The 72,089-nt window shown below is 38.6% G+C and overlaps 3 protein-coding genes and 1 pseudogene across 3 annotated transcripts; 1 reads left to right on the top strand and 3 right to left on the bottom strand.

Annotated features, from left to right (window-relative positions):
• Positions 1–11,712: 11,712 nt before the first annotated feature.
• Positions 11,713–13,629, bottom strand: LOC111887525 (AAA-ATPase ASD, mitochondrial). The gene has a single exon (XM_023883696.1). It carries the CDS (start codon positions 13,466–13,468, stop codon positions 11,909–11,911), a length of 1,560 nt encoding a protein of 519 aa, XP_023739464.1. The 5' UTR covers positions 13,469–13,629; the 3' UTR covers positions 11,713–11,908.
• A 36,032-nt stretch (positions 13,630–49,661) lies between these two features.
• LOC111887534 (60S acidic ribosomal protein P0) lies at positions 49,662–50,222 on the top strand. Its single transcript, XM_023883705.1, has 2 exons — positions 49,662–49,916; positions 49,971–50,222. The coding sequence occupies exons 1-2, from the start codon at positions 49,662–49,664 to the stop codon at positions 50,220–50,222; spliced, it is 507 nt and encodes a 168-aa protein (XP_023739473.1).
• A 1,089-nt stretch (positions 50,223–51,311) lies between these two features.
• On the bottom strand, positions 51,312–53,222 carry LOC111887523 (AAA-ATPase ASD, mitochondrial-like; annotated as a pseudogene).
• Positions 53,223–62,324: 9,102 nt separating this feature from the next.
• Positions 62,325–64,058, bottom strand: LOC111887522 (AAA-ATPase ASD, mitochondrial). The gene has a single exon (XM_052764711.1). The coding sequence runs from the start codon at positions 63,991–63,993 to the stop codon at positions 62,446–62,448; it is 1,548 nt and encodes a 515-aa protein (XP_052620671.1). The 5' UTR covers positions 63,994–64,058; the 3' UTR covers positions 62,325–62,445.
• Between the last annotated feature and the right edge of the window lie 8,031 nt (positions 64,059–72,089).

Below are 72,089 nucleotides of genomic sequence, written 5' to 3'. Positions count from 1 at the left end.
CATGAATTCTTGTTCCTCGATCGAATCGTGGAATATCATCTTCATGTGGAATGCTTGTTCCACGGGATTTGGGAAGACCATAGTTGTCGAACTTTGACATCTACAAAACGGGAGAAAAACAAATTCAAGTTAGTTGATTGATTGAGTCCTTAGTAAATCACCCAAATGAGATACTAAGGCTAGGACCCAACACAATATTCTACAACTCGGGAGAGGGATGCCGTAACCCTAATTGTAGAATATTTGAAGGTAAGTGAATGACGATTCACTAATTTCCACCATGAAAAACGAAAAAGAAATTTAAGTTTTAAATCTATGAAAACTCCTAGATCCTTTGAGATTCATTGAACTTTCAATGGCAAGTTTAAATCTCGATATGCCCCTCTAGTTTGTGACTGGGATGCCGAGGATCACAAAGCGGGTGTGAATAACCATGCAAACTTACATGGTGCCCTCACATGTTACAGTCACCTATTCGATGTGCCGGTAAACCACAGACGCTCCACCGAACTATGACAAACATTGAGTCACCCTTTGCTACCTTTGCTTAGAACCATTTAGTGTGCCGGTAAACCACACACGCTCCACTAACGTCATCGCAAGGGCACAAAGTGTAATTTCATGGAATTGCATCAATTCACTTTTGCCTAAGTAACTAAGATTGGGAATTTTATGAAAACATTTAGTTACTTTTATACTTCATTATACTTATAATGGAAGGTTTTGTCCTATCCTACCCGTTCGGCTAACGACTCTCCACTAGTCAAGAGTGCGGTGGGTAAGAGTGGATACCCATTCAATCGCCATTTTATAGGCAATTTCCTTAAACACCCTGAACACCAAGAATTTCCAACTAATTTTTTTCACTAAGTTTAAAAACATTTTTCATTTAATTTTCATAAAACATCAAGTTTAAAATTCCAATTCACATCAAACAAAAAATCCCAAGATCATATATCATAAAAATCCTATGCGTGTGTACAGATCAAGCCGGCGCCTTCCCACGGTCATCACTAGTACCTCAAACAATCAACACCAACACTGTAAGCACAAAGCTTAGTGAGTTCCCCAAACTACCACATATAACACATATTAGCCACTCGAGGCTATAACTCTGTGGGTCCGTGCACCCAAACATTGTGAACCCTCAGGTTCTAACTCTAGGAACCTTCCGGTTCCAACTCTATAAGCATGCACATCATAAATCACATAGACATCATGCAGTACAACACATAGCATACACATAACATACACATACTCTGTCACATAACTCTGATTACCTACTCAGGGTAAAGTATAGTGAGAAGACTCACCTCGTATATCTCGATAAGTTGCGAATCCTGGAGATCACTCGTGCTCGATCCTCCGAGCTATAATCCTCCTATAACATCATATATCTCTAATTAACACTTTTACCACTAAGGTTGACTACCCCTATCAAGTCAGCACTGGTCAACGGTCAACGGTCAACTTTGACCTGACTCGGCGAGTGCACTAGAACGACTCGGCGAGTCTATATGTTTTCACCAACTCTCTAGGATTCTCCTTTGACACGTCGAGTACTCCCCTGACTCGACGAGTTCCACCTGGCATGAATCGCGGGGCCACCCCGACTCAACTTGCCGAGTCTCAAGAACAACGCGGCGAGTTCCAGTTTGACTCAGTTCACCTGTCAACCCTCTCTAACTCTCCCTGACTCACCGAGTTAACCTATAACTCGGCAGCACCACTCGCTGAGTGGTTAAGGGCAATCTTCATGCTACTCGCCGAGTCTGTTCTTCGGACTCGGCGAGTCCATGCCATGCATCAACTCAAACTTGCTTCTGAGGTCAGATCCGCTCCAACAACTCATAGATCTGACCCTCCTAAGCTCATTCATCACGTAAAGTCACAGTCTTGGCTACCATGCAACACCTACAAGGCTCTTTTTGAAGAAATAACCTCTAAGATGGCAACCCTAGTCTCCAACCCAAATGGGAGGACATAAAGCATGGCATTAGGGACTCTCTGGACCTGCTAAGGTCCAGATCTAGGCACCATATCCCCATGGGACCTCTCACACTTCAATTACAAAGCAAACAAGGCATGAAGAAACCCTAGATCTAACCATATCGACCAAAAACACAGAAATAAGCTCTGAATGATACCTCAAGAAGCTCCCCTGACGAAATGGAAGTAGATCCAAGCTCCACAACTCTTCTAGCTTGCCTTTCCCCTTCCTTTCTTGTAATTACACACAAATTTGGTGAATAATGGCCTCTTATCTCACTCACAGGAACCCTCAGCTGCTTTGGGTGCTCTCAAGGTCAAGGTAGCCGTAATGAAGGGCCATAAGGTCTTTTAAATAGGGCTTAGGACCGGGAAATTAGGGTTTCATTAAACAACGTGGACTCGCCGAGTCCATCCTTTGGACTCGCCGAGTCCAGGCGCGAACCCACGTCCAGAACCGCGATCCTACTCGGCGAGTTTGAGCTCCAACTCACCGAGTCCCCTCACAAAACACCAAAAATTATATGATTAAAAGATACCTGGAAATCCGGGCTGTTACACACCCCTTATAAACCAGCTTCATGAATGAGGCCTACTAACGGTAAGACTGACTTTTACTCATACATATATATAATGTTATACCTTTAATATTATATATATATAGTATAGGGTGTATTTTATACTTTTAAAATACTAGGTGCTCTAATTTAACAATTATACCTTTAATTCAATTAAATTGTAAACCTAAACTTTTATGGATTTATTAAACTTCTTTTAATTATACACCTTAATTAATTAACAAAACCATAAGGGTGTGATTTGAACTTTTTCAAAACTATACTAGAGTTTTAGAATTTAACATTCCTAATTAAACTTTTAATCAACTTTTAAATTCCAAAACTTGAGGGCAAGTTTTGAAACATTTCAACACATTAGGGTTTAGAATTTAAATATACATCAAAATTAAACTATTTAATCAAAATTTAAATTCCAAAACTTGAGGGCAAGTTTTGAAACCTTCTTCAAAACATTAGGGTTTTAACTATTTAAATTTCAAAACAACAAAACTTTTGGGGTTCAAATTTAAACTATAAAACCTAAAGGGCAAAATATGAAACTTTTCATAACAACAAGGATCAAATAACAAATAATTCAAATTAACATCTAATCACAGAATTATCCATATTTGATTTATTTAATGATTTCTTGCAAAACAATTTATCAATTTACTCAAAATAATTAATCAGTTATCTTATAAGGAAACAATTATCTTATTAATTGATAAATATCTTCAATTGGACCAAAATTATAGTCAAATATATCATATAATCGGATTAATATTGATCTAACATGATAAGGTAACTTTCCATAAGCAAAAACAGCAAGAAATCCCGGAATACCCTCCATCTGACGAGCCGACTCGTCGAGCCATGCATGGACTCGTCGAGTCACCTTGGACTCGGCGAGTTCATCTATGGACTCGGTGGTTCCAGCCTCCAGAAACACAAAATTCGAAATTTTCAAACATATCAAGCATCAATACAATAGAAACCAATCAAGGCTCTGATACCACTTGTCACAACTAGAAATTTTGTGTCTTGTAATCACTATACTTAAGTAAAATGTTGAATCAAAAACTTAAGAGCATGTGTGATACCTATTATTATGACATCAAAAACTTCAATCAAATACAACATACAAATACTACAAATAGTCATCAAGCAATTGGAAACCCTAGAAGTTCTTGTTTAGGTCCATTTTGGACTAGGACTTCCTTATTGGACTCAATGGACCAATAAGCTTCCAATTTGACTATCATGGGCTTAGAACCCTTAAATGTGCTCTAATTGGACCCACATTAATTTATTTCAACATTTTGGGCTATATTGGGCCTAGAATGAAATAAATTAAAAGTTTTGAACCATGATTAACCTAAACTAGCCCAACAAAGTGTGAAAATCATATTATATTTCTTTTAGTTCAAGACTCATCCAACTTAACTTCTATATGGGCTTGAGGGCAATAAAGCCCAAAAACCCTTTTTTCCTTTCATATTCTCGGCCCAAGGCCCAAATCCAAGAAGAAAAGAGGAGGGCTTGACTTAATGCATGCCACCTCACTTATATCCCACATATCTCCATGCAACATCTCATACTTCTATGAATACATCACCTCAAGGTCCATTTCTTCTATCCCTCTCTCACTCTCGGCCGAATCACACACACACACAATTCTCTCACAACTCTCTCTCAAGAAAACTCCCTCCATCCTTCATCAAGATCTCGAAAATTAGGAGGTTTTCAAGAGGATATTTCCACAAACTCTTCATCTAAGGTAAGGTTATGCTTGGATCTATGACTTAGATTTTTTGTTTTATCAAAAATCACTTCCTAATCCATGCAAAAATCATGATCTTGCATCCTAGAATCACCTCAAGGTCAAAATCTTCATCAAAGGGTGCTAAGGCCGAAAATCACCAAACTTTCTTCCATCTTTTCTTCAAAAACCGAAACCACACCCTAAGGTGAGCTTCATACTCCCTATTTTCTGTTTTATAAGTTTTTGTGGGGGAGGAATACAAGTGAAAGTGTAGATCTATATGTGTTTTGTATGTCTTGTATGATTTCTATGCTTATATGTGTATTTTTGTGTGATTATGATGTTGGATCTAGCCATAAACTCCTAAAAATCGAGATATATTTTATGTTAAATGATACTAGCATAAATTATATTATTACATACAAAGTATTCCAATAAAAATTGCTAAGTGACTTGATAACATCTTCTTTGGGCTAAAAACTCATTTTTTTGGACACAAAAAGTTAAAAAAATAAAGTTAAAGGGCCCAAATTGACATATTACGAATTCTGATGGATGAGAGGAGTCAAAACAGTTTCAATAAAATATTTTCTGGAAATATACTCATTTGGAGGATTAAAAATATAAATTTTAAGCTTAATGGGCTAAAAATGACATTTTCGGCCCAATAGGGCCCAATATGCGAAATTTTCTGTTTTAGAGGGCTGAAACTGTGTTTTTCGGTAAAACAGTGGACTATTAGTGTTCTAAGTCCTTTTCAAAGGTTAAAAATGCTTTTCATAATTAAAAAGGACCAAAGTTGCAAAAATTTTCCAATTTGGGCCAAAAGTGTAAAAATTGCGAAAAAGAGGGGTTACAACCGAGAAAACTGTATTTTCAGGGACTAAAACTGTTTTCAACTAAAAATGTGCTGAAACATATCAATTTCAATAAGTTTTGGTGTCAAAATGCCAAGAAAAATGGTTTAAGGACTAAACCGGAAATTTATTTATTCAAAGGGTTGAAAAAGTAAATTTACAACATAAATAGGGGCTGTAACAGAAAAATTTCAATGTTAATTCAATACAACCGTTGTGATCAACTACTGGCACTGCGACTACCGACGAATTATATTACACAACAACACCAAAAATCGTTATCAAACGAATTGATTCGGTCTCGAATCAATAACAAACCCGAAACTACTAACACGATGATAACTCGATTCATACACGAAAAATTTGGGAATTCAATACACACGTGAGAGTGCACAGACGTCGACGCACCATCTTTGGGCCCAAAAGTGTAAAATCTTGTTTGTTGGGCCTAGCTAGCCCAATGACTTGATCTTTAGGCCCGAAGACTTCAACCTTACGAGTTGTTGGGTCTTACATGATCCAACACAGCGTAAAAGGACTTTCAATGGCTTTTATACTATTGGTCCCCAAGGGTCCTTTGGTACTGCTAGTAAAGTCGGTTATTCAAATGCGAGTCAGGCCAAGGGCCTTTCGCACTCATTTTATCCCCAACCGACTAACGGAGTTATCGAGGTCTTCATGCCCTCTTTCTCTTCGGATGTGGGACTACAAGAAGTCAGGGCGGTTGGATTACGTGAATAGTACGGACGACGCCTACGGGATCGTTAGTATAGTTGTAAACTGGTCGTTTGTGTAACACGTGTTTATAGCAATTCACCATGCGCAATAATCCGACGTCGCCTGGAATCAATGACTTCACACGCCGCGATGGTACAACAACTACATGGAATTCAAAGTGTTAGGAAAACATCGGGTTTTCCTAGGGTTTTTCAATACATACGGTTTCGAAATGTACACAAGTTTAATGAACAATTTTTACAACTATAGAAACAAACAAGCATACTTATGGATCTTCACAAACTTTTTCATAAACTCTTTTCAGAAAATATCGGATTTTCTGGTAGTTTTTTTTCAAAACAATAAAAAACGTTGCTCTTCAAATACCGCTTAAGAACTCACCAACATTTCATATGTTGACGTTTTTCAAAATACTTGTATTCTCAGGTAACAAGTAAACCGAAGGAAAATGTACTCAGTGATGGCTTGCAGTTTGTTTATCTATGAACCGAACAATTTATTTTTGGGAATGTAATGCTAAGACAATGTACTCAGTGTAAACTTTATCAGTTGTACTATATTAATGCATGGTGATGAATGATGTTATGTTTCATATATATTCAATGTTATGGTATTCAATTAAGTCACGACAGCCCTCGGACGTTTCCGCCGTCTGGTTCGGGGGTGTGACACCACTGATGGGTTTTGGTCATAAGACATCCTATGTGCTCATACAAACCCTAATGCTTGGATCTAGGTTTCTCTATTGTACATGCTTTGAATCCAAGACTATAAACCCTAATTCTAGCATATGGAAATCAATATTAACATATAATTAGGTTTAAGATATTACCTTGATTGTTATGTAGTAATAACAATCCCAATTCCTCCTTGAATTGACTTTGGAAGGCTTAGAGTCACAAGTGTCACTCCTCTAATGGCTTACAAACACCAAGAGCAAATGGAGAAGGTATAAAGAGAGAGGAGAGGTGTTAGAATTCGTCTCTAGGACTTCTTGGGAAGGCATACACGAATTCATGAGCCTTAGGGGGTTTATATAGGTGTAAAGATTAGGGTTTTAGTCCTTCTCCTTATCTAGTTGCTTGCCCACCAAGCAACCATAAGATAAGTCTTAGAAACCCTTATCCTAGTCGAATTCTAAGGCATTATCTCCTTAAATTCGTTCACCCTATATTTAAGATAATCCTTACCTTATTTTGTAACTATCACATAATTACAATTCAGCCCCTCTAGTTTAATTAATTACACTTGATCACAAAATTAATTCTTAATTAATTATTGACCAATATTAATTAAACAAATATGATTTCTCCTTTAATATATTATTCTTATAACATATTAATAAATCATAATAACCTCTCTCTCTATTTATTTCTCCAATCAAGTTGCTTTGGTGAAGGCAACCCAAAAGGACCATGCACCATCGGGTCAAGTACATACCAAAATAGTTATGGACTTAGACACTAATCCAACAAAAGGAGCCCATGGAGATTTTTTGTGATAATGAAGGAGCGGTTTCCTTGACCAAGGAACCGAGGGATCATGGTAGATCTCGACATATCGACAGAAAATATCACTTTATTAGACATCGTGTAGAAGAAGGACAACTCGTGGTGAAGAGGATATCATCAGAAGATAACCCAGCAGATCCGCTTACGAAGGGACTAAGTAGGGTTAAGCACTTGCAGCATGCTAGGAGTATTGGGTGGAAGGATGATATTAGTATAGATTAGATAGTATTGGAAACGTGTAATAGATAAATGTAATTAACATTTGATGATTAAATAAAAGAGTATTATTTATGAGTAATGTTACTGTCTTATGTTAATCATTTAACTATTGTTTCACTTTGCATGTTTTGACTTCCAGAATAATTGAGTTTGTTAAGAATAATCGAATTATTCAAATAGTCCACAATCGTTCATATTTTGGAAGTAGGTATGAATGAAGATTGTCATGAATTGGTATGTAAATTGTCTAAATGGTATTAGACATAGCAAAAGGTTGCTGCAACGTTCATGAGTGCTTATGAACTAGTTTTGAGCATTGGAACAAACCCGCGCTTGCTGGAATCACCTTTTGGAATATGATAAAAGGGTGATCGCAAGACAATAATATCATATAGTCTTAAAACCTAGATATATGGTTTGTTATTTGTTAATTGGTTGTACATTGATAATGCGAAACCGCATCAGTAACTTGATGTTATAAAACGCATTGTTGTGTATAGTTGGTTAATGAATAAGTAAATGCATATAAGTCGAAGTTTATCTGTTACTTTTATCCTAAGAGGTTAAAAGCGATATCTCGGCCGCTCGATGATTTGATTTGACTTATGTGCCGGGCCCGGTCAGAACTGAATTGATGTGTTCGATTAAGTTCTATGTCGAATAAATCTGAGATCGAGAAACCAAATGCTAGACAATTGGTTCCATAGAAATGTCTGCATGATATCTGAACAGAGGACTGTACGATCCCTTATCTAAAGGACCAGATTGATTAGATCAGAGTTTGAAAGCGTCTTTGAGAGCTACGATTGCTAATCGGAATATACTTGTATATAGTTACTATACTTATCCAAGTGGGAGACTGTTGGAATAGTGTCTAAGGCTACAAGTATATTAGGCAAGTATTTGACCCGGTTGTGCATGGTCCTTTTGGGTTGCCTTCACCATAGCAAATTGACAAGATAATTTATAATGAGAGAAGGAATATTATTAATATATTATAAGAATAATATAAGGAATAATAATATTGTTATTTGATTAATATAAGTCATAAATTAATTAGGAATTAATTTGGTGACTTAAGGAGATTAATTAAATAGAAGGGCATAAATTATCAAGTGTGTGATAGTTGTACTTTGGGCTGTAATTCCTTAAAGATGAGGGGTTGGACAGTTTAAGGACTTTGGATAGGCCTTGAAATCATCCAAGGCTTATCATGAAGGGATTAGGATTGCTTAGGGCCTAAGTTATCCAATTAGGGTTTAAAGGTGAAACCCTAGGAGCCTTACAAGTATAAATAGACCCATAGGGTTGTAGAAATCAGTATTATTACTCTTGGAAGAACCTTAGCCGATTTCTATATCCCTCCCTACTCTCTCAAATCATCCTCTTGGTAGTTGGTGTTTGTAAGCCATTAGAGGAGTGACAATTGTGACTCTAAAGCTCCAAGGACAAGAAGATCAAGCAAGTGATTCAAGGTAAACTTCTAATTCTGATTTCATATTGTTATTATACTCTATTAGCTATTAGAAGTCTTGGATTCAATGTATGTTCAATTAGAGAAACCTAGATCCAAGCATTAGGGTTTTGTATGTGCACATAGGAATGTTCATATGCCTAAAATCCATCACTCACTTGTTCGATTTGGAGAGAGTGGGACTAGAGTCGAGCAGAACTTTAACTGCGGAAAGTTGCATCTTCGAGCTTCTCGGGGATCTCGGTAGCGTAGAACCTTCGTCGAGGGCTCGGGTGTGGAACCGAGGGTGTCGGGATGGCCTCTGGTGCTTACAAGTGTGTGAGAGTGAGTGAGAGTTTGAGAAAAGTGTGCCAAAATCTGGAGTTCATGCTCTCTATTTATAGGGCTGAGGGCGTGAGTACGCTGGGCGTACCACCGGAGTACGCTGGGCGTACTTCGGTTATGCTGTGCGTAACTTTGCGTCATGGCTTACGACTCGGGTCTAGCTAGGCGTAGAGCTTGAAACCGATGGGACTCGACCCTGCACCTGAGTACATTGGGCGTACTCTTGAATTACGTTGGGCGTAATCCCGGCTTCAATCTTCTAAATTCCGTAACTTTTGCGTACGGGCTCCGTTTTTCGCGTTCTTTATATCCACGTGTAGGCGAGACTATGCTCTACAACTTTCATTTAGACTCCGTCGGCTACTTTTGACTTTATTTTTAATACTATGTTTTTAATAGGCCGGGATTGCTAAAGTCCGTTAAAAATTCATAGTTTCTTTATCTGACGTCTGTTTTCGTTTGTCTTTTTATCATCTTACTCCTGTTGTGGAGACCTTCAACTCTCGTTTAGGTTGCGTTAGCTAAATATCGTTCGATCTTCAATTCGAGTTTTTAGCTCTCTACTGCTGTTACGAAACTTAGAAAATTCGTAGCTTCTTCATACGAGGTCCAGTTTGGGCGATCTTTTTATGCACGTTCACCTTTTAACGTAATCTACGACTTTTGTTTAGATACATAAGGCTAAAATGCATTTTATTGAAATTTCTCTTTTTACGTTAAATAATGTTTTACCGGGTGTGTCGTGAATATTTGAGTGGTCATAATCTTTTCATTGTAACTCGGTTTTGAATGTTCTTTATGTTTTTGGAAACCTCGGCACGATATCTATCATTTGATGCATCCCAAATTTAGATTTTTGAACATTTTATTTTTGAGGTTAATTCCGTTGATTCCAAATAGTTTCGTTGTATTTGACTTTTGAGTGTTACATTGCTTTGGAAAAATATAGGGTTGTCACACCTTAGCCATATGAGTGTGCTGGCAGAGTATAGCATTTCGCTGAGGAGCGAGCACGCGTGACGAAATTGGTGAACGAGAAGGTTGAGCAACTACTTAGGAGCTCTGGGATGGTCCGTGTGGAAAGTATGGGTAGATGTGGCAGGTAGTATGGACCCGTACTGCCGAAAGCAGAGGACCCATACTTGATACAGGGAGCATTCTGAAGGTTCTAAGTAGCAGATTGAGGAGTGATGTTATGGTTCGAGTAACATACATCGTAGCAGATTGAGGAGTGATGTTATGGTTTGAGTACCATACATCGTTGCAGATTGAGGAGTGAGGTCATGGTTCGGGTACCATACATCGTAGCAGACTGAGGAGTGATGTCATGGTTCGGGTACCATACATCGTAGCAGAATGAGGAGTGATGTCATGGTTCGGGTACCATACATCGTAGCAGATTGAGGAGTGATGTCATGGTTCGGGTACCATACATCGTAGCAGATTGAGGAGTGATATCATGGTTCGAATACCATGCATCATAGCGGATTGAGAAGTGACGTTGTGGGCTGAGTACCATGGGTCGTAGCAAATGATGCTCGTGGTTCTCCGGTTATCCGGTCATGATTGAATGACCTCTATTGCCGTTTCAAGAAATGCATCAAATATGCCTGATGAAGAAGATGAAGATGATATTTTTAGAAAGAATGTATGAGAAGTAGAAGATGATTTTGACGTGTTAAATGAAATGAGTGTTACGTTGGTCAAACTCAATACATTTCCACCAAATTACCGAACCGAGCTCGGCATGCCAAGGTGTCGACCTGGCTTGGTGTTCATTGATGTCATCGAGCCTCAAACGGAGGCCACTCTGTCCGGTCTAATGGATGCAAACCCCATCTCTAATAGATTGTCCACCTAAAATATTGCTACTGGTTTTTTTTTTTTTTTTTTTTTTATTATTATTTAAATATGAGCTAGGCTGTCGGGATATGACTAATTTGTAATATTAAATTAAGTTCTTTCACACACAGGGGTTGTGAGCGTATTGTCGAGTGTACTCTTTTTATTATCGGAGCTAGACTTTTGGGATATGACTAATTTGTGATATATTAAATTAAGTTCTTTCACACATTTTATTACACTCCTAAAATATACACTTTGGTCAACAACAAGATTTGAACTCACAGGTCACAATCTATGTATGACGCATCTTTCATCAACCACACACCGCTACACTATATTTGGATTTTCCAAAAAGATAAATATATACATTATATTATTCACTAATCCTGCCTGTTGGTATATACTATTATGTATGGCATGCCGAATGCTGAAATCCTAATATAATAAGCAGTTTATTTTTGAATCACGTCAACACACAACTACCACACTTGACTTTTGACTTTCATTTGAGTACTTGTAAGTCAAAACTACCAACGCATTACAATTTACAACCAAGCGAAAAGGACAGAACAATATAAACATATCAAGAAAGTAAAAACAATTGGTAGTAATTCTTTACGCCACATCTATACCTATGCAGTGATGACACCGTTTTCTTTTACATCAGTATGTTTATCAGTCTTCTTTCCTTCTTCATCACCTAACTTTGCATCAGTACTCTCTTGTACCTTGTCACCATTTTGTTCAATCTTTTTAGCCGCCTCTTCCTCAGCTTTGATCCTGGCATCCTCCACAGCTTTCAGCCTTGCTTCTTCTTTTGCATTCTCCAGAGATTGGATCAACTTGTTCAAGCAACTCTCAGCATTTTCTTCAAATGACTTTGGCATCAAATTTTCGGCAACATCGGCTGGAGTCATCTTGGTCTCCTTCAAGAGTCGACTGATGGTTGAAAACAAGTCGTGTGATTCAAGATCCAAATAGTTCTTTGCAAGCACCTTGAATGTTTCAAAACAACAATAGGAAAGCTCGATATGCTTATCCATCCTTCCTCTCCTAATCAGAGCAGGATCAAGCTTTTCAACAAAGTTTGTTGTGAACACGATCAGTCTCTCACTCCCACAAGCCGACCATAGCCCGTCAATGAAGTTCAAAAGCCCGGATAAAGTCACTTCACTTCCCTTATTCTTCTTACTCTTTTCCTCCTCGGCCTTCTTAACTGGATCCTTCTCCTCCTCTTTACTCTCTTCTTTTTTCTCCTTTCGCTGACCAGTTAAATCAAGTGAACAGTCGATATCCTCGATCACAATTATAGACTTACTTGATGTTTCGATGAGTAGCTTCCTCAAGTCCGTGTTATCTTTCACGGAGGTTAATTCAAGATCATAGATGTCGTATTCCAGAAGGTTAGCCATGGCAGCAATCATGCTAGACTTTCCGGTTCCTGGTGGGCCATAAAGAAGATATCCTCGTTTCCATGACTTGCCCACCTTCTTGTAGTAGTCTTTCGACTTGCTGAACATCATAAGATCATCTAAAATCTCTTTCTTCTTTTTCGGGTCCATTGCAAGAGTGTCGAATGTGGAAGGGTGCTCGAATATGATGTGGCTCCACATAGTCCTCCTGTAACCAGACCAGTTCTCACTCTTGTTGTTAGTATAGAGCTTTCGTTGCCTTGTTTTCACTGCAATAGCCTTTCCTTCATCGAGTACATATTGCAAGTAAACTTTTGTGATGATATCTCGGTGTTCTCTTCTACATGTGAGCCTATAATACCGCTTCTCCTCCTCACCTCGATAGGAAAAGAGAGCCTGCTGTTTTGGGATGCTTTTACTCGACGTCCACCAGATCTTGATGCCTTGGAACTCGTCTGTGACCTCTTCGTAGTCGTCCATACTCAGGACGACGGATTCACAGTCTTTGACCACGTTTGCTTTGAGCCTTTTGGCTCTGTTGGAGGAGTTGGTGCTGAGGTAACGTTCAATGGAAACAAAGGCTTTGCTTCGCTCGAACCAGCTTTCTGCTTGGTATTCATGAAAAGTGATTTCGACATAAGGGTACACATAGCTAACTACTTTGTTAACATATTTCCTGACATCTCTTTGGAATTCATCAGGAAACAGTTGCCTGAATATTGCCCAAACGAACATTACGGCAGCCATTAAAGACCCTAACTGAGTCATATCCCCCATCATCTCTGGCTTCCTTGCTGAAAGCCTCACAGGTCACTCAAATCTGTTGGTAAAATAGTGATGAGATGAGGAGGGTGTATACTGCATAGATCACATAGTTAGTTTATATACAGAGTCTAGTGGCAAAGACTAATGTAATAAGTCTTTCTTTTTTGTAATCTTGTGAAGTTTTATGGAACGGGGTGTCGTGTAGAAGCCATTCTTTACTTATAAAATGCCGAAAGGGTAGCCGACCTTGTGCGTAACTACGGAACGGCATGAAAAGGTAACTAAGCATGAAGCTTCCCAAGAATAGACTAATGAAGAATGACATCACGGTAATTGCATCATTCATTTTCTTGTTTCACAAGGTAGAACATCCATTAGTGGTTGTTGACTATCCTTCACTGGAAATAAATAAAAGGGAAAATGACTCTTAAGTTAATTAACTTTTACGTTTCACTTATTTTGTCTCTTTTTTTTTTATTCAATATATCATCGAACTTGTTGTTTGCGTTCACAAAAACCTTTTGACCGGCTTTTGACCTGTGATAGCCGGTCAAAGGGTTATGGTGAACACAAAGAACAAGTTCGATGGTATATTGAGTACAAAAAAAGGAAAGGGACCAAATGAGAATGAACTCAACAGTTGGTTACCCTCCTGAGTCATTTTCCCGAAAATTTAAATGAAATTAAAGTTGCAAAATTATCAAAGATTGCAACCTTCTTTGGCTATAACGTATATGAAGATCGTTTCAAAGGGGTAACCTTGTTAAAACATGGTCCACATTATGCTTATTGTGGTTAGCTGTCAACATCTCTTTGCAAAAGGATATGACTGTGTATGAGAGGTATATTTATCAGCATAAACGTTTATCTCAAGGTAATTTACGGTGATGTATCTACAAAAGCAGCATGATATTGTACATATTGATGTTGTATCTTATCCCATGAATTCGATCTTAAAGCTAAGTAAACTAAAAAATCACAGCACTTGTGATTCCATTCGTTTGTAGACTTGTTTAGAATCCATGATACGATAAATCATTTGATTGGAAATGTAAATGTAGTCATAAAATGCGTCTACTTAGTCAAGATTTCCCTAATAAATATTCAAGTGCATTACAAAGTTGTACATGTATGAATAATGTTCTTTCGTGGGTTATGTTTTGAAGAGAAACAATAATGAATCTCATAAAAAAGTCATTAATATCAGTAGGGGATGACATGAAATTTGCTGTAAATGAATAAAAGGAAAATGAATCAGGAGGGTAACCAACTGTTGCATTTGTTCTCATTTGGTCCCTTTTTTTGTACTCAATATACCATCGAACTTGTTGTTTGTGTTCACCATAACCCTTTGACCGGCTATCACAGGTCAAAAGTCGGTCAAAAGGGTTTTGGTGAACGCAAACAACAAGTTCGATGGTATATTCAATACAAAAAAAAAAAAAAACGAAAAAGAACCAAATGAGTATAAACGCAAAACTTAATTACCCTCAAGAGTCATTTTCCCTAAATAAAACTATAAAGAGCTTGCTTATGCTTGTGTCCCATAAAAATGTTATCCCTGTACATTTAGGTAGTGTTTGTTTTTTGTCTGCAGATCTGCGTTAACTCTTCTTCTGTCTATGCCGCACAGACATTAGCCTTCGCAGACTGTTTGTTTTTCTGAAAACTGCAGACCTAAAAATTCTGCACGCCATCTTCTTGGCGTAGATGTGCAGATGTGGACCAGAGTCTTTTAACATTTTCAAACATCTTCTAGCCTAAAAAACATATATATCTTTACTTTTTTAAAGTTTTTTTTAATTTATAATTTTTCTAACTTTATTGATGATAAACAATTTAAAAAAAAAAATACAAAACTTAAAAAAAAGTTCGATGTTACAAACATGATATTTTTAACAAATTTATAAATAAAAATTTATTACATCAATAAAACATTATTTAATACAGTACCAAATTTTATAAAATATTATTTAATACTGTACCAAATTTAAATATTAAAAAATTACAAAACATGATATTTTTGCCAGTATCGTCAATAAAGTTTTATAAAATTTGGTACAGTATCGTCAATAAATTTTTATAAAATTTGGTACGTTTTGTATTAAAAAAATACTAAACATGATATATTTGCCAAATTTTATAAAACATTATTTAATACAGTGTCGTCAATTTCTCGATAAAATATTTATGGTACGTTTTTAATGGATTTAATTGAATAAATCAAATTTATTTCCATCCATTTATGTATCAAATTCTTTGATTACTAATTATAATGTTTAGTTATAATTTTGCAACCAAAGTTGTTGGTTTTATAAAATATATACGTTAATTCATATCATTTTTATTTTTATTTTTTATACAATAATACATAAAAGTTGTTCTAGATTCGTTAATTATTTATAACAAAGTAATAAAAGTATTAAAAAAATCACTTTAAAGTTTAAAAAAATCAGTTTATTTAGATTTCGGTTTATTTTACTAGTCCGCAGATGTTAAAAAAACAAACAGTCTTTCTTTTTCAGACTGCAGACATTTGGTCCACCTCTTCTACTATAAAGGTCTAAAGATGTGGTCCGCAAACTGCAGACATTTTGTCTCAGAAAAAAAAAACAACACCTTAGATGTTGTTTATATACCAATGTAGACCTCTCTCATAAAGGACCAAATATCTATAAAACAAAAATTGTTTGTCTTTTAAAGTATGTTGCAGAGTGATAAATTAAAATCATAAATTGACATTTTAAACTTAAAAGATTTCTTAATACTTTCATGAATTTATTATAAAGAGTTAATAAATCTAGATCAAATTTTATGTATTATTATATAAAAAATGAAAATAAAATGGTACAAATTAAAGGAATATATATATATATATATATGATGAAAAACCAATAAGTTTTGGTTGCAAAGTTAATCATAAATATTATAATTTGGGATTATAAAGTTTAACACATAAAATGAATGGAAATACATATTGATTTTAAAATTAAAATTTTCAAACTATTCGTTTACTTTTATTCAAAAAACCAAACTTATGTAATATACCGACATGGGTGATTTATAATCCATTTTAATCATTTTATAAGTAATTTATAATGAAATTTGTAAAAATCAAATACAAATATTCGATCGTTTTAGAAACAAATATGAACCGTTTCTTCCCAAACATTTTATTCAAAACGGAATGGATTCACGATATATAAAATAAATAAACAAAGTAAAAAAAAAAGATTAAATTTTGGGACTAAAGATTCTGTGCGTTGAATATATTTTTTTTGTTTTGAAACATTATTATTTTTTTAAATTGTTTATCATAGAAAAAATTAAAATAATCTAATTTAATTTAATTTTAAAAAAAATATATTTAGTTTTTTTAAGATAGAATATATCTAAAGCAGTGGCGGACGCAGAACGTTTTAGTAGGGGTGACACTAAAAAAAAATTACGAAAAAATCTAAATTAGTAGTGGTACTTGTATTTTAAGCCGATGCACTTAATAGAAAAAACATAATTTTTTTTATACTACGTGCCGGAATCAGAGCAGTGGTTCGGGACCCCCCGGGCACCACTAAGGTCCGTCACTAATCTAAAAATGTTAGAAAACTCTAGTCTATATCTACGCTAAGAAAAAAAACATGCATACATTTTTAGATATGCTTTCTTTTAAAAACAAACAGTCCATGAAGGTAATACTTATACGTGGTCTGTACGACATAAACAAAAGAAGCAAAATACTTATACACAAAAAATAAACACGACTTTAGGGGTCGTTTGATAGTTGCTAACCGGGTTAGAGTTGAATGGGTTAGAAGATGACTGAGTTAGAAGTTCTGACTGAGTTAAATTCTGATTGAAACTTGCTGTTTGATTTTGCATCTGACTGACTGTACAAAATGACTATATTACCTTCAAACAACATTTTAAAAAAAAATTCCATTATGATTTACGATTTAATTTGTAACCTTATATTTTTGTATAAAAACATTCAATTTGATTATACACATTACCACATCATATATCATATAACATATTCAACATTTTAAGATAATCATTCAAGCAATAATACAATTGCTTTGTTGCATAGTATTTTCTATCTGCTACTTCTTAGGTAGAATACAAACCAAACACATTGTTAGGTAGAATACAAACTAAAGATAGAAACAAAATTTAATTCACACCAATAAACAAAAATTACATTTACTCTTTTTTTTTTTTTTTTTTTTTTTTTTTTTTTTTTTTTTTTTAAATTCCATGTCTGCCCTCTGTATCATTGAATCCATAATGCTCCACTTAACTGTATTGTAGTGTGCTTGAGATCTTATATCCACTATCTTATAGGAAAGATCTTTTGAATGGCTCATACTGTACTTCAAATTCTTCCTTGTCACTTTCACCAGCAATCAATCATGACATATTACCATAGGAAACTAATGCCAATTTTCAAATATAAACATTCTGCATCCTCCCTTTTATGCAAGAGGGCTCCACCAACAAACATGTTTGTGATTATGTGTGTGTAATAAATATAAATCAATTCACCCAAATTAATTAAAATTTAGCAATGTATCTATAATTTAACCCATTTATCAAAGCATTTATAATTTAACCATTTATCAAGACATCTATAACTCAAACCATTTAATAGGAACAAAAAAAATCATAGCAACAAAAAAATCATAACAACAAATAGAGAGTACAGCAACAACAAAAAAAACATTCAAAGCACATCAAGGGGGGTCGCCGGTTGGAATAACAAACCTCAGCAAATCGAAAATCTCAGGTTGGATCGGAAAACACGGGAACAAAAAGATCTGAAATACGCACCAAGTCGGAGGAAGACGACGGAATCGCAGGTGGTCTTCTATAGTAGGGGAGCAGCCGGAGGGAAGGAAATCGGAGTGAAGGAAGTTGGCAGTAGCGATTTTCTATGCAACTGCGTTTTTTTTTTCTTTAGGGTCACCACTCACGAGGGCAAAGAGGGGGGGAATATGATTTATCAAGGTAATTAACTTTTCGGTATGTTCACATCTGGGTAACTATTTTTTTTTTTGTACATATCTAGGTAACAAACTTTTTGGAAGTGTTCACATATGACCATTATTACCTGCTATAGCAGGTTAAATCCTAGATGTGAACGCTTTCAACAATTTTGTTACCTAGATGTGTACAAAAAAAATAGTTACCCAAATATGAACAAAACGAAAATTAAAAATTAAATTACATGAATGGTCCCTATGGTTTGGGGGAACTTGTGGTTTTGGTCGCTAACTTATTTTTTTAACTTAAATGGTCCCTACTGTTTATTTTTGTTGCGCGTTTGGTCCCCGTCTTACTTAAAAATACTATTGTGCCCTTATTAATTTATTTATTTTAGTTAATTTTCTTATCTATGTATTTATTTTTTACATATTAAAAAAAATTAATAGACCACACATATTTGTATCTCCTTGGATGATCCCTACTGTTTATTTTTAATTAATTTATTTTTTTTAACTCGGATGATCCCTACTATTTATTTTTGTTACGCGTTTGGTCTATGTCTTATCTAAAAATACTATTTTTCCCTTATTAATTTTTTTAATTAATTTTCTTATTTATGTATTTATTTTTTATAAAAAAATTAATATACCCCACGTAGATGTATCTCATCACCGTAAACCTGAAACTACATTTGAGAAATTTAATTTGAGTCTTACCATTCACCATCTCATCTCTGATCCTTCCCATCTTCTATTTCTTTTCCATCTTTAGTAACATTGACGTCTTCACCGTCCTTCTTTTTTTTGGTACTTCAACTCTGGCGAACCAACACCATAACCTACTGTCTCTTCATCTTTAGTGGGTTGTGGTGTTGATTCGACGGAGTTGAAGGACCGAAAAAAGAAGTGATGATGAAGACGTCGATATCACTAAAGATGAAAAATAAATAGAAGTTGAGAAGGATGAAAGATGGGATGGTGAGGAGATACAGATATGTGGGGTCTACTAATTTTTCTTAAACATATAAAACATAAGTACATAAACAAGAAAATTAATTAAAAAAAATTAATAAGGGAAAAATAGTATTTTTAGATAAGACAGAGACCAAACGCGTAACAAAAATAAACAGTAGGGATCATCCGAGTTAAGAAAAAATAAATTAATTAAAAATAAACAGTAAGGATCATCGAAGGAGATACAAATATGTATGATCTATTAATTTTTTTTAATATGTAAAAAATAAATACATAGATAAAAAAATTAATTAAAAAAATAAATTAATAAGGGCACAATAGTATTTTTAGGTAAGACGGGGACCAAACGCGCAACAAAAATAAACAGTAGGGACCATTTAAGTTAAAAAAAATAAGTTAGCGACCAAAACCACAAATTCTCCCAAACTACAGGGACCATTCATGTAATTTAATTGTTAATTTTCGTTTTGTTCATATTTGGGTAACTATTTTTTTTTGTACACATCTAGGTAACAAACTTGTTGAAAGCGTTCACATCTAGGATTTAACCTGCTATAGCAGGTCATAATGGTCATATGTGAACACTTCCAAAAAATTTGTTACCTAGATATGTACAAAAAATAGATAGTTACTCAGATATGAACATACCGAAAAGTTAATTACATTGATAAGTTATATTCCCTTAAAGAGGGTATACAAGTATTACTTTTTAGTCAACCATATATTTTAAGCGGACCGAGTAAGTAGATGGATTAGCTATTGTTGACCGAGTTTGTCACTTTTAGGTTTTAGCAAACGGGCTGATCCGGACCGAGTCAGTCAAAATGGCTGACTGACCCAGTCAGCTCACTATCAAACGGACTAGTCTTGTTGTATAATGTTGTTATTGAACTTGTTTATCTTACTTATAAAAAATACTATTATATATGATCATTTATTGTACACTACATTAAACATATTTAGTCACAAATCACTATTCTTTTTAATTATCCTCTTCTTTAAATTTCTTTATACAAATTTAATATCAAATCTTAATCCTATATAATATAAATATGTATTATTAATGCACTAATACGCAAAACCGGCACAAACTTATTTTGGGTTTAGAGTGTAAAAATATAAAAATGCTTCTCCAGGCACATATATATGGCTAAACAATTTACAAAAATCTACTAATTTAAAGAAAAATAATTATTTTAGTTTTTTTTGGATATAAAATCGTTAGTAATATATACAGATAAAAAAACATTTGTATAATGATTGTGCCGTGTGCATTCTCTCCGGTTGGTTGGTAGTTTGAATCCAAGAACACAATTTTCTTTGACACTCTAAAAAAATTAGTATCAAAATCAATTTTATCCAATATATATTTATCCATAAATAAAGTAGTTAAATTGATGAGCTTAAGTAATCTTATAACAACTTTGTATTTGAAAAACTTCTCTATACATATACTACAATGCCACGAATAGTTAATAAGATTTTATATGCAATGAAATTGTAACGATTAAGACTTAGGAATTCAGACGGCATAGTCGACACATCCATTCTATTGTTGCTTGATTGCTTCATAGGCCATTACTTTACAATTTGTTAATATGATTTCCTTCATTTTGGTTGTACATACTCACCTTCTTTGTGAACAACAATAACTATATGTATGCTATTGCATCTTTTTGAAATTTTTGTCTTTGAATTTGGCACATTCTCATGTCTGTAATTTATCCTTTTTTTTTTAAATAAACTAGTCATTATATATTAATATTACATACTCTATAAAAGTTTTAGGCCCCTTGGAATAATGGGCATTGGATGGTCTCCCCTATCACGCTAATGAGTTATGCAATCAATAATATGAATCAATACATGATTGATAGTATGAACACTGCATGTAAATAGTTTTGTTTTACTCAATATTCATCAAGAAAGGAGGTTAGAGTACAAGCAATATAAACAAGAGTGAAAAGTGTTTGTGTGTGAGAGTGCCTTAATGAACATCTCACCTACAACACTATTTATAGGTAATATACCTACTGCTCTCAACTGAATACAAAACATACATGTAGACTTCTAGATTTAAGTACAAACATAAATGCTACATGAAATAAAAAGATATATCGAAATAATGAGTATTTCGATATAGACTACATACATGCTCTTCAATACACCAGTCTTCGATATGAGCTAAACTTCAAAGATACGTTCGATGGCCAACTATAGGACCTTTAACTATTGAATATGACTTTGACCATTGAAATTTCGACCAAGTTTGACTTTAGGTCAATTTGGGAGTTTTTGGCTGTAGTTTGAGATTTGCTCTCTGATTGTTGTATAGGTGACCTGTAGTGTCGGTTATTGGATATATGAGTAGTTTTGTTATCTGCTAGACTACGAGGTGAGTTTTCTGACAATAATTTGTACTATAGTATGTGACATTGTGTGTAGGATGTTGTTATGTTATAGTGATCTGTTAGACTGGTAGATGTATTATGATTACATGTGTCTACTTTTTATTGTTATGTGCATATGCCGATATAGTTTAGTTGGATTGAGCGGTACTTCTTTTTGTTGTAGGACAACATACCCATGAATGGTTCAACTATTTGTTGTAGGCTCGGGAGTGGTCCAACTTTATGATGTAGGATTAGGTGGTGATCTTACAGTGCGTTGTAGGCCTGGTGTATTGTTTTGTGGGGTATTTTTGGGGAACTCACTAAGCTTTGGCTTACAGTTGTGAATTTAAATGTTTTTAGGTACTTCAGATGATTGGGTCAAGGCGAATGCATGATCGACCACATCCTCCTACTGACTTATGTTTTCAGAGAGGATTTTGATACTCTAATTTCTATGGTCTTGTCTTGAAAACAATTTTTGAATATTTTATGGATTTTATGAAAATGTTGATTGAAAATGAAAAATTTTATCATGGTTTTTGGGACGTTACTAGTTGGTATCAGAGCCCTGATTTGAGAGATTTGAAAGAACACATGTGTGATTCCAGAATCAAATTGTGGATCTACAAAAAGATTTTTCATAAATAATTTCTAAATAATTAAATGAGAGGATGCGATGTGTACAATCAGTCCGGGTTCAAGGAAAAATTTATTCCCTAAGGTATCCATACATGTTATATGTGTATTGGTGATATGTTAGAAATGCATGCTAGTTGATAGGCTAGGGACATTCATAAATTGTATGATACAATTGTATGCATAATGGTTGTATATAACTAAGATTTTATAGCCTGATAATGCTTGATTTAGCCTTATTTTCTGTTCCTTGTCTTGTTGAGGGCTTAGGGTAGAGTCAGTTATTAGACTATATAGAGTTAGTGGAGGTTTCATGAGTTGGTTGTGGACTGTAAGAATGCCATCAATAGTGAGGATCTAATAGTTACTCTTGAGAAAGTGACTATAAGGGGTATGCATACCATAGTACTTTAGTCCAAGTAGCCCATGTAATTCATGGCGATCCTTCGAGACAAATACAGGTAGGTGTGGATGGAAGTATGGGCTTGTACTACTAGAAGCACATGACATGTATGTGTTTTAAGCAAGTCACATGTTCTAATGAATGAGTGTTCGAGTAGTGATGTGTTAGAATATACTGTGATTTTCTGATGTGTTTTGGCTTATTTTTTACTATGGTGACCACGAGAGGTACATGATAAGGTGTTGATGACCCGAAGAGGATATGGTTGAGTGACGATGAGATCCATGAGTTAATCACTATGAATGTGACTATGGTAGCCATGATCAGCCGTCATTGAGGTGGTTGCTTCCAAAGCCACTACAGCCGTTGCTTCTACATGATTACATGTTAGAGGATCGATGTAGTAACAAGGCTTCAGCAAAACGAACCCCCCCGGGTTCGATAGTGTCACTCTGAACCGACAGCAGGCTGTGCGACGTGGGATATTGGATCGAGGCTATATATATATATATATATATATATATATATATATATATATATATATATATATATATATATATATATATATAACATAACACATAAGTATAACACAAACGATACTTTTATTTATTATAGTTTATTTGGGATTACATTGTTTAATATGTCAAAGACACATAACTAGAAATAAGAAACAAACATAAATAAACACCAACAAGCTTCCTTGAATACCTCCTCCTTGACACGACTATCCTCCACACTCATCTCGCTAAGAATACATATATTTTGAAAATGTCAACATAATGTTGGTGAGTTCACAGGTTTTGTACAATTTTCTACTTTATTCGGCTGTATTAAATCAAGAACCCTTTTTCTTTTAGAAAAACCTTTCTTAAGATATTTTATCAACTCTGCGTGCGGGGTTAACGGACACACTAATCTGGGACTGACAGTGCGTGGAAAAGGGTAGCTTGATGTTAATCATAAATCGATGGAGCGTGTGTGGTTAACCGACATGTTGATTAGGTGATTTGTAACATTGGGTGTACCAAGATAATTTGCATGGTTATTCACACCTTGTTTGTGATGCTCGGTATCTCAGTCACAAACTTCAAGGGCATAATCGAGATTTAAACGTGCCATTGAAAAGTTCAATGAATCTCAAAGTATCTAGGAATTTCAAACCAATTAAAACTTAATAATCAATTTCGTTTTTCATGGTGGAAATTGGTAAATCCTCATTTACCTACCTTCAAATATTTTGTAATTGGATTACAACATCCCTCTTCTGATTTGTAAAATATTGTGTTGGGTCCTAGCCTTAATATTTCATTTGAGTGTTATATTAAGGACTTAAATCAACTAACTTGATTTTCTCCCTGGTAGATGTCTAGTTCAGAAAACTATGGTCTTACTAAATCTTTTAGAACAAGCTTTCCTATTGAAGATGATCTTCCACAATTGGATCATAGAACTGGAAATCATACTTCACTTCCTCCACGTATTCCAAATTATTCTCACTAACCCACATGTTCAAAGACTTGAAAAGTTTAAGGTCATTCAAGCCTTATTGGCAAGCAAACACAAAGATGGAAATTATATATGTGCTAACATCTTAGAGATGAAGTTACATATTGACAGGCTGGGAGAGTAGGGTCTCGAAGTCTCGAGGAAGTTGGCTGTTGACTAGGGTTCTTCAATCACTCCCCCAATGGAAAGGGATCGGCCATGGTCAAATCATTTGACCAAATGGTAAAGAGAAAGGCTAAGTCTGAGATAGTACTGTGTAGAATTCCTAAAGAGTCCATATGTTTCTATTGCAAAGAGAATGGGCATTGGTTGCAAAGCTGCCATATTTACCTGAAAGATCATAAGGATGGTAAAGTTGAAAAGTTTGACTCTACTTCAGGTGAATTCTACTATCTAACTCTATTTTGTTCGTATTCGAGGATTCTTAATACATGATGTAATATAATTACATTTTGATGTTTTGTATGATCAAAGGAATGAAATGAAACCTAAATGAAGAGTAAGTTGATTCTGATCGTGAAGAGATGGATTTCGATTGCATGGTTCGATAATCAGAATTTTGAGCTGTTGCTTAAGAGTTGTGATAGATTGCTTAGGAATATATAACAACATAGTTTTCACTTGTAATTGCATTGTAAGGAAAAGTTTTCTGCATTTTTGTAAATAAAGAAAATTTTTGATTTTATTTTATTCTAAGTTTCCTTTATATGGCATTTGTGAAAATTGTTGCTTATATGTTTCCATTGATAGCAATATTGGAAAACTGATTTGATTCTTTCATTTGTGGTAGTGTCAAAATTTACCAAATAAAGAAAGATTATCATCACCCAAGTTTCAATTGGATAGAAACTTGGAATGATGCAACTTGTATTGAGTGACGAATGAGAACTTCGTCTTTGGGAAATTAAGACTAATTCCTTGGTTGTGCGTTAGTCAGGTCCACCACAATGATCGATAAGATTATTCGTCATGATTTACTAAGGTTAGTAGATATTGAAACGACCCAAAATACGACCCAAAATTTTTTGTTTTAATAATACTAAAAATCACATCATATATAATAAAACCACGGAATGAGCAACTCAAATGTCATAGTACCGTGTCAAACAAATCTGTATCAATCATAGTAACATCCAAAATAACTCCCAAGATAAACTAAAGCTGTAGTGTGTGCGATGCCATCAACCCAAGCTCTTCCCTTTGCTTGCGGAAGTACCTGAAACCAAAACTGAAACTGTAAGCACGAAGCTTAGTGAGCTCCCCCAAACTACCACATACCATAAAATAACATATAAAGCACATATTGGGCCTTGCCCACTGCATCAAACCAAAGTCCGGCTAACTGCATCAGACCGAAGTCCGGACTAACTAGGGCCTTGCCCCCTGCATCAGACCAAATTTCAGAAACTGCATCGTACCGCAGTCCGGACTAACTGGGGCCTTGCCCCCTGCGGACCGAAGTCCGGCTAACTGCATCGGAGCAAATTTCGGACTAATTGGCTGAACATGGCATAGCATAATCATAACTACTAGCATAAACACATATACTGCATACTGCATCGGACCGAAGTCCGGAACACATAACACAAAGACATGCTTGAATCATAAAGACATCAAGCACACTGAACTACTGCATCGGACCGAAGTCCAGGACTACTGCTAACTAAACGGGCCAACATTGTGGCCGTAGACCCGTTCCTACTGGAAGGAAAACTCTCCTCGTAATGTTGGCTGCTGAGATGCTAATTCTAATGCTGGCTGACTGCTGCTCCAGGGCTGCCCGACTACAAATCCCACAAATACTAGGCCAGTTACTGATAAATGCCCTCAGGGTAAAATGACTATTTTACCCATGGTGAAAGTCAACTCCCTTGTTATAGTTAACTGTCAGTTGACCGGACTCGCCGAGTTGAGCCGTCAACTCGCCGAGTCCCTATCATCCATTCTAGACCTCTACCCGCTTCTACTCGTCGAGTTTGGCAAAGACTCGACGAGTTCTTCTTCAATGCTAACATCGAGTCTAACTTCATCCGACTCGCCGAGTTGCATGAACAACTTGTCGAGTTCACCTTCAACATATGAATACGTCCGGACTGTGACTCGCCGAGTCATATGAACAACTCGTCGAGTCTGAAGAATTACTCGCCGAGTTGAAGAACAACTCGTCGAGACCCAAGCATGCTGTTACTACACAGTCGATTCCAATCAGCTCCAGTGCTTCCAAACCATAGATCTGAGCTTCTAGGATTGGTTTTACACGTAAAGTTTCCAACTTTACATGCATGCACAAGAGTATGAAGCTAAAATACCCAAAATCAACAAATACTAAGCACTTAGGGTTTAGAACAAGGCCAAGATCGCATAAAGGTGGCTATAATGAGTTCCTGGGGTTCAATAACGTCTAGATCTAAGGTTTCCATCCAAAGGAGAGTCCATATATCAAGTTTTGAATCATAAAAGGTTCCAAAGAAGACATAACAAGCATAAAAGGGGTTTTAATGGAGGAATACACAAGGTCATAACTTCATTACCTGAATAAGACACAGATGGAAGCTAATTCCTGGATCTCCTTTCTCTTCTATGGACCTTCTCTCCTTCCTTCTCTTCCAAAGCTTCCAAGCTAACATAATCACACTCAAACTCAACAATGGGGCTAGGGTTTACAGGGGAAATGCTCTAAAGGTGCTGGAGGCTGGGGTGGGAGGCTATAATGACATTTAAATAGGGTACAAACTGTAGCACCTGGTTTCTGGTACGTAAATCTTATTTGAGTATTTTCCATTTTTATCCTTGGACTCGCCGAGTCATAAGTCCGACTCGCCGAGTAGAGATGGGACCCGGGACACGTTTATGTTGGCAACTCGGCGAGTCCATATCCAGGACTCGGCGAGTCCGCGCTGTCTGATGAAACCCTAATTTCCAAGGGTTTGCACCCTATTTAAACGACCATTTGCGCCCCAACTCCGCCCCATTCACCCTTAGAAGCTCTCCATACGTCCTAGCCTTTGTTCTTGTGAGTTTGAAGTTTATTAGTGTGTTTCCTTGATGATTTTGTGAAGGAAGAGGAGTAGATCAAGAGGGAGGGAAGGAAGCCAAGCATCTTAGTGTTCTCTCAGTGATTTCTTTGAGGTATAACCCGTTTTCCCTCTGTTTTTATGCTTATTGCTCCATTAAGTCTTTCTTGAGCCCTTCCCCAAGCTTGTATGTGCAATATAAGTCGTAATAAGTTGATTGGCCTTTAGATCTAGGCAAGATTGAGCTCCAGGAGCTCAGATCCGTTACCTTTATGGACCCTTGTTGCTTGTTCACCCTAGATCTACCCCTTTTGAGGCATTTTGAGCCCTAAATCCCTCATTGGTGAATATCTACACGTAAAGTTGGAAACTTTACGTGTGATTCATGCTCTAGGAACCCAGATCTGTGAATGGCATAGGCTGGAATCGAGCAAAATCGCGTATATAGTGATTGCATGGCGACGACTCGGCGAGTCGTTCATCTGACTCGGCGAGTCTGCTCGCGAGTCTCCGAGTTGTCCCCTTTTCGTTGTGTCGAGTTTGAGTAGTGAGTCACGGGGTGTGACTCAGTGAGTTGGAAGCCCAACTCATCCATGGAGGAACTCGGCGAGTCGATGCCCTGACTCGGCGAGTTCAAGGCAATCTTCTTAGACCAAGAACAGACTCGGCGAGTTGTTCATACAACTCGGCGAGTCACAGCATAAAGTGTTCTTCAGATGAAGATGAACTCAGCGAGTTGTTCATACAACTCGGCGAGTAGGATGAAGGACTTGAACCTCAGTTTAGAAGAAGAACACGTCGAGTCAACGCCTAACTCGACGAGTAGGGATGGGATCCAGGACAATCGATTGGATAGGGACTCGGCGAGTTGGAGAGCCAACTCGGCGAGTTGGGTCAACTGAAAGTTGACTCTGACTTTGAATTATGGCATGATCAGGGGTAAAATGGTCATTTTACCCAAAGGTCAGTTAGTAGTGTTTGATTGAGTATGTTGTGGGAATTGCAGCCGGAGGATTTCCGGAGCAGCAGCAGCAGCAGTAGACAGTCAGTTCCCGATCTGATCAGCATCTACTTTGAGGTGAGTTACATTCCAGTAGCGGTGGGTCTACGGCCACAATGTCGGCCCACCAGTAGGGTTCATATGATAGATGATGGTCTTTGTGATATCATCTAGGATAGCTACTACCTGACATGTTATATGCTAGCATGATATGTTGTATGTGATAGTAGTAAGTTCGGTGGTTAGGACCGAAGGGTAGTCAGACACCCCAGATACATCTGTCAGTATGTGATGATATGTTTATATGCTGGCTTGTTATGTTTTATGCGATAGAGGTAGTAGGAGGGGACCAGTCCCTGAGGTTCGGTTGTTAGGACCGAAGGGTAGTCAGCACCCCAGAATGGCTCGACATGGGTAGGTCAGCGCCTCATAATGGCTTGACATTGGTAGGTGGGCACCCCAGAATGGCCGCACGGGTAGTCGGCACCCTAGAATGGCCGTACCGGGTAGACAGGCACCCCATAATAGCCTGGCAGTATGTGTGATATGTGTTTGTATGGTATGTGGTACGATAGGGGAACTCAATAAGCTTTGTGCTTACAGTTTACAGTTTTGATTTCAGGTACCTCTTCCTCAAAGGGGAAGGAGCTGGCGCGGTAGCGGCACATCATGCACACACTCTGGTTTCCACATTTAGTAGATTTCCCTGGGATTTATACTCTGATAATTCGATTGGATGTACGATTTGGCTTTTAGACATGATTTACGTTGTGATGTAGTTTGATCAACAATGTTTTTAATTATTAACGTTTACTAAAGAAATGTTTTAAAAACGAAATTTTTGGACGTGAAAATTGGGTCGTTACAAGTTGGTATCAGAGCCCTGGTTTGAGGGATTCGGACGCACCTTCGGGGGTGTCTGGACTCAAATCGAGGGATTAAAAGATTTTCTAAAAGAAAATGTTTTCTAAAATTTAGGAAAGAGTTCTGAAGAAGAACGAAGTGTCTGATGTGCGCGACCGGCCGAGCTCAAGTAAGTATTCCCCAAAGTACCCATACAAGTTTACGTTATGTTTATCTGCTTTTGTAGAACAACATGCTAGAATAGGACTAAGGATCTAATAGTGATGCCTTATGTGCCTGCCTTATGTGCTTCAGTGTATGATAATTTCATGCTAGAATCGAGTAGACAGCAGTAGGATAGCCTGTTAGGTTATGCCTGATAGTATGAGTTTAGCTTTGTATGCTAGATCAGTTTTCCTCTATGAGAGCGGATTTGTTTGAGATTGTTACCCTTGTCTGAATGCTGCTTGCTTCGTGCTTGTGGGACTCTGAATAATGAGAGTTAGCCATTAGGCGAATACGTCACGTCACATGTGATCAGGGTTGAATAATCTTAGAGTGTCGGATTTGACCCCACTGCGTAGCTTTTGTTTGAGTCCAACCGTTGTTGGGACGAGTCGGGTACTCGAAGGATTATCTGAGCCTCACCACATGTGATGGTATTCGAGTAGTGGCTAATTGGCATTACAAGGAGGCCTACAGCAGCTGAGGACTGGATAGAGTAGAGTCGGGGATTTTCCTAGGGCAAGCCTAGGATGAGTATAGCAGTGATCAACAATAGTGAAAGGGATCTGGTGGAGTTGAGGCATTCCTTGAAGAGGTACGGATAGATGTGGAAGGTAGTATGGGCCCGTACTACTGAAAGCAGAGGATCTGTACCCGAACCAAGGAAGGCCAAGATAAGACCAGGGAACTTGTAAGTGGTTGTGATCCCTCAAGAAGTATCAGTATCACTAATGATTGTTATTTATGTATTGCAAAATGGTGGTACTACGATCGAGGCCGATAGATGGCGGTTCAGAAGAGGGGTCAGGTTCGGGATCAGGTTCCGAGCCAGTGGATGAGGGACTACGCGAGTTCATCGCGTTAGAGATCACCAGAGGCATCCTTGAGTCGACCCCTATTATCTTCGAGTCGATCAAGGAAGGGATCATCGAGTTGATGGAGGATCGCCTCAGGGCGTTCAGGAGCGACATGGCATCTGGCCAGTCGGGACCTCGCACACTGTCCTTTCAGGACTTCAGGGGCAGTGGTGCGCCGGATTTCCACGGGGTGAAAGACCCTATTGTCGCCAGACGATGGATTGCAGACATCGAGTCTGCACAGTTGACTAGCTTCTGCCCTGAGGGGTCGAAGGTGAGGTATGCAACAGGGTGTTTACAAGACCGAGCTCGAGACTGGTGGGAGTCAGTGGGTGACTCGTTGGGAGCCTCAGCTATTGAGGCTATGACCTGGTCGGACTTTGTGACCAGGTTCAGGGCAGAGTTCGCGCCGGCTGTCGAGCTTCAGCAGCTGGCCAGGGAGTTTTTGGACATGAGGCAGACGACTGAGACTGTGGCGGAGATCACCGCCAAGTTCCGGGAGAGGGCTTTGTTGGTGCCCCAGTATGCTGGTGACGAGGATATGAGGAGGACCCGTTATCATGATATGCTACGGGCTGACATCCGGGAGCATGTTAGTTTTTCAGCTTGCCCTACCTTGGACTCTATGATAGCCAGGGCGAGGGAGAGGGAGATAGATTTGGAGCATATCCGGAAACGGAAGTCAGAGGAGGGACAGCCAGGAGGGGCTTCAGGGAAGAAGCCCAAGGGATCAGATGGTAGGCCGAAAGGCCAGTCAGGACCGGGCTGCTGCAGGAAATGCGGTAGACCGCACGAGGGGGCGTGCATGTTGGGATCATCAGGCTGCTACAAGTGCGGCAAGTCTGGGCCCTTTAGCAGGGATTGCACTACTCCAACAGCAGTTGTTTAGACATCAGAGTTGCTGTGTTTCCACTGCAACCAGAGGGGCCACAAGAAGGCCAATTGCCCCCAGTTGACAACTTCAGTGCCAGTGAAGGCGCTAACTCCAGTGACCCTGCGGATCACGGATGGCCGGCAGGGCAAGGCAGAGGCTCTAGTGGTGAGGAGCCGGGCATTTCAGCTGACCGCCGAAGAGGCACGCGCTGCACCCGATGTGGTGACGGGTATGATTCTCTCATTCTCATTTATTTATATGATGTTATGATATTGATATGTGCTCTGTGTGTGTATATATGTGTTAGGATCATTCCATGTGAACGGTATCCCAGTGCAGGTGTTGTTCGACTCGGGTGCTACCTGATCGTTTGTTTCTCTTGCGCTTAGCAAGAAGTTCACTGAGTCTTCAGGCATATTGGATTGCTCTTTGGAGGTAGAGATTGCTAATTGTCGATCGGTACGAGCATCGATGGTGTTTCGGGATTGCGTATTGCGTTTGTTTGAGGAGCGCTACTTGGTAGACCTGGTTCCCATTCCGCTGCGTGGGAACAAGGTGATTATAGGCATGGATTGGTTGAGCCCTAATGGGGCGATGATAGATTGCGCGCAGCAGCTAGTGCGAGTCAGGACCCCAGGTGGGGGAGAGTTAGTGATTCATGGCGAGAGACCACATTGCGGACCCACTGTATGTTCAGCAGCGAGGGCTAGACGCTATCTTCAACAGGGATGCGCAGGATTTGTCGCGTATGTGACGGATACCCGGGAGGCGGGTAAGGCAACAGTGAGCGAGGTTTCGGTGGTTCGAGATTTCACAGATGTTTTCCCAGAGGAGCTTCCTGGGATACATCCAGAGTGACAGGTGGAGTTCAGGATTGACCTCGTTCCTGGTGCGGCTCCGATAGCCAAGGCACCGTATCGGCTGGCTCCTCCCGAGATGCAGGAGTTGTCTACGCAGCTGCAGGAGCTGCTAGACAAGGGATTTATTCATCCGAGTAGTTCACCCTGGGGAGCCCCGATCCTGTTTGTAAGGAAGAAGGATGGGTCGCACCGGATGTGCATAGACTATCGGGGGCTGAATAAGGTAACGGTGAAGAACCGTTACCCATTCCCGAGGATTGATGATCTCTTTGACCAGCTTCAGGGAGCGTCTTGGTTTCCCAAGATCGATCTGCGTTCGGGATACCATCAGATGAGGGTCAGGGAGGAGGATACGCAGAAGACCGCGTTTCGGACGCGCTATGGCCACTATGAGTTTGTGGTGATGCCGTTTGGGCTCACCAATGCTCCTGCCGCGTTCATGGACCTCATGAACCGCGTATGCAGACCGATGTTGGATCGGTCTGTGATAGTCTTTATCGATGACATCTTGGTTTATTCCAAGACCCAGGAGAAGCATGAGGAGCATCTGATAGAGGTGTTGGAGACCTTGAGGAGGGAGAGCTTGTATGCCAAGTTCTCCAAGTGTGAGTTTTGGTTGCGCGAGGTGCAATTTCTCGGACACCTTGTCAACCAGAACGGGATTCTGGTCGATCCGGCCAAGGTCGAGGTCGTGATGCAATGGGAGGTTCCGAAGTCTCCATCTGAGATTCGGAGTTTCCTAGGATTAGCAGGCTACTATCGGAGATTTATTCAGGATTTCTCCAAGATAGTCGTACCCCTGACGCGGCTGACGAAGAAAGCCGTGGTCTTTCGGTGGGGACCCGAGCAGCAGGCTGCATTTGAGACACTGAGACAGAGATTGTACGAGGCGCCGATCTTAGCCCTGCCAGAGGGTGTAGAGGATTTTGTGGTTTATTGTGACACGTCCATTTCAGGGTTGGGCGCAGTACTGATGCAGAGGGGGCATGTCATTGCCTACACTTCGAGGCAGCTCAAGCCTCACGAGGCAAACTACCCGACGCATGATTTGGAGTTGGGGGCGGTGGTTTTTGCCCTAAAGATTTGGCGGCATTACCTCTACGGGGTTTGATGTACCATCTACACGGACCATAAGAGTTTGAGGTACCTCATCGATCAGCCGAATCTGAACATGAGGCAGCGTCGGTGGTTGGACGTGGTAAAGGATTATGATTGCGAGATCCTATACCACCCGGGGAAGGCCAATGTGGTGGCTGATGCGCTTAGCCACAAGGGGGCGCCGATCAGGGACGTTTACATGAGGATGACCGTAGTGACTCCCCTATTGGAGCGAATTCGGGAGGCTTAGCAGGAGGCTATCAAGGAAGAACATCGGAAGAGCGAGTGTGTGGTGGGTCAGGTTTCCTCCTTCGATTATGATAGCCGAGGATTATTGACACTACACCGCAGGGTGTGGGTGCCGTATCACGGAGGCATGCGCCAGATCTTGATGGAGGAGGCGCACAAGTCCCGATTCTCCATTCATCCCGGGGCGACGAAGATGTATAGGGATCTCCGTCTAGCTTATTGGTGGCCCTGCATGAAGCGGGATGTGGCATGGTACGTCGAGCGGTGCTTGACCTGCAGGAAGGTCAAGGCCGAACATCAGAGGACGCATGGGAAGATGCAGCCGTTGGACGTCCCGTTGTGGAAATGGGAAGATATCACGATGGATTTTATCATGAAGCTTCCCAGGACCGCGCGTGGAGTAGATTCGATTTGGGTCATCATGGATCGATTGACCAAGAGTGCTCACTTTATCCCGATTCAGGAGAGTATATCGGCCGAGAAATTGGCCAACATCTATATTAGAGAGATTGTAGCGCGACACGGGGTGCCAGTATCGGTTATCTCGGACAGGGATGTGCGTTTTACTTCCAGGTTTTGGAAGAGATTTCATGACGAGTTGGGCACTCGTTTGCATTTTAGCACTGCCTTCCACCCACAGACGGATGGTCAGAGCGAGCGGACCATCCAGACTTTGGAGGATATGTTGCGGGCATGTGTGTTAGATTTCGGTGGTAGCTGAGATGCCTACCTTCCCTTGGCCGAGTTCTCATACAATAACAGCTACCACGCGAGTATTGACCGTCCCCCATTCAAGATGTTGTACGGACGGAGGTGCAGGACCCCGATATGCTGGGGTGAGGTTGGCCAGAGGGTCATGGGGAGCACAGAGGTGGTGCTAAAGACGACCGAGAGGATCCAGCAGGTTCGGAGCAAGCTTTAGACTGCTCAGAGTCGGCAGAAAAGTTACGCCGACAAGCGTCGATCCGACTTGGAGTTCCAGGTCGGGGATATGGTTCTCCTGAAGGTGTCGCCTTGGAAAGGCGTCATTCAATTCAGGAAGCGGGGCAAGTTAAGCCCGAGGTTTATTGGGCCACTCAGGGTTGTAGCCCGGGTGGGCAAAGTGGCGTATAGGCTAGATCTACCAGTCGAGCTCAGCCAGATCCACAGCACTTTCCATGTTTCTCAGTTGCGGAAGTGCTTAGTGGACGATCCAGCAGTAGTGCCGTTGGAGGATATTCAGGTTGATGCCAGCCTGGATTACATTGAGCGCCCAGTCGCAATCCTCGACAGGAAGTCGAAGGATTTAAGGAACAAGAGGGTGGAGCTAGTGAAGGTGAAATGCCAGCACCGCAAGGGTTTGGAGTGGACTTGGGAGCCGGTGGAGGAAATGACGGAGCATTACCCCGAGCTGTTTCAGGATCGAGCAGCAGACTTCGAGGATGAAGTCTAAAATAAGTGGGGGAGATTTGTAGCACCTGGTTCCTGGTACGTAAATCTTATTTGAGTATTTTCCATTTTTAGCCTTGGACTCGGCAAGCCATAAGTCCGACTCGCCGAGTAGAGACGGGACCCGGGACACGTTTAAGTTGGCGACTCGGCGAGTCCATATCCTGGACTCGGCGAGTCCGCGCTGTCTGATGAAACCCTAATTTCCAAGGGTTTGCACCGTATTTAAACGACCATTTGCGCCCCAACTCCGCCCCATTCACCCTCAGAAGCTCTCCATACGTCCTAGCCTTTATTCTTGTGAGTTTGAAGCTTATTAGTGTGTTTCCTTGAAGATTTTGTGAAGGAAGAGGAGTAGATCAAGAGGGAGGGAAGGAAGTCAAGCATCTTAGTGTTCTCTCAGTGATTTCTTTGAGGTATAACCCGTTTTCCCTCTGTTTTTATGCTTATTGCTCCATTAAGTCTTTCTTGAGCCCTTCCCCAAGCTTGTATGTGCAATATAAGTCGTAATAAGTTGATTGGCCTTTAGATCTAGGCAAGATTGAGCTCCAGGAGCTCAGATCCGTTACCTTTATGGACCCTTGTTGCTTGTTCACCCTAGATCTACCCCTTTTGAGGCATTTTGAGCCCTAAATCCCTCATTGGTGAATATCTACACGTAAAGTTGGAAACTTTACGTGTGATTCATGCTCTAGGAACCCAAATCTGTGAATGGCATAGGTTGGAATCGAGCAAAATCGCGTATATAGTGATGGCATGGCGACGACTCGGCGAGTCGTTCATTTGACTCGGCGAGTTTGCTCGCGAGTCTCCGAGTTGTCCCCTTTTTGTTGTGTCGAGTTTGAGTAGTGAGTCACGGGGTGTGACTCAGTGAGTTGGAAGCCCAACTCATCCATGGAGGAACTCGGCGAGTCGATGCCCTGACTCGGTGAGTTCAAGGCAATCTTCTTAGATCAAGAACAGACTCGGCGAGTTGTTCGTATAACTCGGCGAGTCACAGCATAAAGTGTTCTTCGGATGAAGATGAACTCGGCGAGTTGTTCATACAACTCGGCGAGTAGGATGAAGGACTTGAACCTCAATTTAGAAGAAGAACACGTCGAATCAACGCCTAACTCGACGAGTAGGGATGGGATCCAGGACAATCGATTGGATAGGGACTCGGCGAGTTGGAGAGTCAATTCGGCGAGTCGGGTCAACTAAAAGTTGACTCTGACTTTGACTTATGGCATGATCAGGGGTAAAATGGTCATTTTACCCAAAGGTCAGTTAGTAGTGTTTGATTGAGTATGTTGTGGGAATTGCAGCCGGAGGATTTCCGGAGCAGCAGCAGCAACAGTAGACAGTCAGTTCCCGATCAGATCAGCAGCTACTTCGAGGTGAGTTACCTTCCAGTAGCGGTGGGTCTACGGCCACAATGTCGGCCCACCAGTAGGGTTCATATGATAGATGATGGTCTTTGTGATATCATCTAGGATAGCTACTACCTGACATGTTATATGCTAGCATGATATGTTGTATGTGATAGTAGTAGGTTCGGTGGTTAGGACCGAAGGGTAGTCAGACACCCCAGATACATATTTCAGTATGTGATGATATGTTTGTATGCTGGCTTGTTATGTTTTATGCGATAGAGGTAGTAGGAGGGGACCAGTCCCCGAGGTTCGGTTGTTAGGACCGAAGGGTAGTCAGCACCCCGGAATGGCTCGACATGGGTAGGTCAGCGCCCCATAATGGCTTGACATGGGTAGGTCAGCACCCCAGATTGGCCGCACGGGTAGTCAGCACCCCAGAATGGCTGTACCGGGTAGACAGGCACCCCATAATAGCCTGGCAGTATGTGTGATATGTGTTTGTATGGTATGTGGTACGATGGGGGAACTCACTAAGCTTTGTGCTTACAGTTTACAGTTTTGATTTCAAGTACCTCTTCATCAAAGGGGAAGGAGCTGGTGCGGTAGCAGCACATCATGCACACACTCTGGTTTTCGCATTTACTAGATTTCCCTGGGATTTATACTCTGATAATTCGATTGGATGTACGATTTGGCTTTTAGACATGATTTACGTTGTGATGTAGTTTGATCAAACAATGTTTTTAATTATTAACGTTTACTAAAGAAATGTTTTAAAAACGAAATTTTTGGACGTGAAAATTGGGTCGTTACACAAACCCTTGATATTAGGGCTTCATTCAGATAGGCAGACTCGTCGAGTCCCAACGTATGGACTTGTCGAGTAGCCAACTCCATTTGTGCGATTATCCCGTCTCAACTCGACGAGTCGGGCTACAGACTCTTCGAGTACCCCTTAGGAAATGAAAAATACTTTATTTAAATTACATACCATAAATGGGGCATTACAGATATGGTGATACTTACAAGTTTAAGTATAATTCTGAAACATTAGAAAACTTTCAATGTATGGCATAACGAATGAGAAGAATCAAATTAAGCAGAAAGATAAAAGTTTCTCCAATCTGAAAAGATGGGAGAGTACTTTAGTATCGTGTTTTATGACCATCTTAATGATTATGGAACACCATATCACAATTGATTCTCTAAGGATATCTTAGTGCATTTGTATGGCTAAGAAGAGGAATCATGAATTATTGAAATGGTTAAATCAAGAAGATGAGTCATACTTCATTCCAAAACAAGTCTTAGACTCATACTCCAAGATTGTGCCTTGAGTGACATAATCTTAAGAAGGTTTAAATCACTCAGAGGAACCTATGATTAGCTTTTCGGGAAATTTCCAAACGAACAATTTCAACAAAATCTTTCAATTTCTTCTCAAATTCACCACTCCGTCTAGGTGTGGAGGTCAGAATCCCATCCTATCCACCCGGGCCGTCGTCACCACCTTCTTTTGTCCGATCCTTCTCCTTTTGAATGATCGTCACGCTTCTCTTGAGATCGAGATCAGCTTCCCAAGTCAGAACTAGAAAGAATAGTAAATAGCACCACTGATAATGTTGAGTAAAATGTTTTTGCTTTTGTAAATTTGAAATTGGTAAGTTGTGATGTCTTGGTAAGGACGAAGACCAACTAAGACTAATTGTGTGAAGTGTTTATCTTGATAAGAATCCGCACTAACTCTTGAATATTTGTTTTGTCAAGTAATGATTCATGACAAGATAATCATATATGTCTAGAGGGCAATGTGTTGGATAAGGTGTCTAAGTCCATAACTTATTTGGTATATACTTGACCCGACCCGGCATGGTCCATTTGGATTGCACTTCACCCGAACTATTTATGGATAATTTTATGAGAGTTATACACATATGTTTATTAATATATTATAAGTTATAATATATTAATATGAAGTTATGTTATTTAATTAGTCTTAGTCTTAAATTAATTATGAATTAATTTAGAGATTAAAAGGAAGACTAATTAGATTGTGGGCTATTGGTTTTATATGGTGTGGGCTAACACTCATTTGTTAATGGGCTAGGCTTGTATGGAAGTCCATGGATGATCCATGGAGCTTTTAACCCATGGATCCTTGGAAAAGGAAAGGTCATGGGTTATTAGGGTTTCACCCTAACCATGCACACTATATAAGCATGCTTATGTTGCATGAAATAGCCACTAGTATGTGTGTTAGTGTGTGGCCGAAAATATAAGTGTGTGTATACTCTCTCAAAGTTTTCCAAGTGTTTGTGGTGATTTGTGATTTCCATTTGAGGCATTCACACTATTGGTGCTTGGCTCTCAAACTCCAAGGAATCAAACTCATCAAAAGGTATGTAATCTTATCTAATTCTTTTATGTTTAAAAGTAGCCCATGCCATGTTAGATAGGTTATGAACCTTGGAAAATTATTATTTTGCATGTATTTAGACAAACATAGATCCAAGGTTTATTAGGGTTGCATGCACACTTAGGAAGTGTTAGATTGCTCAAAACCCAACAGTGGTATCAGAGCCTAGACTTACTTGTTTGATACTTGATGCAAAATAGTGAAAAAAGTTGAAATTGTTGCTGTCTGGCTGATGGACTCGCCGAGTCCATGGGGTGACTCACTGAGTTCAAGGCAAAATTCATCCTACTCGCCGAGTAGGTTCATGCACTCGGCGAGTAGAAGGATCAAAATGCAGAATTTCGACTTTTGCTGCTGGAAATGGAGTAGAAACATTACCGTAACTGTTTTGGTGTTTTAAAACTTGTTTTAGTTGGTGTAATGGTTGTTCTAATCCATTTACAATAGCATATATCAAAATTTCATGCTTTGTATGTGCTTCATATAATTCTTGAAACTTTGATAATCATGTTCATGTTCTTATGAATTTAGAAGATGATAGGAATTATTTGCTGAATTGTTTAGAATTAATTCTTGATCATTGATGTGTTTTAATGGAGTCCATAATTTGTCCTCAAGTTATGGATATCCAAAGGTCACTTTCCTTTAACACACATTTAAAACACATAAGTTACATGAAAATAAAGAGTCTTCATTTTATAAACCTTTAATTCATAAGTTATGAAATGAAAAGTTTTGGATAGTTACAAAACTTACCCTCAAGTTTCGGAATTTGTAAAGTTTCACACACTTTAATAAACTTTAATTCCAACCCTTAGAGTTTTAATAGTTAAAATTCAACACATATACTATTTATAACATTAATGGTTAATTATTATATATATGTATAAGAATAAGTCGTTCTACCGTTAGTAGGCCTGATTCACGAAGCCGGTCTTTAAGGGGGGTATAAGGTTGTTGCCTATAAAATGACATCTTAATGGGTGTCCACTCTCACCCACCGCTTCCTTGATCGGTGGAGGGTCGTTAGCCGAACGGGTAGGACAATGACTTTAAATCCTCATTAAAAGTGTAATGATTATTATAAAGTAACTAAACCTTTTTAATTCCCAATCTTAGTTACTTTAGGAAAATGTGAACATGGTGCTAGTCCATGGATTTCACACTTTGTACCTTACCAAGTCGTTGGTGGAGCATGTATGGTTAACCGACACACTAACTTGGACTAGTAAGGATCACGAAGGGTAACTTAATGTTTGTCATAGATCAATGGAGCGTGTGTGGTTAACCGACACATTGGTTAGGTGATAATATTAAGGGTACCAAGTGAATTAGCATGGTTATTCACACCTTGTTTTGTGATCCTCGGCATCCCAGTCACAAAACTTGAAGGGCACAATCGAGATTGAAACATGCCATTGAAAAGTTCAATGAATCTCAAAAGAATCTAGGAATTTCAAATCCAATTAAAACCTAATAATTCATTTTGTTTTTCATGGTGGAAATTGGTGAATCGTCATTCACCTACCTTTCAAATATATTATTACTTAGATTACGGCATCCCTCTTCTAAGTATAGTATATTGTGATTGGATCCTAGCCTTAATATTACATTTGGGTGTCTTATTAAGGATTCGATATATCTAATCTAAACTTGCTTTCTTCTTTTAGATGTCTTCGAACACTAATGCTTCGGGCTCTAACCCAACTAGTTCTTTCTCTCTCATGAATCTTTGTGGGAGAGTCATCTTTGATGGTTCCAACTTCATGGACTGGATCAGGAACATCAGGATGGTTACTCGTTATGAGGACAAGGAATATGTCCTTGATAAGGAGTTAAAAGAGCTTGATGAGTCTACTGCTACTCCTGAGGAGATCGCTGAATTCAGTACACATGAAAGAGATGCTACTAAGGTGGCATGCATCATGTTGGCCACGATGACAGCCGAGCTCCAAAAGTCATATGAAGACTTCTACCTTTTTGAGATGCACCAAGATCTGATGGAAAGGTACCATCAGAGTGCTCGTCAGGAGCGGTATGAAATAATCTCCTCCATAATAACAACCCGCATGAAGGACGGTGAATCCGTCACGGCCCACATGCAAAAGATGCAAAGGTATGTGAACCGTTTGCTGAAGCTGAATGTGAACTTCACTGAGGAGTTGGCAATTGACATCATTTTGCACTCCTTACCTTCTTGTTATGACCATTTTCGTATGACATATCATATGAGCAAGGAGGAAGTTACCCTTAGCAAACTTCAAGGACTCTTGAAGTCCGCTGAAACCGGTCTTAAGGGCAAGGCGGTTGTTGCCTCTACTACTCCAACTCCAACATCTACCCCTGTTTTGGCTATCGGGCAAGGCAAAGGGAGAAAGAGGAAGCACCCTTCGAAGGGTACCAAGGGAAAGTCTCTTGAAGGCTCCTCATCGAAGACTAAGAGCGGTTCTATCACTCCTTCTGCCATTCCCAAGGATGCTGATTGCTACTATTGCCTGGACAAGGGGCACTGGAAGCGAAACTGCCCTAAGTACTTGTAGGATCTAAAGGATGGGAAAGTGAAACCCACCCATGCAGGTATTTACACAATATTGTCTAATTACTCATCATATTCTAAATCTTGGGTGCTTGATACGGGATGTGGTATTCACATATGTTTTGATTCGCAGGGCCTAAGAAGAAGTGAGGATGTGGAGCACGGGAAGATAAACTTGATCATGGGGAATAGGAAGGCTTCACCTATTTCCAAGATTGGAGTTTATACTTTGTTGCTGAATAATGGGTTAAAATAGATTTGAATAAATGTGTGTACTCGTCTGAAATGGCGAGGAATATTATTTCTTTTCATGCTTTGTACAAACAAGGTTTTACCTTTTCGTTTGATAATGAATGTGGTGGTATTAATGCTTTCTTTAAAAATGTGTTTTATTTTAAAGCATTACCTTGTGATGGTGTGTATGAAACTGTGTCGATTGTAGTCAACTTAGGAAATAATGTGTTGTATATTGATTCTTCTACTAGCCTAGATAAAGCATCATTATGGCATTGTCGTCTTGGACATGTAAACAAGAAACGCATAGGCCAACTCCAAAAGAGTGGAGTCTTGGAGTCATTCGACCTTAAATCGGATGATAGTTGTGAATCTTGTCTACTTGGAAAGATGACAAAATCACCCTTCACTGGAACTTGTGAAAGGGGTGAGGGTTTGTTGGACCTAATACATACTGATCTATGTGGGCCATTCAAAACCGCCACAAGGGATGCTAATTGGTATTATGTGACTTTTATTGATGATTTTAGTAGATATGGGTATGTCTACTTAATCAAACATAAGTCAGAAACCTTTGAAAGGTTTAAGGAATTCAAACAGGAAGTAGAAAATCAATTGGGCAGGAACATTAAGATGCTTCGATCCGATCGAGGTGGTGAGTATCTTAGTACCGAATTCCTTGACTATCTTAAGGAGTGTGGGATTGTCTCACAATTGACTCCTCCCAGGACACCACAGCTAAATGGTGTAGCTGAGAGGTGTAATCGAACCTTGTTAGACATGGTTCGCTCTATGATGAGTCGAGCTTCGCTACCAATCTCTTTTTGGGGGTATGCCTTAGAGACTGCCGCCCATATCCTTAATCTAGTCCCTACAAAGAAGGTTACCAAAACACCTCATGAGATGTGGACTGGGAAGGTTCCCAATTTAGGCCACATCAAGATTTGGGGTTGCGAAGCTTTCGTGAGGCGTGAGACTCATGATAAGCTCGAACCCCGAAGTGAAAGGTGTATTTTCATCGACTACCCACCGAAATCCTTCGGTTACCTCTTCTACAGACCCAGTGAGAATGTGGTTTTTGTAGCAAGAAGAGGGGTCTTTCGTGAGAGAGAATTTATAAGCCAAGGATACAGTGGGAGGCAAATTGATCTTGAAGAAATTCAAGAAGCAATTGGTGAAGGAACCTCAGACACTAGCAATCAACTTGAGGAGGAAACTCCTGTTGAGCCAGCTTACAAGTCTGTACCTCCGAGGCGTTCCACACGGGTTAGGAACACACCTTCGTTTTTTTTATGGCTTTCATATTACTACGGAAGGTGATACGTTTATCAGTGATAGTACATTGGTAAATTTGGATGAACCTAGCAGTGTTAAGGAAGCCATGGCAGGCCCGGAGTCTGCTAAATGGAAGGAGGCTATGGACAACGAGATACAGTCCATGTATGACAATCAAGTTTGGAACTTGGTTGATAATGTACCAGGCCGTAAAACAGTCGGGTGCAAATGGATCTTCAAGAAGAAGACTGACATGGAAGGAAAAGTGCATACTTATAAGGCTCGATTGGTTGCGAAGGGTTTTACTCAGACTCAAGGTATTGATTATGATGAAACCTTCTCGCCGGTAGCAAAGATTAAGTCTATTAGGGTTATACGAGCCATTGCTGCATTTCATGATTATGAAATATGGCAAATGGATGTCAAAACCGCTTTTCTTAATGGAAAATTGGCTGAGGATGTGTACACGAATCAGCCAGAGGGTTTTGTCAGTGCAGAGTACCCTAATAGAGTATGCAAGCTTGAGAAATCCATTTATGGATTAAAACAAGCATCTCGTAGCTGGAATATTTGTTTCGATGAGAAGGTCAAAGAGTTTGGTTTCTCGAGAAGTAAAGATGAGTCTTGCGTGTATGTCAGAGCTAGTGGGAGTATAGTTAGCTTCTTGGTACTGTATGTGGATGACATACTACTTATAGGAAATGACATCCCAACCTTGCAGGAGGTTAAGTCCTGGCTTGGGAAGTGCTTTGCTATGAAGGACCTAGGGGAAGCTGCCTATATCCTAGGGATAAGGATATTAAGAGAAAGGAGTAAAAGACTAATTGGACTTAGTCAGAGTATCTACTTGGATAAGGTGTTGAAAAGGTTCAACATGCAGAATTCCAAGAAAGGAGATTTACCGATCCAAAGCAATACCAAGCTGAGTAAGACTCAGAGTCCGAGTACAGAGGCAGAGATAGCTGAGATGAGCCAATTACCATATGCTTCCGCTGTTGGCTCGATCATGTATGCTATGACTTGTACCCGCCCTGATGTGGCCTTTGCTTTGAGCATGGTCAGCAGGTATCAGGGGAACCCTGGCAAGGCTCATTGGACCGCGGTAAAGAACATTCTCAAGTACCTGCGGAGGACTAAGGATTGGATCCTTACCCTTGGTGGGAGTGATGACTTGAGAGTATTAGGGTATAGTGATGCTAGTTTTCAGACTGATAGGGATAACTTTCGCTCTCAGTCGGGCTGGGTCTTTACCTTAAATGGAGGGGCAATCTCTTGGAAGAGTTCCAAGCAGGAGACGGTGGCTGATTCGACTTGTGAATCAGAGTATATAGCAGCAAGTGAAGTAGCCAAGGAGGCGATATGGCTGAAGAACTTCATCGGAGACCTTGGAGTTGTACCAGCTATTAAGGAGCCTATGGAGATTTTCTGTGACAGCAATAGTGCGGTTGCCTTAGCCAAGGAACCAAGAGATCATGGTAGATCCCGACACATTGACAAAAAATATCACTTCATAAGACACAAGATTGAAGAAGGACTCCTCGTGGCAAAGAGGATATCGTCAGATGAGAACCCTGCGGATCCCCTTACGAAGGGACTGACGAGGGTTAAGCATTTGCAGCATGCAAGGCGCATCGGGCTGAGGGATGATATTAGTTTTACAGATTAGATAGCCTTTTCTGAAACTTGTAAAATGTAATTGACGTTTGATGATGAATAAAATTTGTGATTTATTTATGAGTAAAGTGTTACTATCATTGTCAATTATTTACTATTGTTTCAGTTTTGCATGTTTTGACTTCCAGAATAATTAATTTATTAAAACCTCCACAATCGGTCATACGTCGGAAGTAGGTATGAATCAAGATTGTCATGAATTGGGTTTGTAGATGGCTAAAGGTGTTTAGACATGGCACTGGTTGCTACAACGTTCATGAGTACTCATAAGTTATGTGTATTGGAATAAACCCACGCTCACTTGTATCACTTCATGGAATTTATCTCGAGTGATCGTGAGACGATAATATCATATAAGTCTTCAAACGTAGAGATATGAGTTGTTACCTATGAGTTGGTTGTGCATTGATTGCACGTAAATGCATCAGTAACTTGATGTTATAAAACGTGCCTTTGTGTACAATTCAATAAGTAGTAGAACAAGCATATAAGTCGAAGTTTATCTGTTCCTTCTAGAAATAGAAGCGATATTTGGGCCCCTCGATGATTTTGTGTTGACCCATGTACTGGGCCCGGTCAGAACTAAATTGATGTGTTCAGTTAAGTTCTTTGTCAAACAAATCGGAAATCGAGAAACAACTGCCAGATAATAAGCAAGACATAGTTCCATGTGTTTGTCCGGCTGATATCATGAGAACAGAGGATTATATGATCACTTGTCTTAAAATGGCGCTTCATAGTTCAACAGAGTTTTCGAGAGCTACGATTGCTGGTTGGTTCCTGAAGTTATATAGGAAAATACAGTTATTAGACTTATCCAAGTGGGAGTCTGTTGGATAAGGTGTCTAGTCCATAACTTATTTGGTATATACTTGACCCGACCCGGCATGGTCCATTTGGGTTGCACTTCACCCGAACTATTTATAGATAATTTTATGAGAGTTATACACATATGTTTATTAATATATTATAAGTTATAATATATTAATATGAAGTTATGTTATTTAATTAGTCTTAATCTTAAATTAATTATGAATTAATTTAGAGATTAAAAGGAAGACTAATTAGATTGTGGGCTATTGGTTTTATATGGTGTGGGCTAACACTCATTTGTTAATGGGCTAGGCTTGTATGGAAGTCCATGGATGATCCATGGAGCTTTTAACCCATGGATCCTTGGAAAAGGAAAGGTCATGGGTTATTAGGGTTTCACCCTAACCATGCACACTATATAAGCATGCTTATGTTGCATGAAATAGCCACTAGTATGTGTGTTAGTGTGTGGCCGAAAATATAAGTGTGTGTACACTCTCTCAAAGTTTTCCAAGTGTTTGTGGTGATTTGTGATTTCCATTTGAGGCATTCATACTATTGGTGCTTGTCTCTCAAACTCCAAGGAATCAAATTCATCAAAAGGTATGTAATCTTATCTAATTCTTTTATGTTTAAAAGTACCCCATGCCATGTTAGATAGGTTATGAACCTTGGAAAATTATTATTTTGCATGTATTTAGACAAACATAGATCCAAGGTTTATTAGGGTTGCATGCACACTTAGGAAGTGTTAGATTGCTCAAAACCCAACACAATGTGAGTCTTAAAGTTCTTGAAAAAAGTTTCAAGAGAATCGTATATGGTTTGGTAAAAGTTGCATGTTTGGTCCCTAACTTTATGTATGTAAGGGACGAAAAATGCAACAAAATCAAACCACAGGGACGAAAAACGCAACAAAATCAAACCACAGGGATGATCCGAGTGCAAAAAAAAATTAGGGACAAAACATGCAATTATGACCAAACCACCGGGAAGATTTCAGTAATTTACTCTTAAACCTATTGTTTATCACTAGCACACGACTTGAGGTTTGCAACCTATCGTGTTGACATACTCTTGTTTTTGTGCCCATTCTAGTAAAAGTTGACTATGCATGTGAGTTCCATGAGTTCTCAATTGGTTGCATAAGGCAAGGCACCTAGATTAATGAAAGTTTCATTGATCAGTATGGGTGAGTTGCTTAACAACTTGGAAGACATGGTAGGCCCTTGTGCTACCAAGTGGCAGGGAATTTAAGATTGAACAAGTTTATTCCATATGAGTTTGGATTTGTCACAAACATTGTCTTATGATTATGGTTTGACAAATTCACATGGATAAGAGCACATACACCATAAATCTAAGTGTCATAAGGTTTCTCTCCGCTTCATGAAAATGATTATGAGGAAATGCTTTAACTAAGTAGATTTTAAGGAAATAGCAGTTGTGGTACTTGCATTCTCAAATTCGATTATGATTAAGGCATCCCTCTTCATAGTTCGAATTATGAGAAATGGCAAAGGTCTAAACATTTGAGACTTATTGTTGTAAGTTCTAAAATTGTTTAGACACACATTTGAGCTATCTAAGGAAAGGTATACGAGTTTGAGAAGCCTAGATAAAGTCTTATTGAAGTATCTCGTATCAAAATGTAAACTTTGGTAATGAAAGTCAATAAGTATTGATTTCTAGAGGTCCAGTTGATTTCTGGGTACATGTCAAAGCTAGTGGGAGCATAAGTGTTATGCTAATAAGAATATAATTATTATGCTAGTGGGAACGTAATTATTATGGTAAGTTTTGCAAGTTAGAAATGTTAATTATAGAAAACAAAAGTTCAATTTGCAAGTTACATAGTTTGAAAAGTAGTTTCGCTATAATTAAGGGAGAGAAAATTATGCTTCATTTAAAATCTAAAAGCTTAGATTGTGAGATTTTAAACAAATTTAGTCAAGGATATATATAAATGTTATGTTGGAATGGTTTAACATAAGGAAATTCTATATATGAAAATATTATAGCAAGAGACTGGTAAAGCATCACGTCTTTGTGTGAGACATTATGTATCATATCTTGTATGCTCCGGGTATAAGATCGATTGCATATGATATAATGTTTATGTGTTCTGAATTTTCCAAATGCCTAGGGCATTAAAAGGGAAAATAGACCAAAACTGGATATGACTAAAGTTGTTAAACAACTATTTTGGACAATCTAAGGTTCGCCAAAGATTTGTTGCTTATGGACAATTGGAAGTACAGTGTAAATTTTGGAAGGACCATGTTGGCATACTCTGGGAAGAGGTAATTCTTGTTCAGAAGTGATAATCAAAATGGGAATACGAAAATGTTTCCATAAGTGGAAGTTATTTTGTGTAAGATTAGAAAACTTAATGCAAGAAGGATGTTTAAAGAAATGTACTTTGAATGTGAGACTTTGTTTCCATGAAATTGCTCTTCATTGGAATACTTAGTAATGTTTGTTGCCAAGTCTCTTTGACTTTTGTGCATATTAATTACAAGAGGATCATTGCATATAAGTTTAGAATCTAACAGATTACAGTAAATGGCAAGAATTTGGTATTCGTACATTTACAATAAGGATTTGGAATTGTGAAATGAGTTTCATTGAAGATGTGTTCAATTGATCTATATCACAAAGAAAGGACCATATGAAAACATAGTGTGAATGCTTGGAGAATGGGATAACTATTGTTTTAATTCAAGTATTAAGTTGAGTAATTGAAAGATTATACAATGAATAATGTGTAAGCAATATGGTGATTAAATAAAAGTTGTTTTATTTATATTCATAAGTTCTGAGACCATATTGGATTCGATTATTCTTGTGTTTAACTTTTCATGTTTTGACTTCCCAAATAACTAGGTTATTCAAACCATCCACAGTTGAGCATACTTTGGAAGTAGGTATTGAGGCAAGACTGTCATGAATCTGACTTTATATTGTCTAGGTGTTTTAGACATAACACAAGTTTGCTGCAGTGTTCATGAGTACTCCTAGAATAAGATTCGAGTATTGGATTAAACCCACACTTATTTGAAACACTTCATGGATTTTATCACGAGTGATTGTGAGATGATAATATCTTATATTCTTGAAACCAAGACATTTGAGTTGTAATTTACAAGTCGGTTGCACATTGACATATGTAAACGTACTAGTAACTTGGTGTCATAAAATATATTGTTGTGTATGATTTAATGAGTAAGTACAAGCAAGCATATGAGTCAAAGTTTATCCATTCCTTTTACCCTTAGAGGGATAAAAGCAATGTCTGTGGGCCCCTCGATGATTTAGTGATGACAATCCTAAGTGCTTGGCCAAGCCTGGATTGATTTGATTTGTTCAATTAGTCGGTCGTCATAAATCAGAAATCGGGAAACAATAGATGGATAGAGAGAATGATCATAATCCATGTCTCATGTCCATATGATATCTAGAATGGAGGAATATATGATCCCTTATCTAATGAACGCGTCATTGACTAGGCCAGAGTTCGACAACAGCTTTTAAGAGGTACGATTGCTAGTCAAGATTTTGGAGTCATACTCGCAATAATAGTTATTAGATTTATCCAAGTGGGAGACTGTTGGATTACGTGTCGAAGCCCATAACTATAATTGGTATGTACTCGACACGAGAGTAGGATGGTCCATTCAGGTTGCATATCACCAGGACAATTTGTGGATAGATATTTGAGTAAGAGGTTCTTTATGATTTATTAATATATTATAAGTTCTAATATATTAATATGGAATCATATTATTTAAGTAGTATTGATTAAGAATTAATTTGGAATTAATTTAGTGATCAAAAGAGATTAATTAAATTAATAGGGACCGATTATGTAAATGAATGATATATATATATATATATATATATATATATATATATATATATATATATATATATATATATATGGTTTCGACTATTGATCCATGATGGACTAAGTTTATGTGAGTTCCATGAAGAGTTAGCCCACATGAAACATGGACCATAACCCAAGAGTATGGATTAGTGTTTAATCCATGACTCTTGGATTCCTACATATATATACAAGACCCCATGGCTAAAATCGGTTACATGATGTGTTCTTGGAGAAGCATAGCCGACTTGTTTGCCTAAAAACCTCTCTCAAGTAATCCAATTGTTCAAGGGTTTGTTGTGAACCATTTGAGGCATCACACTTGGGATGCTAAGTTGTTAAAGGCCAAATACAACAAGTTCTACAAGCTACATAAAGTGGTAAACTCCTAATTAGTATTCTATGTTGTTTATGTCAATTGTATGCTACATAAAGAGGTAAACTCCTAACTAGTATCACCGGAGGAAACGGAGAACACAACACTCCATTCTACCACCACCGGTGGTGCTGACCCAATAGCTAGTAGTCCGAAGACATGAAGTGAAATCGTCACCTCATATATGAAGCATAAATCCAGCTTGCAAGAAAACGGGTTTCCATATCCCTCGTTCTTCCCTTAATCGTTTTTTTCCCAAGATTCGAAACCAAATCCCAAAGGAAATTAGGAGTCACGACTATGGAGGCTTCTAAGTTTGTAACGGAGAAGAAGAAAGGCGAAAGGAGGCTTACCGGAGGTTATATCAAATTGCTCTCAACCAGGATGTATTTCAAGAAAACTGGAAGCAAGGCTTCCCAGATTCTAATCCTTTTATTTGTTGGGAGTGTTGGCCTAATCTTCACAAAGAGAGACTTGAAAGAAGTCAGTGAAGAAGTTGCCAAGTATAAGGTCGGAGCTCCTATGCATGTTGGACTTGTGGCTCCGATGGATACGGTTGTTCCACCCGACAACACTAGTCTCGATTCATCTCATACCTCTTTCTTCTAGGTTCTTAACATTCCCAACAAGATTAACAAAGGTATTGTGGAAATCACCACCCATATTGAGCTCATCAAGAAGGGTGATAATGTGGGATCTTTCGAAGCTGTACTCCTGGACAAACTTGGCATCATGCTATTCTCATATGGTCTTATTGTTGTTACTGTGTATGACAATGGATCTGTATTTCGCCATGAGGTTCTTGATTTGACCGAAGAAGACTTGATTGAAAAGTTTGCTCTGTGTGTTTTAGAGTGTTAAATGGGAAATTAGATGCACAAGAAAGACTTAGAAAGCTCCATCGATTTTAGTTGTAGGTTCTAAGAGAGAGAGAGAGAGAGAGAGAGAGAGAGAGAGAGAGAGAGAGAGAGAGAGAGAGAGAAATCAAAGATCCATCGATTTTTGTTACATGTTTCTAAGAGAAAGGAAGAGCGACCGAGACACACACACACATACAGAGGTGAACCCTTTTATTTTTAATTATAAAATTTATTTAATAAGTAGTAAATCTTTTTCAGAAAATGAGAAATAACTACAAGAAGAGCATAACATGCATTTCAATATTTGGAGGGGCTAAATACACAACAAAACTAACTCAAAAGGACCATCAATATAAAAAGTCGGGGTTTGGACCAAAACTTATAAAAAATGCATACCACAGAGACCATTTTTGAAAACTTGTCTAGTTTTTTTTTTTTTTTTTCTACAACATGATTTATAAATAATAGAAATTATATTTTTGTAAACAATAGCGACCACATGTCGTCGGCATAAGTTTTCAGAAAACTGCACAAACCCTTTTCATTCCCGCTTAGTTTATGACGACGACAAGTTGTCGACATAGATACATCAAGCCATATATATAGAAGTTGGTGGGATAGCTTAAGTTGTAGCAACGACCGATGTTGTCGACATATATAGAAGTTGTTGGCACATGAGTCTTTTTTTGTGCCCAAGTCGCAAACTCGAATTTATAACTACATGTATATAAAAAAATAATTTTTGTTTTTTTTTTTAAATTAATGAACGGAAGTTAAACACTGTAAATTTATACAGACATATATATAAAAATAAATAAATATATTTTTAGGATAAACAAACGGAAATCGTAAAAAAACCAGATTATGTTTACTATGAATATATAACAAAAAATATACAAAATAATAGAGGTGAGAGTGATATTTTCTTAAATTCAAAATCAAAATGGTCACATTGAAAATTTTAAAAAATAGAAAGATGAAAAATAATATTTTATATAATATTTTAAAAATAAGAATGAAAAATATCATTTTGAGATTGCAGTGACTGCCATGCATATTACAAATAAATATATAGTTTTTTTTTGAAAGAAAAAGCTCAATAAACTTTATTTATTAATACATTCAACATACATGAAATCTTAATATAATAGTATATAGTTTAAATTCGATTCATATCCTCAAACACCGACGACACTTGACTTTTGACTAATTTCATTTGACTACTTACTTGTAAGCGAAAAGGATATAGCAATACAGAGATACAATTAACAAAGCTGACAGCTATGGTTGGCCATACTATACTATGCAGTCAAGACACCGTTTTCTTTTCCATCGCCAACTTGTACAATTTCAGTATCCTGGTTAGACTTCTTTCCTTCTCCATCACCTAACTTTGCATCAGTCTCTTGTACCTTCTCACCATTTTCTTCAATCTTCTTAGCTGCTTCTTCCTCAGCTTTGATCCTGGCATCCTCCACAGCTTTCAGCCTTGCTTCTTCTTTTGCATTCTCCAGAGATTGGATCAACTTGTTCAAGCAACTCTCAGCATTCTCTTCAAATGACTTTGGCATCAAATTCTCCGCAACATCAGCTGGAGTCATCTTGGTCTCCTCCAAGAGTCGACTGATGGTTGAAAACAGCTCGTGAGATTCAAGATCCAAATAGTTCTTTGCGAGCACTTTGAATGTTTCGAAACAACAATAGGAAAGCTCGATATGCTTATCCATCCTTCCTCTCCTAATCAGAGCAGGGTCAAGCTTTTCAACAAAGTTTGTTGTGAACACGATCAGTCTCTCACTCCCACAAGCCGACCATAGCCCATCAATGAAGTTCAGAAGCCCGGATAAAGTCACTTCACTTCCCTTATTCTTCTTATCCTTTTCCTCCTCGGCCTTGCGAACTGGATCCTTCTCCTCCTCTTTACTCTCTTCTTTTTCCTCCTTTCGCTGACCAGTTAAATCAAGTGAACAGTCGATGTCCTCAATCACAATTATAGACTTATTTGATGTTTCGATGAGTAGCTTCCTCAAGTCCGTGTTATCTTTCACGGAGGTTAATTCAAGATCATAGATGTCGTATTCCAGAAGGTTGGCCATGCAGCAATCATGCTAGACTTTCCAGTTCCTGGTGGGCCATAAAGAAGATATCCTCGCTTCCATGACTTGCCCACCTTCTTGTAGTAGTCTTTCGACTTGCTGAACTTCATAAGATCATCCAAAATCTCTTTCTTCTTTTTCGGGTCCATTGCAAGAGTGTCGAATGTGGAAGGGTGCTCGAATATGATATGGCTCCACATAGTCCTCCTGTAACCAGACCATTTCTGACTCTTGTTGTTAGTATAGAGCTTTCGTTGCCTTGTTTTCACTGCAATAGCCTTTCCTTCATCGAGCACATGCTGCAAGTAAACTTTAGTGATGATATCTCGGTGTTCTCTTTTACATGTCAGCCTGTAATACCGCTTCTCCTCCTCGCCTCGATAGGAAAAGAGAGCCTGCTGTTTTGGGATGCTTTTACTCGACGTCCACCAGATCTTGATGCCTCTGAACTCGTCTGTGACCTCTTCGTAGTCGTCCATACTCAGAACGACGGATTCACAGTCTTTGACCACGTTTGCTTTGAGCCTTTTGGCTCTGTTGGAGGAGTTGGTGCTGAGGTAACGTTCAATGGAAACGAAGGCTTTGCTTCGCTCGAACCAGCTGTCTGCTTGGTATTCATGAAAAGTGATTTCGACATAAGGGTACACATAGCTAACCACTTTGTTAACGTATTTCATGACATCGGTTTGGAACTTTTGTGGAAACAGTTGCCCGAATATTGCCCAAACGAACATTACGGCAGCCATTAGAGACCCTAAATGAGTCATATCCCCCATCATCTCTTTCTTCTTGCTCACAGCCTCACAGGTCACTCAAATCTGTTGGTAAAATGGTGATAATTAGACGAGGGGTGTATAGATCACGTCTTAGTTTATATAGCACCAAAACCAAGTTAAATGGCATTTAGCAATTGTGAATGTAATAAGTCTTTGTTTTTTGTAATCTTTTGAAGAAACGTTTATGGCACGGTGTCGTGAAGAAACCGTTGTAGATATATGAAATTCCGAAAGGGTACACGACGTTGCTGAATGATGTCATGGTAATTGCATCATTCAATTAGACTATACTAGATCCCCTAAAAATGGAACCCATCAATTCAACCTAACCCAACCTAAAATTAATGGGTTGGATTCACATTTTCATCCCATTTAATATAAATGAGTTAATTTGTGTAACCCATTTAATTAAATAGGTTAGGTTTGATAAAAATTATCAACTCATTTTCAATCGGTTAATCCATTTAACTTTATTATATAAATTTAATTTAATAATTATTTGAATATTATCATTTATTAATCAAAGTAATAATTTATAAATTATAATGTTGCATTATTATTATCTATGTTTATTAAAATTCAAACTTAATTTTCATTTTTTTAGTGACGATAATACTGGTCACTCTCTAAAATCATTGTGAAACTAAACATTTTTAATGTTTTTTGAACAATTTATTTGTATTTATGAATTAGGATTGTGCTTTTTGATGGGTTATGAGCACAACATCAATCCTATGGTGTATATGCAAACCCTAAAGCTTTGGATCTAGTTTGTCTAATGAACATGCAATAATTATCCAAAGCTCATAAACCCTACATCTAGCATATAATAATCGATATTATCATAATAAAAAAGGTTTAGATCCTACCTTGATTGTTATGTATCAATAACAATCACAAATCTCCTTGATCTTGACTCTTGAAAACTTAGTGCCTCAAATATTGCACATTTAATAGAGTCACAAACACCATGAGCAACAAGATGACTTAGGAGAAGAAGGAGGAGGCTCCAAAAACGTCTAGGGTTCTCTTAGAAGTGTTAGCCAAGTTTTTGGGAGCCTTAGGGGTGCTTTTATACTTGTGTGGGCTGTTACGGTTTCAGGTGAAACTCTAATTCTCTGTTTAGGCCTTAAAGAACCCATGGAATCCCTCTAGAAAGCCCTTAGACGAAATTCAAATGGGCTTCCGATAGATTTCGTCCAATCCGCTTTCCATTAGGAATCCATAGCCCAATTGTAACTATCATATAGTTGCAATATCAGTCCTCTTTATTTCATTAATCTCTTTTAGCCACAAAATTAATTCGTATTAATTCTTAACTAATATTAATTAAACAATATGATTTCTATTTTAATATATTATTCATATAATATATTAATAAATCATAATTAATCATTTTTCTCCTTAGTTCATCCTATCAGTTGCTATGGTGAAGGCAACCCAAAAGGACTATGCTCACAATCGGGTCAAGTACATACCAAAATAGTTATGGGCTTAGACACTTAATCCAATAATCTCCCACTTGGATAACTCTAATAACTATTGTATATGACTTCGGAACCTGATCAGCAATCGTAGTTTTCAAAAACCGTTGTCGAACTCTGATCTTATTAGAAAAGTGTCCTTTAGATAAGGGATCACATATTCCTTCATTCTAGACATTGTATGAATTGAGACATGGATTTAATCATACTCTCTGTTCATATGTTGTTTCCCGGTTTCCGATTTATGACGACTGACAGCAGACTACAATTGAACACATCAACTTAGTCCCGGCTTAGACAAGCGCTTAGGGTGTCATCCCTAAATCATCGAGGGCCCCACAGATATCGCTTTTATCCCACTTTAGGTAAAAGGAACGGATAAACTTCGACTCAAATACTCGCTTGTACCTACTCATCAAATCACACACAACAATATGTTTTATAACACCAAGTTACTGGTGCGTTTACATATTATCATTGTGCAACCAACTTGCAGAATACAACTTACACATCTCGGTTTCAAGAATATAAGATATTCTCGTCTCACCAATCACTCGTGATAAAATCCAAGAAGCGATCCAAGTGAGTGTGGGTCTAATCCAATGCTCAAATCTTATTCATAAGCACTCATGAATGTTGCAACAAACTTTTGTTATGTCTAATACATTTTAGACTGTTATGAATTGGCTTGTAGATTGTCTAAGGTGTTTAGACATAGCAAAAGTTTGTTGCAACGTTCATCAGTGCTCCTGAAATAAGATTTGAGTATTGGATTAAACTCATGCTCACATGAATTACTTCATGGAATTTATCACAAGTGATTGCGAGACAATAATAACGTATAGTCTTCAAACCAAGATATATGAGTTGTTGATTACAAGTTGATTGTGCATTTATAATACGAGAACGCACCAGTAACTTGATGTTATAAAACGTATTATTATGTATGATTTAACAAGTAGTTAGTACAATCATATAATTCGAAGTTTATCTATTCATTTTATCCTACGAGGATTAAAAACGATATCTTGGGCCCCTCTATGATTTTGTGTTGACCTATGTGTTGGGCCTGGTCAGGACTGAATTGATGTGTTCAATTAAGTTCTATGTCAAACAAATCAGAAATCGGGAAACAAACTGTTGGACAATTAGTATAACTATGTTCCATGTCTTTGTCCACATGATATCTTGAAGAACAGAGGACTGTATGATCCCTTATATAAAGGACGTGTCATTGATTAGATCAGAGTTCGACAGCGGCTTTTGAGAGCTACGATTGCTAATCGGATTTTGAAGTTTCATTGGCAGTTATAGTTATTAGACTTATCCAAGTGGGAGACTGTTGGATTAGGTGTCTAAGCCCATAACTATAATTGGTATTTACTTGACCCGATACTAGCATGGTCCTTTTGGGTTGCCTTCACCATAGCAATTTGATAGGATGAATAATAGAGAAAGAGGTTAATTGTGAATTAGTAATATATTATAAGAATAATATATTAATTAAGAAATCATATTATTTATTTAGTATTGATCAAGAATTAATTGAGAAATAATTTAGTGATCAAAAGAGACAAATTAAATTAAGGGGATTGATATTGTAATTAACTGTTAATTGCAAGATGGGTTATGGACTCCTAATAGAAGGGATGGACAAACTCTATGGATGCCCATAGATGAATTCGTCCATAAGGGCCTTATGGAAGGATCTATTGGACTGCTTAAGGTCTAAGCAATCAGATTAGGGTTTTGACTGAAACCCTAGCAGCTCAGCTATATAAGGGACCCCTAGCACTCCCAAAATCAGCCCTATGCTTCTAAGATAGAAACCCTAGTTGATTTTAGTACTTCCTAAACTCCCTCTCATAGTCCTCCATTGTTTGTTGGTGTTTGTGACTTATTAGAGGTATCACATTTGAGGTACTAAGCTCTCAGAGGTTGAAGATCACTAGCTACAAGAAAACGTATTCATTTAACTTTGTTTCATGTTATAATTTTTGAGAATTGTAAGCTAGTTCGGGTTCATGCTTTGGATAATTTAATATTGCATGTATAACTTGAGAAAACCTAGATCCAAAGCATTAGGGTTGCATGTGCACCATAGGATTGTTGTAGTGCTCAAAACCCATCAGATTTCTAGGCTTTAGAGGGATGGAGACTGAATATATTAGGGTTAGGTTATGATATCAGGAGCTTAAATAGGATCCACAACCCTAAAATAGGGATTTTCATGATTTTGGAGTACGCCCCACGTATGCCTAGTACACTTAGTGTACTCTTCCCAACTTCCTGATCCTTCATCTTCCTACGCCCAACGTACTCCCAGGAATGCCCAACATACATAGCTTCTAACAAGTACCCCCCCCCCCGGTACTTCCCATGTATGCCCCGCGTACAAAGGTTTTTTTCCTGAAACGTTGGATTCTTCCGAAGGCCATAACTCCTTTGTTATAAATCCAATTCCGACGATCCATATATCCATGAATTGGTATTTAGAAGCTTTACACTATTATCAACTAATACTTGACTCAAAGCTCCCCAAACAAAAATCCAAATTCCATAAAGACCCGCTGCCAATTTACCAAAATACTGTTGACTCCAACACTAACACCAAATGCTCGGATCCTCCGTATCCCATTACCGACACTCAGACGGGTAAAGATTCGGAACAATGTGTTACATCATTGTTGGTGGTACTCCAGTAACTTCCTTACCGGGAAACAAAGCAAAAATAGAAAAAAAAAAAACATGAAAATCTCAAATTCCAATCGAAAAAGTAACGAAATCGGAAAAGAAGGAGTGACCTACAAGTTACATGAGGTCTGCGTTGAAGGTTAGTGGTCGGAGGTTTCGTAGGTAGAGAATCAACATTAGAGAGATCAGGAGGGAAATAAGGGGTGTAGCGCTACAAATGAGGTTCGATTGACATGTTCTGTGAGATTAAACCCTATGTAGTAAATAAAAAAACATTAGTGCCTACGACATGCCGTCAGGATAAAGTACACACATATCACTTATCTTTTATACCGAAGGTAGGTCATCTGGACAGCTTTCCACAAATGACATAGTTTTTTGACAAAACTGCAAAAATGGTCCCTATGGTATGCATTGTTTCTGAGTTTTAGTCCAAACATTAACTTTTTGGATTTGTGGTCCTTTTGAGCTAGTTTTATTGTGTATTTGATCCCTTTGAATATTGAAATGACAGTTATTCTCGTTTTGATATTTATGTCCCATTTTCTTAAAAGATTTAATAGTTATTAAATGATTTTTATAACTAAAAATAAAAAGGGCCCAACTCTCTCTCTCTCTCTCTCTCTCTCTCTCTCTCTCATCACCTAAACACCTCACATCCTCTCATTTCATTTCCCTTTTTTCCATTTCTATTTCCATTGTAGAGCTGAAGGTGGCGTTCTCTCTTAAACCATCACTATTCTTCCCCTTCTAAACCTACAACTGAAGGACAAACATACAAACACACCCACTAAAATTTGCACTTGAAGGAAAAACACCTCATACACATTCGAGGTGAAAAATATAAATTTACTAATCCCCATCCTCAAAACACCATTCCATAACCAACCATCACAGGAGGAAAATGAGAACAAAACACTCCGTTCTACCACTACTGGTGGTGCTGTCCCAATAGCTAGTAGTCCGAAGACATAACGTGAAATCGTCACCTTACATATGAAGTATAAATCTAGCTCGCAAGAAAACGGGTTTCCATATCCCTCGTTCTTCCCTTAATCGTGATTATTTGTTTTTCCCCGGATTCGAAACCAAATGCCAAAGGAAATTATGAGTCACGACTATGGAGGCTTCTAGGCTTGTAATGGAGAAGAAGAAAGACGAAAGGAGGCTCACCAGAGGTTATATCAAATTGCGCTCAATCAGGATGCATTTTGAGAAAACTGGAAACAAGGCTTCCCATAATCTAACCACTTTATTTGTTGGGAGTGTTAGCCTAATCTTCACAAAGGGAGACTTGAAGGAAGTCAGTGAAGAAGTTGCCAAGTATAAGGTCAGAGCTCCTATGCATGTTGGACTTGTGGCTCCGATGTATACAATTGTTCCACCCGACAACACTAGTCTCGATGCATCTCATACCTCTTTCTTCCAGGTTTTAACATTCCTAACAATATTAACAAAGGTACTATGGAAATCATCACCCATATTGAGCTCGTCAAGAAGGGTGATAATGTGGGATCTTTCGAAGCTGTAATCCTGGACAAACTTGGCATCATGCTATTCTCATGTAGTATTATTGTTATTATTGTGTATGCCAATGGATCTGTATTTAGCCATGAGGTTCTTGATTTGACCGAAGAAGACTTGTAACGTCTCAAAAATACGAGCCAAAAATTTCATTTTTAAAACATATACTTAGCAAACATTAGAAATAAAACGTTCACCAATCATCATTTCATAAAAGTTATCGCATGTCTTGAAAAAAACATTTTTATAAAACATAATAATGTCAGAGTACAAATTCCTAGGAGGATCTCATAGTGTGGAATACAAGGCATGTGTGTGATGGGCTGCTACCGGGCCAGCTCCTTCCCCTTTGAAGAAGTGGTACCTGAAACCAAAACTGTAAGCACGAAGCTTAGTGAGTTCCCCCAACATACCACATACCATACAATCACATAACATACATATATTGTCAGGCATATCTGGGTGCCCGACCTACCCCTTCGGTCCTCTCGACCGGATACTGTCTAGTATATCTGGGAGCTGGCCTCCCCTTCGGTCCTCTCGACCGGATACTGACCAGTATATCTGGGAGCTTGCCTCCCCTTTGGTCCTATCGACCGGATACTGACTAGCATATCTGGGTGCTGGTCTCCCCTTCGGTCCTCTCGACCGGGTACTGGAGAATATTTCACCCCCTACTACTACCACATAACACATATATCACAAAATCTATCTAGCATGGTTGGGCATGACCACCCCTTCGGCCCTATCGACCGGTAATCTGGGGGACTACCTCCCCCTTACTGTTACTAGCACATAGCATCATATAATACTAGCATAATAACATATCACAGGTAGTAGCAACCCTAGATGAATATCACAGAGACAATCATCTATCATACAACTCCTACTGGTGGGTCGGCATTGTGGCCGTAGACCCACCGCTACTGGAAGGTAACTCACCTCAAAGTAGCTGCTGATCTGTGTGGGAACTGACTGTCTTTTGCAGCTACTGCCCCGGAAATCCTCCGGCTATAATCCCCACAAAACACTTAGTCAAATACTGCTAATCGACCTCAGGGTAGAATGACCAGTTACCCCTAACCAAGCCAATAGTCAAAGTCAAAGTCAACTTCTAGTTGACCCGACTCGCCGAGTTGGCCTGCCAACTCGCCGAGTCCCTATCCCTTTTTCTGACCATAATCCCGTCTCTACTCGTCAAGTTAGGCATTGACTTGACGAGTTTTCCTTCTAAACCAAGGTCCAATAGTCCTTCATCCTACTCGCCGAGTTGTATGAACAACTCGTTGAGTTCATCTTCATCCGAAGAACACTTTATGCTGAGATTCGCTGAGTTGTATGAACAACTCGCCGAGTCTGTTCTTGAGGCCGAAGATTGCCTTGAACTTGCCGAGTCAAGGCATTGAGTTGCCGAGTTCCTTCATGGGTGAGTTTGGCTTCCGACTCACTGAGTCACACCCCATGACTCACTACTCCACTCTGCAAACACGAAAAGGGGGAAAACTCGGGGACTCGCGACTCGACTCGCCGAGTCCGATGAACGACTCGCCGAGTCTTTCACATGCAAATACTATATAGTCGATTTTGCTCGAATCCAGCTCATGCCATACATAGGTATGGGTTTCTAGGGCTTGATTAACACGTAAAGTTTCCAACTTTACGTGTAAATAAACACCAATGAAGGTTTTAGGGCTCAAAATGCACTAAAAGAGTAGATCTAGGGCTTTCATGCAATATGGCTGCATAAAGGCAGTAGATCTGAGCTCCTGGAGCTCAATCATGCCTAGATCTAAAGGCTAATCGACTTATTATAGATCCTAAATCATACCCAAGCTTGGAAATGGCTCGAAGAGGACTTTAATGGAGCTATAAGGGACTGCAAGCATGAAAACGGAGGGAAACTGAGTTATACCTCAAGGGAATCACTTGAAATAACACCAAGATGTCTTGCCTCCTTCTTCTCTTCTTGATCTACTCTTCTCTTCTCTCAAAATCTTCAAGAAACACACCAAAACACTTCAATCTCACAAGGAACAAGGGTTGGACGATATAGGGAGCTCTGAGGGTGAAGGGGGCGAGGTTGGGGCGCATAAGGTTGGTTTAAATAGGGTGTAAACCCTTGAAATTTAGGGTTTCATCAGACAGCGGGGACTCGCCGAGTCTAGAATATGGACTCGCTGAGTCGCCAACTTAAACGTGTTCCAAATCCCGTCTCTACTCGGCGAGTCGGGCCTACAACTCGCCGAGTCCAAGGCTAAAAATGCAAAACACTTAGATAAATTTTACATACCAGGAACCAGGTGCTACCAGACTTGATTGAAGAGTTTGCTCTGTGTATTTTAGAGTGTTAAATGGGAAATTAGATGCACAAGAAAGACTTAGAAAGCTCCATCGATTTTAGTTGTAGGTTCTAAGAGAGAAATATATATATATATATATATATATATATATATATATATATATATATATATATATATATACAGAGAGAGAGAGAGAGAGGGCAAAGATCCATCGATTTTCGTTGCATGTTTCTAAGAAAAAGGAAGAGAGACAAAGAGAGACACACACAGAGGTAAGCTCTTTTATTTTTAATTATAAAATTTATTTAATAAGTATTAAATCTTTTTCAGAAAATGGGAAATATATACAAGAAGGGCATAACATGCATTTAAATATTTAGAGGGGCTAAATACATAACGAAACTAGCCCAAAAGGACCACCAATACAAAAAAGTCAGGGTTTGGGTCAAAACCTAAAAGTCAGGATTTAGTAGAGGGACCATTTTTGAAATTTTATCTAGTTTTTTTTTTTTTTTCTACCACATGAATTATAAATAAAAGAAATTATATTTTTGTAACCAACAACAGCGACAACATGTCGTCGGTATAAGTTTTTAGAAAACCGCACTAAATCCTTTTCATTCCCGCCTAATTTATGACGACGACGTCAACATAGATACATTAGAAAAAAAAATTGGGCTACCCTATAACATGATGTTATTAGGATATCTTAAGTTGTAGCAATGACTGATGTAGTCGACATAGAAGTTGTCGGCACATGAGTCTTTTTGTTTTATTGTGTTGAAGATCGCAAACTCGTATTTATAATTACATGTATATAAAAAAAAGTAATGTTTTTTTTTTAAATTAACGAATGGAAGCTAAGCACTGCAAATATATATATATATATATATATATATATATATATATATATATATATATATATATATATATATATATATATATATACGAGTATTTTTTTTTTTAAATAAACGAACGGAAATTGTTAAGAAAGAAACAGATTATGTGTATGATATAGCAAAAAATATACAAAATAATAGAGGTGTGAATGATATTTTCTAAAATTCAAAATCAACGGTCAAAAATGAAAATTTTAAAAAATAGATAGATGAAAAATAATATTTTATAAAATATTTTAAATATAAGAATGATAAATATCATTTTGGGATTGCAGTGACTCCCATGCACATTACAAATTAAGATATAGTTAATTAATACATTCAACACAATGCATGAAATCTTAATATAATAGGTATATAGTTTAAATCTGATTCATATCTTCAAACACCGACCACACTTGACTACTTGGAAGTGAAAAGCACAAAGCGAAAAGGATAGGGCCATACTATACTATTCAGTCAAGACACCGTTTTCAGTATCCTGGTCAGACTTCTTTCGTCCTCCATCACCTAACTTTGCATCAGTCTCTTGTACCTTCTCGCCATGTTGTTCAATCTTCTTAGCTGCTTCTTCTTCAGCTTTTATCCTGGCATCCTCCATAGATTTCAGCCTTGCTTCTTCTTTTGCATTCTCCAGAGATTGGATCAACTTGTTCAAGCAACTCTCAGCATTCTCCTCAAAAGACTTTGGCATCAAATTCTCCGCAACATCAGCTGGAGTCATCTTGGTCTCCTCCAAGAGTCGACTGATGGTTGAAAACAAGTCGTGTGATTCAAGATCCAAATAGTTCTTTGCAAGCACCTTGAATGTTTCAAAACAACAATAGGAAAGCTCGATATGCTTATCCATCCTTCCTCTCCTAATCAGAGCAGGATCAAGCTTTTCAACAAAGTTTGTTGTGAACACGATCAGTCTCTCACTCCCACAAGCCGACCATAGCCCATCAATGAAGTTCAGAAGCCCGGATAAAGTCACTTCACTTCCCTTATTCTTCTTATCCTTTTCCTCCTCGGCCTTGCGAACTGGATCCTTCTCCTCCTCTTTACTCTCTTCTTTTTTCTCCTTTCGCTGACCAGTTAAATCAAGTGAACAGTCGATATCCTCGATCACAATTATAGACTTACTTGATGTTTCGATGAGTAGCTTCCTCAAGTCCGTGTTATCTTTCACGGAGGTTAATTCAAGATCATAGATGTCGTATTCCAGAAGGTTAGCCATGGCAGCAATCATGCTAGACTTTCCGGTTCCTGGCGGGCCATGAAGAAGATATCCTCGCTTCCATGACTTGCCCACCTTCTTGTAGTAGTCTTTCGACTTGCTGAACATCATAAGATCATCTAAAATCTCTTTCTTCTTTTTCGGGTCCATTGCAAGAGTGTCGAATGTGGAAGGGTGCTCGAATATGATGTGGCTCCACATATTCCTCTTGTAACCAGACCAGTTCTCACTCTTGTTGTTAGTATACAGCTTTCGTTGCCTTGTTTTCACTGCAATCGCCTTTCCTTCATCGAGCACATGCTGCAAGTAAACTTTAGTGATGATATCTCGGTGCTCTCTTTTACATGTGAGCCTGTAATACCGCTTCTCCTCCTCGCCTCGATACGAAAAGAGAGCCTGCTGTTTTGGGATGCTTTTACTCGACGTCCACCAGATCTTGATGCCTTGGAACTCGTCTGTGACCTCTTCGTAGTCGTCCATACTCAGAACGACGGATTCACAGTCTTTGACCACGTTCGCTTTGAGCCTTTTGGCTCTGTTGGAGGAGTTGGTGCTGAGGTAACGTTCAATGGAAACAAAGGCTTTGCTTCGCTCGAACCAGCTGTCTGCTTGGTATTCATGAAAAGTGATTTCGACATAAGGGTACACATAGCTAACCACTTTGTTAACGTATTTCATGACATCGGTTTGGAACTTTTGTGGAAACAGTTGCCCGAATATTGCCCAAACGAACATTACGGCAGCCATTAGAGACCCTAAATTAGTCATATCACCCATCATCTCTTTCTTCTTGCTCACAGCACTCAAATCTGTTGGTAAAATGGTGATAATTAGACGAGGGTGTATAGATCACGTCTCAGTTTATATAGCACCAAGTTAAATGGGCATTTAGCAGTTGTGAATGTAATAAGTCTTTGTTTTTTGTAATCTTTTGAAGAAACGTTTGTGGCACGGTGTCGTGAAGAAACCGTTGTGGGTATATGAAATTCCGAAAGGGTAAACGACGTTCTGAATGATGTCATGGTAATTGCATCATTTGATTAGACTATACTAGATCCCCTCAAAAGCCATTCAACCCATCAATTCAATCCGAACCCAACTTAAAATTAACCGGTGGTATTGAGATTTTCAACCTAGGGATGTCAAAAAATCCCGTGGAAACCCGTTTCCGTAGGGACCCCGTCCCGTTTGGGGGATTTTTTAAAAAAAATTCGGGGGCGGGGACGGGGGTGGGGGCAAGGTTAACCCCCGTTGTAATTTCGGGGGCGAGGGCGGGTGTAGGCAATCCTGTCCCGAAATCCCCATGGGGACCCCGTTAACAAATTACACATATATTTACATATATTAATTATATAAATATAATAAACAATAACTTGATTTTGAGCTTCCAAAATTCATCAAAAAACATGTTTTTAAGTTGTTAGTATAATTTTTTAAAATGCCATAACTTTTTATTTTTAACATATAAAATTTTGTTGTAAATAATTATTTGTTATCTAAAAAATAACTTATTGTAGCCTAAATAACAACTTCTTTTAGCCCAAAAAAATGTAGCCCAAAATCAATCGGGGGCGTGGGAACGGGGGCGGGGGCGTGGGTAATAAAGGGGATTCGCGGCCGGGGGCGGGAGCGGGGGTAGGAACATTGAACATTCCGGGGGCGGAGACTGGGGCGGGGGAACAGGAAAATTTCGGGGGCGGGGACGGGAGATGCACTCCTCGCTCCGTTTGCCCCCGTTGACATCCCTATTTCAACCCATTTAAAATAAATGGGTCAACCTGTCTAACCTATTTAATTAAATAGGTTAGGTTTGATAAAAATTATCAGCTCATTTTCAATCCGTCAATCCATTTAAGTTTATTATATAAATTTAATTTAATAATTATTTGAATATTATCATTTATTAATTAAAGTATTAATTTGTAAATTATAATGTTGCATTATTATTATCTATGTTTAATAAATTCAAACTTAATTTTCATTTTTTTAGTGCCGATAATACTGGTCACTCTCTAAAATCATTGTGAAACTAAACATTTTTTATGTTATTTGAACAATTTATTTGTATTTGTGAATTAGGATTGTGCTTTTTGATGGGTTTTGAGCACAACATCAATCATATGGTGTATATGCAACCCTAAAGCTTTGCATCTAGTTTGTCTAATAAACATGCAATAATTATCCAAAGCTCATAAACCCTACATCTAGCATATAATAATCGATATTATCATAATAAAAAGGTTTAGATCTTACTTTGATTGTTATGTATCAATAACAATCACAAATCTCCTTGATCTTGACTCTTGAAAGCTTGGTGCCTCAAATGTTGCACCTTTAATAGAGTCACAAACACCATGAGTAACAAGATGACTTAGGAGAAGAAGGAGGAGGCTCCAAACACGTCTAGGGTTCTCTTAGAAGTGTTAGCCAAGTTTTTGGGAGCCTTAGGGGTGCTTTTATACTTGTGTGGGCTGCTAAGGTTTCAGGTGAAACCCTAATTCTCTGCTTAGGCCTTAAGCAACCCATGAAATCCCTCTAGAAAGCCCTTAGACGAAATTCATATGGGCTTCCCATAGATTTCGTCCAATCCACTTTCCATTAGGAATCCATAGCCCAATTGCAACTATCATATAATTGCAATATTCATTAATCTCTTTTAGCTACAAAATTAATTCGTATTAATTATTAACTAATATTAATTAAACAATATGATTTCTCTTTTAATATATTATTCATATAATATATTAATAAATCATAATTAATCATTTTTCTCATTAGTTCATCCTATCAGTTGCTATGGTGAAGGCAACCCAAAAGGACCATGTGTAACGTCCGTAGATCCGTGCTAGTCAATTTAGAGACGTTAAGCGTCAAAAACGACTTTTTGATAGAAGATTATTTAGAATGAATAATCTTAAATAAGTTGTAGTATATGCTACAAGGATTCCGTACATATAAAGAACGTTGAAATCCGAGTTATAACGAAGAAGTTATGACATGTCGAAGTTTCGCGATTGAACCAACACGACACAACGCGATGTAAATAGTGAATTTACGTTAGAGAAATATTTGGCCTTAGCGATCTAAATGAAAGTCGTAGAATACATTAAACCAAGAGCGTGTATAAAAACAACGTCTAAATCTGACTTCGTATGAGGAAGTTATGATTTTTCGAAGTTTCAGCAGTAACAGTATGCAGCCCGAAATTCGAATATTAGATCGAGCGGTTTTTAGCCGACACAACTTAAACGAGAATCGAAGATCTTGTTAATAGTAGCGAAACGACAAAAAGACAGAAAAAAACGGAGTTCAGATGAAGGAGATATGAATTTTGAACGGAGTTTTCCTATCCCGGTCTACTAAAAATAATATATTTATAATATATTAAAAATAAAGTCAAAATTTGTGACAACCGTCAAAATCTGGTCAAGTCAAAGTCAACAAGTCAAACTGGTCAACTCAGTTAACCCTTGTATACTAGGGTTTACGTTATGAAATTACTATAGAACTTGCTATTCTAATGAGAAATCATCAATTAAAAAGTTCGTATATCTAGATTTCCTTAACCTAAAATTGTGGTAAGTAACGAACCAAACCGATAAAACAATGTTGCATACTCATTGGGAGTGTGTAAGACCCTTAAACATGGCTTAACGGGGTTTACAAACCTTGCGTTGCGAAGCCGGACACTAAAAAATGTCACAAACGAAACCTCTCTCAATCGTTTTCACTCTATCTCTCTCTCTCTATTAAAAATCTCTCCCGAATCTCTCTCAAAAGTTCCTGTAACTTTTTATAATCATTCGGGTCATCCTGACCCTTAACTGGGTCAAAAACAGCTCGAAAACGGAAGTCTACGCGAAAAATATCCTTAAGGAGCCGAAACCCCTCTTAGGAGCCGAAACTCCTCTTAGGAGCCGAACCTCTTAGGAGCCGAACCGCTTAGAGTCGAACCTCCTAGGAACCGAAACCCTCTCAACCGAAATGGACAGAGCACTCGGTCTATTTCGGTCCTATAATCATGCGGAATCGAGACCTGACTTTCGGCTCATCCCTTCCTACCTTCAAGCTACTCCTTGCCACCCTTTCTAGTCACAAATTAGTGTGCCGGTTTGCCACACACACTCCACTAACGACTTGGCAAGGTGAAAAGTATAATTTCATGGAATAGCACCATTTTCACATTTTTCCTAAAGTAACTAAGATTGAGAATTTATAAAACATTTAGTTACTTTATAATTATCATTATAATTTTTAATGAGAATTAATGTCCTATCCTACATGTTCGGCTAACGACCCTCCACCAATAAAGGAAGCGGTGGGTGAGAGTGGACACCCATTTAACCACCATTTTATAGGCAGTTTGCTTATACCCCCTTATTGATAGGCTTCGTGAATGAGGCCTACTAATGGTAAAAACGACGTGTCTTATACACATATATATATATATATATATATATATATATATATATATATATATATATATATATATATATATATAAGTATTAAACTTTTAATATTATAATAGTATAAGGTTTGAATTTTAAACTTTTAAAATTCTAGGGTTTGGAATTTTAATGTTTCATAAATGAGACTTTTCAAATTCCAAAACTTTAGGGTAAGTTTTGAAACTCTTCAAAACCTCTTGAATTCCATAACTTAAGGAGTTAATGTTCCATGAATGAGACCTTTAATATTCAATAACTTGAGTACAAGTTATGAAACTCTTTAAGAAACATTTAGATATAATTTAACTAATAAAATTTTGATATAATTTATTATTTACCAAATTGACCTAATTTAACTCATAAAACAAGATAATTTCAAACCAAAAAATTACAAATGATTAGCTTCATCATATAACCTAACAATTATCTTAAAATTTTGACAATTATCTATTAATTGGATGAGGCTAATCACTACCATATAAAAAGAATTTTTTATACAAAACAATTTGTGATAATGATTCTAATCCAATTCAGGCCAAAAAAACCCGAAAAACAACCAACAGACTGTCCAACTCGTCGAGTCAAGCAATGGACTCGTCAAATTCATCATGAACTCGTCGAGTTCCTCATGGGACTCATCGAGTTCAGTCTGGCATAAAACACTTTTTCGTTTTTGCTTTAACTTTGAACAATTAGCCATGCATAAATATAACATAAAACAGCCTATGCTCTGATACCACTGATGGGTTTTGAGCACTATAACATCCCTATGGTGCACATACAACCCTAATGCTTTGGATCTATGTTTTCTCTAGTTATACATGAAATATTCTTTTTCCAAAGCATGAAGCATAACTAGCATACAAATTTGTTATTTGAAACACAAAAACTAGTTAGATGATTATCTTTTAGCTTGTAGAAGTTGACCTTTCAAGAGCTTATCATTTCAAGTGTGATGCCTCAAATGTTTCACAAAACACCACCAACAATTGGATAACAATGAGAGAGAGAGCTTGGAGCACCAAAAATCAACTATATCGTCTTAGAATACTCTTGGTCCAATTTTAGAGGTTTAGAGGTTACATATATAGTGTAGAATTCCAAGAGTCATTTGTAAACCCTAATTCTTACACTTAGGCTTATGATCCAACAATTGATTTTGACTAACACATCATGGACTATCTCATAAGCTTACTCCATCATAAATCAATCATGGATCATTAGCCCAAACCATATATATCACTGATTTACATAATTAGTCCACGTTAGTTTAATCAGTCTCTTTTGATCACTAAATTAATTCTTGATCAATACTAATTAAATAATATGATTTCTCAATTAATATGTTATACTTATAATATATTAATAAATCACAAATAACCTCTTTCTTAAATATCTATCCTATCAAATTGTTATGTGAATGTAACCCACAATGGACCATGTTGTATCGGGTAAAGTACATACCAATTATAGTTATGGGATTAGAAACCTAATCCATCAGTACGTGGAACGTACGCCTTGTACGCCCAACGTACCGAGAGGACTTCACCTTATGTCCGAGGAGCGAGCCTCGCCTTCATAACCGAGACCGAGCCTCGCCTCCTGCTCCTTTCCCTCCTTCGCACGTTCGGTTCTCCTTCCCCTTCTCTCGGTTCCTCTTCCAAGACGGAACCCTACTGTCGGTTCCCCCATCTATTTTCGGTTCTAAGGGCTGGGATTGAACCTCCAGCCCATAATTTCGGAAATTGATAATTTTTGCCCGATTTTCAATATTTTTAGCATTTTAGGCCCGTTTTCATCATTTTAACGCGGGATTTTCACCCAAAACTTTATTTTAACATATAAGGCCCCATATTTATTAATTAATCACGTTTTTGGGGATAAATCTTGTAACGCCCGACATTTGACGCTAAGCATTTTTGACAATGTAATAGTCTAGGTCGACTATTGTAACACTTTTTGAAGTAATAAATATTAAATATTTGAGTATTATGTGAATTATGTGTATTTATGTGCTTATTATTTAATTATAAATGTATAATTAATAAAGAATAAAAATAAGCATCAAATTCTTCAATTATGTGTATTATGTGTATAATTAATGAAGTAATAAATGTATAATTAATATTTGAATATTATGTGAATTATGTGTATTTACCAGGTGTGCCTCCGGAAAGGCAAGTGGAGTTCCGTATCGATCTGGTTCCGGGAGCGGCGCCCATCGCCAAGGCGCCTTATCGCCTCGCTCCACCAGAAATGCAGGAGTTATCCTCGCAGCTTCAGGAGCTGTTGGGAAAGGGGTTTATTCGACCGAGTAGCTCACCTTGGGGAGCGCCAATTCTTTTTGTCAAGAAAAAGGATGGTTCACACCGGATGTGTATCGATTACCGGGAGTTGAGCAAGTTGACGGTTAAAAACCGGTATCCGTTACCTAGGATCGATGATCTGTTCGATCAGTTGCAGGGGGCATCTTGGTTCTCTAAGATAGACTTGAGGTCGGGTTATCATCAGATGAGGGTTTGGGATGAAGATATTCAGAAGACTGCATTCAGAACTCGTTATGGACACTACGAGTTTGTGGTGATGCCTTTTGGGCTCACCAACGCCCCGACTGCATTCATGGATCTTATGAACAGGGTGTGCAGGCCGATGCTGGATCGGTCGATGATCGTATTCATTGATGATATTTTGGTATATTCGAGGTCTAAGGAGCAGCATGAGGAACATTTGAGGGAGATTCTTGGGGTATTGAGATCGGAGAGGCTGTATGCCAAATTCTCCAAGTGTGATTTCTAGTTACGAGAGGTCCAGTTCCTAGGGCACCTTGTTAACCAGAAAGGGATATTGGTCGATCCGGGCAAGATCGAGGCGGTGATGAGATGGGAAGTGTCGAGATCGGCCACTGAGATCAGGAGCTTTCTGGGATTGGCCGACTATTATCGAAGGTTTATCAAGGATTTCTCCAAGATCGCCGTGCCACTTACCAAGATGACCCAGAAGCGTGTCACATTTTCATGGGGTCCGGAGAAGCAGTCCTCATTCGAGACCCTTCGTCAGAAATTGTGCGAGGCCCCGGTGCTCGCACTCCTGGAAGGAATGGAGGATTTTGTGGTATATTGTGATGCATCTATATCTGGACTAGGGGCGGTGCTTATGCAGAGGGGACACGTTATAGTGTATGCTTCGAGGCAGCTGAAGCCTCATGAGTCGAGATATCCCACCCACGACCTGGAATTGGGGGCTGTGGTGTTTGCCCTCAAGATCTGTCGAAACTATCTTTATGGGGTTCGGTGTACCACATACACGGACCACAAGAGTCTGAAGTACTTGATGGATCAGCCAAATCTGAATATGCGTCAGAGGAGATGGTTGGATGTGGTGAAGGATTATGATTGTGAGATCCTGTACCACCCGGGCAAGGCGAATGTCGTAGTCGATGCGTTGAGCCATAGGACGGAGAGCGCCCCAATCCGAGACGTTTGTATGAGGTTGACGGTGATGACTCCGATTTTGGACACCAGCCGAGGGACCCAGGCTGAGGCTGCGAGACCAGAAAACCAGAAGAGGGAGCGAGTTATTGGTCAGGTATCGGAATTCGTTACGGATGGTCGGGGACTTATGACATTTCAGGGTCGGATTTGGGTACCGTTTGTGGGTGGTACGCGTACTATTTTGATGGAAGAAGCGCATCGATCGAAATTCTCGATCCATCCCGGGGATACTAAGATGTATTTGGACCTAAAGAAGGAGTATTGGTGGCATTGTATGAAGAGGGATGTTGCATGGTTCGTCGAGAGATGCCTGACTTGTCGTCAGGTTAAGGCCGAGCACCAACATCCGTACGGTAAATTGCAGCCGCTGGAGATTCCCGAATGGAAGTGGGAACAGATTGCCATGGATTTTATCACCAAATTGCCAAGGATTGCGAGAGGGGTTGATGCAATTTGGGTGATTGTGGATAGATTGACAAAGAGCGCTCATTTTCTAGCTATCAGTGAGAGCTTTTCTGCGGAGAAGTTGGCAGAGTTATATGTGAGAGAGGTGGTATCGCGGCATGGGGTTCCGATGTCGATCGTTTCAGATCAGGATGTATGATTTACTTCCAGGTTTTGGAAGAAGTTTCACGAGGAGTTGGGTACGAGGCTGCATTTCAGTACCGCATACCACCCGCAGACGGACGGACAGAGCGAGCGGACGATTCAGACGCTCGAGGATATGCTCCGAGCATGTGTTTTGGATTTTGGAGGGAGTTGGGATACCTATTTACCCTTAGCAGAGTTTTCGTACAACAACAGCCATCATTCGAGCATTGGTATGCCACCCTTTGAGCTGTTGTATAGGAGGAGGTGTCGCACCCCCATCTGCTGGGGAGAGGTGGGGCAACGGGTAATGGGTAGCACGGAGATTGTATTGCAGACGACCAAGAAG

Source organism: Lactuca sativa, chromosome 6 (assembly GCF_002870075.4).
Source record: "Lactuca sativa cultivar Salinas chromosome 6, Lsat_Salinas_v11, whole genome shotgun sequence".
NCBI classification, from domain to species: domain Eukaryota; kingdom Viridiplantae; phylum Streptophyta; class Magnoliopsida; order Asterales; family Asteraceae; genus Lactuca; species Lactuca sativa.
The sequence above is the reverse complement of the archived record's forward strand: the minus strand, read 5'-3'. Positions and strand labels throughout refer to the sequence as shown.

Bases quoted from the DNA above. Each gene is read 5' to 3' on its own strand.
- LOC111887525 (XM_023883696.1), bottom strand. From the start codon at position 13,468: ATGATGGGGGATATGACTCAGTTAGGGTCTTTAATGGCTGCCGTAATG.
- LOC111887534 (XM_023883705.1), top strand. From the start codon at position 49,662: ATGGAGGCTTCTAAGTTTGTAACGGAGAAGAAGAAAGGCGAAAGGAGG. The intron at 49,917-49,970 runs GTTGTTCCACCC...TCTTTCTTCTAG, and splicing joins TTGTGGCTCCGATGGATACG to GTTCTTAACATTCCCAACAA.
- LOC111887522 (XM_052764711.1), bottom strand. From the start codon at position 63,993: ATGATGGGTGATATGACTAATTTAGGGTCTCTAATGGCTGCCGTAATG.